The sequence below is a fragment of the Cricetulus griseus genome, chromosome X (assembly GCF_003668045.3).
Source record: "Cricetulus griseus strain 17A/GY chromosome X, alternate assembly CriGri-PICRH-1.0, whole genome shotgun sequence".
In the NCBI taxonomy this organism is placed as follows: domain Eukaryota; kingdom Metazoa; phylum Chordata; class Mammalia; order Rodentia; family Cricetidae; genus Cricetulus; species Cricetulus griseus.
The window spans coordinates 59,828,838-59,892,827 of NC_048604.1; the positions used below are offsets into that span (position 1 = coordinate 59,828,838).

The following is a 63,990-nucleotide window of genomic DNA, read 5'->3' on the forward strand; positions in this document are numbered from 1 at the left end:
CTTCCTGCTATTTACTCCATGGGCTAAGTCAGACATCTAAACAAGTGCTACTATTTTTCAATCAGGTACTTAGTTTTAGCTTATGTTCCTATGGTGAATCTGCCAGAAAATCTTAGCTTGTTTCTTTTATGAAAGGGGGGAAGAATCTGAAATAACCTCTCTCCCAGCCTTTTAAAAAGAGGTTGCTGTAGATCTTTGTTACTCTAATTTTGTTCTTAACTTCCTGGATAACCAAAAATTGTGTTTTAAGATTCCATAAATCAGTTTATGTAAAATTACTTTAAATTGACTTACTAACAGTTCTTCATGATTAATGATGATTTATAGAACATATTTTTACAAGTTCTTAGTTTCCCAAGTCAAGGCAGAGGGAAGGTGGTTAATCATCTCCAGAAAGAACACTTTGAATAATATGACAAAGAATGCATCTGTCAGACTGCTGGTGTTAATATGCACCAGTCATCCAGCTAGTCTCTTTCTAATACCTTTGAAGAATAGTACTTCTGTGGACTAATTCCAAAAAGGATAAAAAATACAGGATTTATATAAAGAGATAAACAATATCATTATAATACTTCTGTAGTTGGTATTTGTATGTGTAAATTCACAAACATCATTCTCAAGAATCAGCTCTTCACATGAACAAATGCTGATGATATCAGGCATGTTTAGGGCAGGATGGCTTTAGACAATATGATCATAGTCTGCCATAATTTACTTAGTTCTAGAAATCTTAATGAATACAATAAAGTGCTTTGCTGCATCAAGAACAGATGACCTTTATTACAGAAAAGCAATTTTTCCTTGTGTATCTTGTGCAATTATGTCAAACATTTGATACAAAATTTTCTATAGACTTGGTATAAATCTGTTCAAATTTGCTGCTATAAAACATCTAGTGACTCACATAAGTAAATACCCTTTTTGGTGTTCAATCTTGTTTTTCTGAAAAAAAATCAAATTTAGTGAATGTTTTTTGCATATCAATGTTAGAAGATTTATGTGTCAGTGTTCTTTGCTCCAAATTTTAAGTGTTTAATGCACTATATTTTTGTCTCTGTTTTTCATAAGTATAAATATGTTGTAGCTGACAAAAAATGTATGAAACTACTGAAAGACTCTTCAAGTTGAAAAACTTCAACAATTAAGTCCACCAACAAACATTTAACATTTATTCTTCTCCAATTCTCTTTTTTAGATAAGCCATACTCTCAACATAAAGTATGATAAAATATATAAATTTTACTATCACAATTTGCTTTGATTTTCAGTAATGTCTTGAGTGCCTTATAATAAATGTTAAATAACAATCATAGCCTATAGGAGTCTGCATATATGTTATGGCTGAGTAGCTTGGTGTTCTTGTGGGATTCCTAAAAGCAGAGGTGGTCACTGAGGTTTTTTGCCAACTTATGGACCCTTTTCCTCCTGCTGGGTTGTCTCATAGAGCCTTGATGTGATGACATGTGCATATGCAATGCTTGTTAATGTCCCTGGGAGGCCTGCTCTTTTCTGATTGGAGACAGAGGGGGCATAGATCTGGGGGAGAAGGAAGGTGGGGAGCCTGGAGGGAAGGGAAGGAGGGGAAACTGCAGTCAGGATATGATATATGAGATAATAATAAAAAATCACAGTGAAAAATAGGATATCCCTTACTGTTTACATAAGTCATAAATTTAAAGTATGACAGTCTTCCCACAATAAATAGATTTTCAAAAGTTGGGTGCTATTCCTCTTCATTTCTAAGTCATATATTGTCACTGAAAAACATACTATTTCACAAATTTTCCATCTACAAATAAGCTTACTAATTTTTAAAAAGCTCAGGCATTTTCCTGAAGTAAAGATCATTTCATAATGTGAATTGTATATTCATAATTAATCTGTTTTAAAATAGAATTTATTTAATTAAGTATCATACATATACAACATTAAAACCCAGATAAAATGTTCTTTCTCTAGAGTTGCATAATATTGATAGCATAGAATTAGTATTGGCATCTTTCTACTAGCAGAAGAGTTTACTTTAAGGGAACTGAGTTAATAATTATTTTATATGTTTCAGATTAAAGAAAAACTTAGATCACATAACTAGACTTAGCAGTAGAGAAAACTCATTGGAAAATGTTAGAGTTCACTGATTGTATGTAATGTTATAGGTTTAGAATTTTTATTTAGGTAAATATATATGACTAAATTTATAGTAGTATATGGCCCCCCATTCCATAGACCATAGTGCCTTTGGGATTCCCTCAATTTCCCCAACCCATCAGGTTGGTCAACTTTTTCATAAAACCACCCAAGAGGTCACAGGAAATAGTCATGTCAGAAGAATTAATAAAATTAAAGTCTAAGAAAATACCACCAAACAAAATTATGGGAATTAATTCTCATAAATAATATGACTTTTACTTTAGAAGAAAGAACTCATTGTAAGTTCAGCTTATGAATCATCAGTCTATATTTTTACCTTAAGGCTCTCAGTTTGTAAGTTCTTTGATTTGATAGTACCTTAACCTTTAATCAAATGATTTTGAATTTTGAGTTTCTTTAAATAATTACCCAAGGATTCTATAATAAGAATCTGACTTGCATAATAAAAAGTATGCTATCCAGTTATTTCTAGTTATCTGATGAATATTTTCTAATTATATATTGACACCCTTCTATATGTTAATTTAAAATATTTATATAATACCTAGAGTGAACAGCTTTGACTTTTACAATTATAATAATGGAAAATTTAGAAAGACTTGTGAAAAATAAAGTAATATTATGATTATGATTTTAAAATAGTTTATAGTTAAAGGTAAACAATGAATTTGAGTAGTATCATAATTAGAAAACATTTTAATTATTATGTTAATTCAATGGGATCTATTAATTATAAGTTCTAATCACAGTATAGTCCAGGAACACTACTTGTTTGAAAAATCAGGAAATGAACTACAAGAAGAATTTAAAAGTTATAAACTGGTTATAACTTTATAACTCTATTTTATAGAGTTATATATATCTGTTATAGCTTTATTTTAGAGTATTAGTTTGAATTCTAAATTTAAAAGTCTATTATTACTTACTGTTCTCTTCGACAATGTGGAGCTAAGTAAATTCGGAATTCTGGTAGGTATATAAAACCATCAGCCTTGGTGTCCTAGAAAAGAATGAAAAAATATAAGTGGAAGATTTAAAAGAGAGGGAGCTATGACTCGAAACGGAAAATCAAGAGCTAGGTCACCAGTGTTGTAACAGCCAACACTTTTCTAGATTGCTTATTAAAGAATGCAGTTTGCTTAGCATGCACGTGAAATAGCTTTCTGCAAAGCAAATGGACCATGCATTTATTAAACCAGCAGTGGTAGCAACAGATTTCACATTAATGATTATACAGAATTATTTCAAAATATGCAAACAGCTCTCACCATCATTAAGGCATTCAAAGCAGACAAAAATATATCAATGAAGGCCAGCAAAGAGAACAGTTATAGCAGTATTTAGAACGTTACTAAACCTTCAGTTGTCTCACATAGAACGATGATTACATGTAGCAAACATTTTCAACTTCAAAGCTTCTAAAACATCTAATAGTGAAACATCTAAGGATGAAATTGATTAGCATATGAGCTTTACAGAGCTGATTTTGAAATTTAATATTTTATTTCTTGTGTCCTTTATGTAATTTAAGCAGCCCATCAAATTTGTAAGACATTTCATAAATTGACACAAGGCTGAACACCTCCCAACATGTATACAGAACTTATTCAGTTGTAGTCATCATAAATCTGCCCATGTTTACCATGAAACTTTTTTTTCTGGGTCACAATTTCTTCAAGGATAAAAAGGGATCAGATTATTGCTAGACTGTAACATTTGTAACTCACAAGGGAAACGGTACTTCAGAAGTATTAAAATTATGAGAAAATATAAGCCTAGTGATATTGAAATTAAAAACAAATCAAAACCTATTCATTTACTAAAAATCTGATAAAGGGTCACTTAGAAAAATACTCAAAAACTTGCTTCATTGAAAAAGGTGGCAGAACATTGATTCATCTTATAGTAAGTAAATTAACTATAAGAATATTGTTATGTAAAAAAAACACCATGGTGAATAAAACCTATGGTTTTCTGTTTACTTTCAACAGCGGTAACATATATAATATTCATCATGTCTAGTCAGAATATGAAATGATTTGGTATTTCACATTTGCTCTTGAAAACTTTTAAATTTGAAAAAATAAAAGAATTCTACATTGTTTGAGAAAAGGGGAATAGGAGAATATAAAGGGAAATAATATTCATTAAAGACTTAGGTGACTTATTTTGCAATGGTTCTTTATATATGTTAATTCCATTATCACAAATACTCATTGATTCTACTACTATAGTTGAATACATAAATTGTGCCAAATATGGGAGATAAATTGCTGAAGTCATTAAGTGACATCGGGAGAGACAAACAGTACTTTTAGAAACTGATGATGTAGGAAGAAACAGTTTTGATATAAGAATAAAGTAGAATTACAAAGGGTCAAATGCTGTGATCAAAGTTATATGATGCTGAGAGCTAATGAGCGTTTAATTGGTGGAGTATGATCAAGAAAGGCTTTCCTAAAAGGTGTTGTATTCATGTTCAGGGGGTCTAGTTTGGTCTTATGCAGCTTCCCCAGCTGTGAGTTTGGGTGTCAGTTGGGGGACCTAGGAAGTCTATGGGGCCTCTGGCAGTGGAACCAGTATTTATCCCTAGTGCATGAACTGGTTTTTTGGAGCCCATTCCCTGTGGAGTGCTACTCTCTCAGTCTAAATACTGGGGGGAGGGCCTTGGTCCTGTCCCAAATGATGTGACAGACTTTGTTAATCCCTAATGGGAGGCCTCATCCTCTCTGAGGAGTGGATGAGGGGTGGGATGGGGAGATGGTAGGGGGAGTGGAAGAATGGGAGGGAGAGGGAACTGGGAGTGGAATGTAAAATAAGATTATTTTTAATTTAAATAAAAATGAAAACAGAGTTGATGCACTGAAGTAGGAGCTAAAGGAAGATTGAAGTGCTAAAGAAATTAACAATCAGGGATCATGGACGAAGAAGGAAGAGACGTGTAAAAAGTCCATAAATGGATGGAGCACAGCACATTAGGAAAAATAGAAGTGGTCAGTGTAGCTGGAATATAAAAATCGCAGAGCGGATAGTACAAGATATAACAGAAGAGGTACAGGATTCATATAAGGCCTGATAATCCATGTTAAGGACATTTTTTATAACAGTAATGGAAAGTTTTAGTAATGGCTTTCAATAGGGAGACAAATAAGAAAATAGGGTGAAATGAGGTAGTAGGGATATGGCAAATTTGATATTAAAAAGATCCCCTAATTACAGTGGCAAATTAGAGAGAGGCCAAAGTGAATATAACAAGACAGAGTGGAGGCTATTGAAATTGTTTGAAAGCTAACAATGGCTTGGACTAGACAGTGGAAATGGAGGGAAAATGATGAATTTGACAGATACTTAGGGGATAATTTTGCTGAGACTAGGTATGGATATGCTGTATGAAGAAAAAGAGTACGATATGAGGATAACTCCTTAGCAGAAAACCACAGGGAAAGGATGATTTTAATGAGGGCGGTATAATGAATTTTTCTTTGTACATGTTGAATAGGGGAAATTTCGAGATAGACTAATGGAGAGATCATTGAACTTATGAGTATCAAATATAAGAAGAAAGATTTAGGTTATAGAAATAATTATATGTCACTTCTGTATACATATAGTTATTGAGGCTGTAGCCATTGGAAAACAATTGTTGAAAGATGTGTATAACAATCAGGAAAGCTACAGCTGATTCCTGAAAACCAAAAGGTAAGTGTCTTAGAAAATACGACAATTTTGAAATAAAATATGTTGAGGAGTGACATAAGGAAAATGAGGAAAGGTCAAGTAAAATGAAGTCTGAAAGTCTTTTGGAATTAGCAACATAAAAGTTTCATGGTTATCTCCTGACTTGTTCTAACAGAGTAGGGGGGCATAAAGACTAGAAAACACTTGATGTCAGTTAATGAAAACAGAAAGCATAGAGAATAGTACCAAGAAGCTTGGTTGTACACGGCAGGGTTTTAATGCAAATACTGAAGCTTTAATCAAAGCTCTAGCCTCCTCTTCCCAATGGGATAACTTTCAGAGCATCTTTACTCAGTATGTCCGAAACAAAACTTATGACCTTGCCAATTCCATCCTCTAAAATGGTATTTGTTTGGCTTCATAACCAGTAAAAGGCACCTCATTCATTTCACTTTTATGTAAATGAAAGGGTCTAGTGCTTTTAAAAATGTTTGTGAGATGGATCTATTTGAGAGAGAGATCAATACAAAAGAGAAAGAGATGAAACTTTTGGCAAGTATTACGACTCATTTAGAGGAAAGCAGGCTTTTTTTTTCCTTTTCTTTTCTTAGAGACAGGGTTTCTTTGTGGCTTTGCAGGCTGTCCTTGAACTAGCTCTTGTAGACCAGGGTGGTCTCAAACTCACAGAGATCCACCTGTCCCTGCCTCCCAAGTGCTGGGACTAAAGGCATGCAACACCACCGCCTGACTTGAAAGTGGGTTTTAAAGAAGATAAATAACATGCTTGGATTCTTGAAGTTAGTAAGTGAAAGGACTTGGAGCAAAACCAGGTATTTTTGGTTTCAAAACCATTAAACCATTAATTAAAATACAAATACCTTTACTAGACACACTGGACAACTTACACAGATTAGACAGATTTTTTTTTAAAAAAAAAAGCAGTAGCTAACATAAATAGCTTATTGCTGACATTTGGTATTTTGAGAATCTTTTCATTTGCCAGAAGTGTATACCCTTACTACTAACAAAAAGGGCTATTTTCAGCAATGGACTTCCCTTGCTTCCTGGTGCACTTACATTCAGATGTGAGAACCAGTAGAGAGTTGAGTGTTTCAAAATAAACCAGTATTTTTTCCAACTGAAAAAGGAGATTCCTCTAGACTCTCTTTTATGCCAAAGCCATCCCTCGATATCACCGTGGCCCAGGTCAGTACAGGCTATTGCACAAAATCGAGTTTTAGACCCAGAACGACGGTTTTCCTCAGAGAAAAATGTGGTCAAGTTCCTTCTAAACCAAGACACTGCAAAAACAAACAGAAATAAAATGTTAGTTTGGATATCATTAGAATTTATATTATCATATTTTCACAAGTTTACAATAATCCAACAACTCATCAATATTAGACAGTTGTTCTTCTCACTACAAATGGCAATGTTTTTCTTTTACTTTACTTATAGTCACTGTATTTAATATTTTGTCAATAGTCATTTAAGCATTTCTTTTGCTTTTCAACCCATTGTTTCACTAAATTTTAAGTCCGTTGGTACATTAATGATATTAACCTTCTGTCATATATATTCAAAATCTTTCCCCCAGTTTATCTGCCTTTCACTTTTGATTATGGCACTGTGTATGTATACACTTTCCATTATTTAGCCATAGATATGAAAAGTATGTGTTTCCTCCTTTTATTGTTAGTTTTACTCATTTTTACATTCAAATCACTAAGACATCTTGCTTTCTGTGTATCATATAGAATAGGGACCTTGGGATATTTCTATTTCCAAATGTTCTGACAGCTGCTCCAAACCATTTGTTGAGTACTATTTTCTCTACTAATTTCAAGTGTTATTACTATATTCTGAATTATTTTCTTTATTTAGTCTACTTCTGTATTTCTAATTTCTTTCAGTAAAATATGAAAATATTTTATCTTTTCTGGATAATATCATATACTCAAAATATTCTTTTTTGGTTTTTCAAGACAGGGTTTCTCTGTAGGTTTTGGAGACTTTCCTGGAACTCTCTTTGAAGACCATGCTGGCCTCGAACTTACAGAGATCCACCTGCCTCTGCCTCCCAAGTGCTGGGACTAAAGGCATGCGTCACCACTGCCCGGCAACACAAAATATTTTTATGATTCATTAAGGTACAATTTTTCTGATTTTTCTCAATTACTTTCCCCTAAATGAATTTTCAGAACAAGGGTTAGCTTACAAACACATCCTGTTAAAATTCTGGTTGAAAAATTTAAGTTGAATTTAAAACATACAATATTTACTACAGCCTTAAACTTAGCCTTGTAACTCATAATTTATCAAGACTTCTCTGAAAATTTTGTATTTTTCTCATATATGTTTATGCATTTCCATTTCTTTGGTCTTTTTTATTTTATTGTTTTGTTACTATGTTAGATCAAAATTCCATCTACTTGTTAATATTTTATTGTTATTATTTAATGGATGATATAAAAGGTTTTAACTTCAGACGCTCAATGTCTCTTATTCTACTTGTTAGTAAACAGCCTAAGTCTGCAAGGGCAGATCTAAAATGTAAATCAACAAGTTTTAATTAAAGTAAGTTAATGGATATAAACCAAGTATTTATATCAATGTAAATGAAATTATGAATGCTACCTAGACGAATTTAGCTCTTTTTAAAAATATTTTAAAGTATGTAAGTATAATGAACATGGAAGTTTGGCCTTGGAATACTTAGATGCAGTGAGCTTTTCAAGCCTTGCTTTGTAAAAGATCAAGACAAACCCACTGCTACTATTAGACTTTAAAAATGCTTATATTATATTAATTATAACTGTCGTATATGTCACTGTAAGTTTAGAGCTGCATCTCTAAAAATTTATCACTCTGGAGTCCAGCATGTAACAATTACTCTAACTGTTCCCTCAGGGTCCTACTAATATAAGCAAATTTTCCAGCAGGTTTATGTTGAATAGCTGTTTATATTAGGTTACTTGAAGAGTTTATGTAGAAAAACTATATATCTCTTCACAAAGCTATACAAAATTGCACATTTTTTTCTTATGGTTAGCTATTTCTTAGGAGCATATTACTGAAGAGAACAGTTTAACAGAATTATAAAGCCATGGTATTGCTTGCACAGTAGTTCACTTTTTTTGTGTTAGTTCATATAGGTATAAATATGTGGGGGAAAGATAAAGATTAAGATTTTTCAATATTGTTACTTCAAATTTTGGCCTCTACTTTCCACTTCTACTGTGGAAGGGAGGGTGTTGAAGATAAATTCTTCTTCAATACCCCAGAGCCAAGTATTTTCAAAGCTACAAATGAATTAGAGATGATATAAATGAATTAGAGATAATATATTTTAATCTTCTGATTCACTGAGAGAGAATTAAGAGCAACAGAATTCAAGTGCTATTTGTGATATTATTGCTAGTTGGTGACAGATCTTGATCCAGAATCTCAGTCTTCAATTATACCTGTTTCCTATATTTGCTCATAATTCTTGTTTTGATTTTTTGGATACATTTACTTTAATGTCTTTTACTGGAACCATATTAAGAGTGAATATTTCATAGTTTGCTAAAATATTGTTAAACTATTTAGTGTGTACTGAGGCTAGGTTAGTAAAATTATATCAGCAATATTTTGTCTAAAAATTTGGACTAATCATAAGGCAGGCTTCTTCTAACAAGGAACTGCATCAGGTTTCTTCTAACAAGGAACTGACAACAAAATTCAATAAACCTATCTGTCTGAAAAAGACATCCCTTTTTAACAAAGAGAAAACAAAATAGTTCTTTTATTTAATGAATTTTCTGTAAGAGAAAATGTAAAAGTTCATGAAAAGAAATCCTCCAGTGTATAACACACAAGTTTGATGCATTTTATATACACATACTATATATATCTGTCTGTCTGTCTATCTATCTATCTATCTATCTATCTATCTATCTAATCATCATTTTGGAATGTTTAACTTTAATTATTGTCTGGAAAATTACCCATTATGAAACTGGGTTAGTTTGAAGAATGATTGACAAAAGGAAAATATATAGAGGCAATGAAAGTTTGAGTCAGATATAATCCTTAGAATTCATATGTTTCTATTTCTTTGGATTAATCACTGTTACTAGGATATTTTCATATGGCATGCATATATTAATAAAACTATATGCTCATGCTATTACTCATTAAAAAGAACTATACCAAAAATGTTCTAGAACACCTCTAGATTTTACGGCTGACTTTATGCTTCAGATCCTTAATATAAGCAGTAGTTGAGAGAAATGCATTTACAGGAACAGAAGGGAACAAAGCCAACAAATAGAAACTTACAATCCACCCAGTTTTGGGCCTTTGCCTTCATGAAGCAATTTAGAATATCCTATAAAAAAGATATGAAAATTAACTAATCCATCAAGTTAAATGCTTATAATAATTTTCTATATTCATTTGCTCAGACAATGGTAACACTCCAATGTCATTTAAACATATAGACATAATATATAAATACTTTGAAAACTTTAAAAGTACAAAATATTTTACTCTAATCAGGAATTGCTGGTCATTTTGTTACAGAAGAGAGATAAATTAGAATCTAATAAGAATGTAAGAAGGTATAAAATTATTTTACTATAATTAGGAGTTGCTGGTCATTTTGTTACAGAAGAGAGATAAATTAGAATCTAAGAGTCACAGAATGAGCAGGACTGCTGTGAAAGGCTGACCTCTAGACACGATATGGCCAGTGTACATGTGAACTCACAGCAGCTGTTGTTATTATATAAGACCTACAGAAGATCAAGTGAATTTAATATTCCGGCATGGAGAAAGGAGGGGCTCTTGATGCCCTACCCCAAGCTAAGGAGCTAATGGCAGTTAATGGCTGCTAAAGAAGTGTGTGGCATTCATTTTACATGGTGTGTGAGGGCAGCCATTGGTAGATAGCACAAGAACCAGTGGATGACCCTACACATGTGAACATGTGGGAATCACTAAATTGATTTAGTGGGTTACAAAGCAACAACATTAATAAATAAACAAATGGATAGCACCATTAATTTGGGAGGGAGGTGGGAATACATTGGGGAGTTTGGGAAGGCGGTGGTAACTAGAAAATAGGGAGACATGTTGGAGAGGAACAGGGAGAGCTGGAGAAGGTATTAGGGAATGGATATGATCAAGAAACATTGCATACATGCATATGAATTTTAAAAACAATTTTAAATGATTAGATTATTATCATTCATTCAATTAAATCCTCGCATTTCTAGAATGAACCTTAGTTTCATCAGGTATGTGTTGTCTTAATGCATGTTTGGGTAAAAATATTAGGTATTTCACAATTTTACATTTATATTCTGATAGTCTATTATTTTGTTTTGGCAATAAGGTATGTTAGTTCAAAAGCACTTACATGGAAATAAAGTGATCAACTAAAGTACGAGAAAATAAGTTTCCTAACACTTTTTGTCCCAGCGCCCTTTGTAGTAGGCAATTTTGTAATTTTCCATTTTTTCCTATTCTCCCAGCCCTCCCTCGTCTCCTCCCTCCATCCCCTTGTATGTCTCCTGAGGACCCCTTCTCCAATTCTCCAATTGATGGCCTCTTTTTGATTATTATAGTTTTACACACACACACACACACACACACACACACAACCACACACACACACACACACACACACACACACACACACACACTCACTCACTCACACACTCACACACACTACACCATTCTGTACAGTTTTTCTTTTGACTTTTAAAGATAATATCTCACTCTGAAGCCCAGGCTGGTCTTAAATTCAAGATCATATGTCTTCACCTCCTGATTGCTGGGATCACTCACACGTGTCATCATGCCTGACATAATTTTTAATGATAGTAAGAATAATAAAAATACCAATTGGTAAAACCTAAAGTCATGACACATACCTGTGGCCAGTTACCTCACTATAAATCAGTAAACACTAGCAGTTTCTATTACAGTTGTTGCAGTTATTTTCAAAGACTAATGCTTTGATCCTTCTTAATATTTTGCTCTGCTTGAGATTTGATGATTTTTTAATCTTAAGGGAGAAAGTAAATAACCAACTTATATTAACACATCTCCCTTGATTTCTCCTCTCACTTTTTGTTACCTACATTAGTACTTCTAGCTCCTCAACAGGTAACTTTTCCTCACAAATACATTGATTTTTAGATAATCACTATTACTTCCTACTATCTTGAACCAAGAAATTTAAAGTAAATAAGAGATTCATTACTATTATAATAAAATAAAGCTATAGCTTAAAATAACTGTACTGCTAATTTTGCTAATATGTTAAGATTATTAATAAAGTAGATATAATTTTTGATATTTTAAACAAATTATATATGCTTTAGTAATTCAAAAGCTAAATTGAGTCACATTTCAGGCTATGCTTTGGGTTTACTGAATTAAGCTTAAATGTTTGTGTATATGAAATTATATTGGCCTGTATTAAAAAATAAGATACGTATCTGTTTCTGCCTTTAATATTACATGAATATTTTCAATGAAATGTAAGAAAGTATAATTTTCTTAACTAAATGAAACAGCTTCCAAACTTTTCTGGATAATTCTGCATGTCTATGCTTACACTATAAATTCCCTTTTACTTTTGAAAGAAGAAAGAAGATTGAATTATATATAATTCTGAATTGTATAATTGTAAAGTGTGTTGAAATAGTTTATGCCATCTGGTCTAATCACCTAAAGTCCTATAAAGTAGACTTAACATACGTAATTTTTCCTGTGATAAACAATGAAAACTAATTTCAAAATGAAATAGAGTAAGAGCACAGTTAGTGGCCTAAGAGGAATAATCATGTCCATGTGAATCAACATTTCTTGATAAATAGACTAATAATCTTTCTGAATTAACATATAATGGAAGCCAACATTCAAACACATATAATTATATGGCTAGCATAGAACAGTTACATAATACATGATAAAAACTGTAATTATTTGAAATAATAGCTATCAAAAAGATAATAATCAGAAGCTAAAACAGATATATTCCAAGATAGAAAGCCTAATCATATAATCCATATTTCAAATTATCAATTTAAAAATTCTTTTGAGACTGTAATATAATTACATAATTCATTCCTTCCCTTTTCTCCCTCAAAACCTTCCCATATAGCTCTTCTCTCTCTCTGTCTCTTCCACTATCATTGCCTCCTTTTTCATGAACTGTTATAAACACATTATACATATTATATATAATATATACTATAATTATATACATTAATATATTTGGTTACTTTTATTTATGCTTTCATGTCTCACCATTTGGTGGTAAATAACCATTTGGTGTGCTCTTCTCTTGGGAAGACTTTTCTCTTGCCGGCAGTATAAATACCAAAATTTTAAACAAACCGGAATGTATTCAATGGCATATTTTTAAATTATTTTGACAGTCCGAAGAATATGTTTAAGCTCCTTTAAGGCCCCACGAATGCCTCAAATCACAAATTTTAGGTTATAAAAATGTAATATTTAGAGTAGATGTCCCTCAACTGAAGAATGGATAAGGGAAATGTGGTACAAGTACACAACAGAGTACTACTCTGCTTTAAAAAATGAAGACCACCTGACCTGGGGTCCGCAGGCAGATTGAATCGGCTCCTGAGGACCAAACAATCCTGACTCTGCTGAGATTGCTGGGCTACTCCTGCCTCCATGCAGGGCAGAGGTAAGGCAGAGGTAGGCTGCTTTGGCCCCTGCCTTGGGCCCAACTTCCGCCTGCCCACTCTGGGAACTCCCGACCTGGGGTCTGTAGGCAGATTGACTCAGCCCCCGAGGACCAAGCAACCCAGAGTCTGCTGACATCTCTGCACCAGTCCTGCTCTCACCCACCTGGAAAGCAAGTGCCTCAGACCTGCCTGCACCCACCTTGAGACCCATCAGAGTATTGGAGCCAATTGCATTCACCAGAAGAGAACCTTGGACCCATACACACCAGAAAAGGAAGACAAAAAACCTGCATCCACTGGAAGAAGAGATGGGAAGACGACAATATAAGAACACATCCAATAACAGGAAAACCAATATGACACCACCAGAGTCTAGGGACTGTACACCAGCAAGACATGAACATCCCAACACAGATGAAACAGAAGAGAGCAACCTTAAAAACAACTTCATACAGATGATAGATACCCTAAGAGAGGAAATCAGAAAATCCTTCAGAGAAATGGAAGAAAAGACAAACCAAAAGATGCAAGAAATCAAGGAAAGCCAATAAAATACAATTAAACAGCTGAAGGAAACAGTGCAGGACCCGAAAACTAAAATAGAGACAATAAAGAAAACACAAACCGAGAGAATGCTGGAAGTGGAAAAGTTGAGTAAACAATCAGGAACCACAGATGCAAGCATAACCAACAGAATACAAGGGATAGAAGACAGAATCTCAGACACTGAATATAAACTAGAGGAAATAAATTCATTAAGCAAAGTAAATCTTAAGTCCAACAAATCCTTAACACAAAATATCCAGGAAATATGGGACACCGTGAAAAGACCAAACCTAAGGATAATAGGTATAGAAGAAGGTGAAGAAACCCAACTCAAAGGTGCAGGAAACATATTCAACAAAATCATAGAAGAAATCTTTCCCAACCTAAAGAAAGAAATGCCAATGAATGTACAAGAAACCTACAGAGTGACAAATAGAGTGGACCACAAAAGAAAGTCCCTTCATCACATAATAATTAAAACACCAAACATACAGAATAAAGAAACAATATTAAGAGCAGCAAAGGAAAAAGGCCAACTAACATATAAAGGCAAACCTATCAGAATTATACCTGACTTCTCCATGGAAACTCTGAAAGCCAGAATAACCTGGATAGATATTCTACCAACTCTGAGAGAACATAGATGCCAGCCCAGACTATTATACTCAGCAAAGCTTTCAATCACCATGAATGGAGAAAAAAAGATATTCCACAACAAAACCAGATTTAAACAATATGTAACCACTAATCCAGCCCTACAGAAAGTACTGGAAGGAAAACTCCAACCTAAGGAAATTGACTACACTCACAAAAACATAGGCAATAGATAATCCCACGTTACGAAAACCCAAAAGAAAAAGCAATGTAAATCCACATACAATACCACTACCAACAACAAATCAAAAACAAACAAGAATAAACACTCAATGGCCTTAATTTCACTCAATATTAATGGTCTTAACTCGCCTATAAAATGACACAGGCTAACAGACGGATAGGAAGACAGAATCCATTCTTCTGGCAAACTAGAAACATACCTCATCTTCAAAGACAGACATTACCTCAGAGTAAAGGGTTGGGATAAGATATACCAAACAAATGGACCCAAGAAAGGAGCTGGGTAGCTATCCTAGTATCAAACAAGTTAGACTTCAAACTAAAATTAATCAAAAGAGATGAAGAAGGTCATTTCATATTCATCACAGGAAAATCCATCAGGAGGAAGTCTCAATTCTAAACATCTATACCTCAAATACAAAGGCACCAACATTCGTAAAAGAAACATTATTAAAACTCAAATCACAAAGAAGACCTCACACAGTTATAATGGGAGACTTCAACTCCCCACTCTTACCACTGGACAGGACTACCAGACAGAAACTTAACAATGTGCCAAACTCTTATTACGAGGCTACAATTAGCTTGGTGCCCAATCCACACAAAGATACAACTAAGAAAGAGAACTACAGACCAGTATCCCTCATGAACATAGATGCGAAAATACTCATTAAAATACTGGAAAACAGAATCCAAGAACACATCAGAGAAATCATCCACCATGATCAAGTAGGCTTCAGCCCCGGGATACAGGGTTGGTTCAACTTTTGGAAATCTATCAATGTAATACATCATATAAACCAACTGAAGAAGAAAAGCTACATGAGCATCTCACTAGACTCTGAAAAAGCCTTTGACAAAAGTCAACACCACTTCATGATAAAGGGCTTGGAAGATCAGGAATAACAGGAACATACCTGAACATAATAAAAACAATATACAGTAAGCCAACAGCCAACATCAAACTAAATGGAGAGAAACTCAAAGCTATTCCTCTAAAATCATGAACAAGGCTAGCCACTCTCTCCATATATCTTCAATATTGTCCTTGAAGTTCTAGCTAGAGAAATAAGACAACAAAAGGAGATCAAGGGGATACAAATTGGAAAGGAAGAAGTTAAGCTTTCACTGTTTGCAGATGGTATGATAGTCTACATAAGTGAACCAAAGCAAAGTGGCAGGATACAATATTAACTCAAAAAATCAGTTGCCCTAGTATATATGGATGATAAATGTGCTGAAAAAGAAATCAGAGAAACATCATCCTTTACAATTGCCACAAACAACATAAAATACCTTGGGGTAACGCAAACCAAAAAAGTGAAAGATCTGTATCATAAGAATTTTGAGTCTTTAAAGAAAGAAATTAAAGAAGATACCAGAAAATGGAAGGATCTCCCATGTTCTTGGATAGATAGGGTCAACATAGTAAAAATGGCAATCTTGCTAAAAGCAATCTACAGATTCAGTGCAATCCCCATTAGAATCCTAGCACAATTCTTCACAGAACTTGAAAAAACAATTCTCAAATTTATATGGAAAAACAAAAGAACCAGGATAGCCAAAACAACCCTGTACAACAAAAGAACTTCTGGAGGCATCACCATCCCTGATTTCAAGCTCTATTATAGAGCTACTGTCTTGAAAACAGCTTGGTATTGGCACAAAAGTAGACAGGTAGACCAATGGAATAGAGTTGAAAACCCTGATATCAACTCTCACATCTACGAACACCTGATTTTTGACAAAGAAGCTAACGATATACAATGGAATAAAGAAAGCATCTTCAACAAACGGTGGTGCTGGCATAACTAGATGCTGGCATATAGAAGACTGCAGAGAGATCCATGTCTATCGTCATGCACAAAAGTCCAAATGGATCAAATACCTCAACATAAATCCAGCCACACTGAACTTATTAGAAGAGAAAGTAGGAAATACCACTGAATGAATTGGTACAGGAGACCACTTATGAACATAACACCAGTAGCACAGACACTGAGATCAACAATTAATAAATGGGAACTCCTGAAACTGAGAAGCTTCTGTAAGGCAAAGGACACAGTCAACAAAACAAATGACAGCCCATGAATTGGGAAAAGATATTCACCAACCCCACATCCAACAGAGGGCTGATCTCCATTTTACAAAGAACTCAAGAAGCTAGTCTCCAAAGCACCAAATAATCCAACTAAAAAGTGGGGTACACTTTGCAGAATTTGGAAATTTGAAATATGTACATCATACTATAGACACATTCTCAGGGTTCAAATTGGTACTGCTCTTAACTCTGAAAAAGCTGATTCTGTTATTACATACCTGCTAGAGGTGATGGCAGTTATGGGTATACCTGCACAAATAAAAACTGACAATGCTCCAGCATATGTCTCCACAAAATTGGAACAATTTTTCAAATATTATAACATAAAGTATGTCACCAGTATACCACACAATCCTACAGGACAAGCAGTCTGAGAGATCTAATAGAACACTAAAGGAGATGCTTGGAAGACTAATAAACCAGCTTGGAAGACTAAACCCCCCAAACATAGATTGCATAATGCTTTATTAACACTAAACTTTCTTAATGCCAATGAAAAAGGACAAACAGCTGCAGAAAGACACTGGACTACAGAGAAAACTGCTGAACTGAATCAGCCAGTATATTTCAAAGATGTACTAACCTCTGTATGGAAACCAGGACATGTGTTACGTTGTGGTAGGGGTTTTGCATTGGTTTCCACAGGAGAACAACAACTTTGGATACCATCAAAGTAGATCAAGATTCGAGTTGAAAAGGAAAAACCTCTCAACGAGGAGAAATGACAGGTATTCTACTAAGGTATATTTTATAAACTAAATAGAAACCTCTCAAAGGAAAGGGAATTGTTTTGCTTTTATCTTCACAGGAAAATTCATCTCCAGAAGGCAAAGGACACTCCATGGGTAGATACTTAAGAAGAGAATGTAGCTATAACCATCAAACAAAACAACTTGTCATATGGTAAACTTTACAGCTGTCTCACAGAGAACTCTATTTCTCTTTTCTAGTCCCTATTCAATTAAAACAATGCTGGATTTAGAGGTGGAATTGGCTTTCCTCCTCTAAAATCCAAGCATGTTGTTTAACTAAACTTTAGAGTTTCTGTGCTGTATCAAGAAGCCAATTGATGTAATACAGAATAAGTGAAGAATTTGGACACTGTCTTTGTATTTTCTTGGCTCTTTCTTTCAAAGTGTATACCCTCTCATAATCGTTATTCTCCCATGGTTGCCTTTCCCAGTATGTGTACATATACAAGCAAACATTTCTCTGCTAACTGTTTATATTTGAGTCCCACACAGCCAATGAAGACCTGCCTGACAGCAATCCCTGGACACCCAGCTAAGAAAATGGGCCACACCTCCTCGACTGCACTGGATCCAACCTGCTCCATTTTAAATGACACTCTGGCCAGAGGTTTGGGTACTGACTTCAATCAAGTTGAGGATTTCAAGCAAGATCTTCAATCAAGTGATTCCCATCTAACATGGACTGGATACAATCCATTCAAGACTTTCACTATACTAACATTTTCTTCCTACAGGACCCCACAAGGATAATGTTGTCCCATTTCAATAGGAAGTAACTTGGAGGATGCTACATCCCCTTTCCCCATTGTTGTCACTTAGGATAGTGTATATACCTAGTTAGGGATAGCTTCCTATTGTTTATGGTTGGGATTGGAAGGAGGTGTTCAGGCTTGGACACCTCTTTCAGATGTTTTAATGGTTTAGTTAAAATAGATATTTAGGATGTGACATAAGCAGATTGTTCTGTCTTCTTATATTTCACCTTTATGATTGTTAATTTTGGATACTTTACACTGTTAAGTTTTAATCTTCTTTTAGACTAAAAAGGGAATTGTAGGGGAAGCTGTCCACTTAGGGGTGTACCTGACCACACCTGTGAGGGCATGGTCAGGGTGATGTAGAATGAGAGTTTCAGGTGGCTGGGTTTTGCTTTCAGTTTCTTCCCCCAACTCAAACTTCATGCCCCATCATGTCTTCCTCACCCCTCCTCTAAAGTGGAGAATTACCAATACGGAGACAAGTAGAAATATAAGGGTATTTAATAGGGAAAAGTCTTACTTAAAGAGCAACCTAGCCAGCCTGCATGGCAGCAGGCTGTACAGCAAGCTGAAAAGTGAAACTGGGGATGGTGAGTGACAAGGGAGAGAGGAAGAGGATGAGAACATGAGGTAATGGGATGGTCAGGGGGTTGTTGATGTAGTAGAAGTGCAATGAAAGAGATACCTTGATATAGAGATCCAGTATGGTTTAGGGAGAAATCTAGAGCTAGAGTAATTCCCAAGAACCCATAAGGATGAACCCAGCTAAGACTCCCAGCAATAGTAGAAAGGGTGCCTGAACTGGCCTACCCCTGTAATCAGATTGGTGAATATCCCAACTATCATCATAGAGTCCTCATCCAGTAACTGATGGAACTAGATATAGAGATCCACATCAAGCACCAGGCTGAGCTCTGGGAATCCAGTCGAAAAGAGAGAGATGGGAATATATGAGCAAGTGAGGTCAAGATCATGATCATGATAAGAGAAATCTACAGAGACAGATGAACCAAACTTGTGGAAACACATGAACTCTAGTCTGAGAGTGGCAGAGACTCCAGGGGACCAATCTAGGCCCTTCACATGTGGAAGACAGTTGTGAAGTTTAGACTATCAGAGGGGCCCTTGGTAGTAGGACCAAGATACAAACCTGGTACATGAGCTAGCTTGTTGGAACCTATTCCCTATAGTGGGAAGTCATGCTCATCCTAATCCTTGGAAGGGGGGGCTTACCCTTGCCCCAACCTATTGTACCAGACTTTGTTAACTCTTCATGGGAGCCCTTACCTGTGAGGAGGAGTGGACTCGGGGTGTGCTTGGGGGAGGTTAGGGGAGTGAGAGAAGGGGTAGGAGGAAGAACTGTGGTTGGGATGGAAAAAGAAATTTAAAGTGTAAATAAATTATAAAACATGGAGCAATACTTTAAATGAATAATATAAAGAATTTAGGATTATTTTGAAAATCAGTTTCCTTTAAATGAAATTCTAAAAATAAAGAAACATATTTTGTAGTTAAATAACAAAATATAGTAGCATATATAATAATTAGCATTATTTTTTATGAGTTATAAGTCCAAATTATATTTTTAAATATTTGGCCTTGCTAGAATGTGGTTTAAAGATATCAGTAATTTTAACTGGTGAAAAAGTCCCAAGTACTGTTAATTCTATTATGGTTTTATTTCATTAATTTTCAGTCAAATGAATTGCTATATTACAGGTAGTCATTAATGAACATGATGTATTTTTAACTGGCCAACTTCATATAATATTTTATAGAATGTTTGAGGGTCTGTGTACCCTATGAGAAGAAGGCAAATGCGAAAAAAATTAGAAATGTAGTTGCAGAAAAAGACAAAGGTGAATAAGAAAATTGTCTCTAGAGAAGAGAGATAATTTGGAAGAAGAGGCAAAGATTAAAAGTAAATCTTTACATAATCATTTAAGAAACTACATTTGCAACATAAATCTATTAAGAACAAACAAGTACCAACAGGCAACAAGAAAATAATATTGAGGAATATAAATTGTTAGCTAAGCTACTGGAGGAACTTTCTGAGTTGAAGACAGCCATGGGATTACATACTACTTACTGTGCAGATTTAAAGTGAAGGTAATGCTTGCTCATTACTAAGATAGCAGTGATTTTTCCATCTTGAGTTTTAATTTTCTATTCATATATTCATTTAGCTCAGTGATTCTCAGTATGTTGGAGTATTGTTCCCCCATGGGAATAAATATCTGGCAACATCTTGAGACATGACTGGGGTCAAGGCTTTCATCTATTGTCATCTACAAAGAGTCCAGGATGCTTCTAACATAACATTCTATATGCAGAACATATCCTATGACAAGTAATACTTTGGACTGAGAAAGTGCTCAGGTTGAGATGTTCTGCTTTAGTAAAGGATTATTGTTGAAAGCATCAGAGATGGAATTGCCAAGCTATGCTGAAACAGACAATAACAGAATTTTCTATTTTATAATTATGTTAGAATACAGACCTCTAATTCTTCCTTCTATCTTCTAAAGTGTCATCTATTTATTAACTTATTAAATTATATTTTAGTGTTGTAGATTGTATGTGAAAAAGTAAACTAGAATCTTCTCTTACAATAATTCAGATTCTGTGTTATAAATGCCACAGCCACTGATTGTTTTGACTATTGTATGTACTGTCTTGGCAGTTTACTGAGAAAGAGATAGACTGAGACTATTTAAATACTGAAAAGCTTAGTTGCTATTTTTAAGTGCAGGAATTCCTTTCAAACCTATAAAGGAATTAGGAAAAAGTTTCATTTGGAGATTTAAATAGGCTATTTTGGCAAGACATTAATTTAAAAATCATTTCCCCAGAAGGGAGCCAGATACATTTCACTTGCAATTTAATAATTAAAATAGACATTATTGACATTATTTGCCATTCTAAGATAGTTATAATTCTACTCTCATTTGGAGTAGTGTTTGTCTTGTGTCTTAACCTCACCTCTACAGAAAATCTGGTCATTTTCCCTCTCCAGTATCCAATTTCTCACTTTATCTTATTGAAAAGACCAAGAAGCATTGTCCTCTTCCATGGGTTTGTACTTTTAGGCTTAGAACATTTGAAGAAGGTTATTTACATTATGCCAATAAGTGGATGGCTCTGTCCTAAATAAGTAGATGCTAAGTGGTATGCCTCACACACACAGGCTAACATGTTTTGAAAATGCCCCCTTTTTGCTATCTACAATATTTTTGTCTTCCAATAATGGCTGTACCATGGAGAATATCATAACAAATTATTTTCCTCAACCCTTAGCATTTGTTTATTTTATTTTGTTTATCAAGACAGGGTTTCTCTGTCTTGGATATCCTGGAACTCACTCTGTAGACCAAGTTGACCTCAAACTCACGGAGCTAGATCTACCTGTCTCTGCCTCCCATGTGCTGGGATTAAAGACATGTATCAACATGACCTGGCTAAACCTAGCATTTAATAAGTACCCACAGTTTTTTTTTAATTTTTCCTTATGTTTATTTTATTTTATGTGTATGAGTATTTTGCCTGTATGTATGAATGTGCACCGTAAGCTTGTCTGGTGCCCATGGAGGTCAGAAAAAAGGCATCAGAGTCCCTGGAACAGGAGTTATGGATGGTTTTGTGCTACTATGTAGGTGCTATGAACTGAACCCAGTCTTCTACAAGAATAGCAAGTGCTCTTAACTGCTAAGCCATCTCTGTAGACTAGGTGCCCAAATTTCTTGCATTCAGTTTACTTCTTCAGAGATTCATAGAGTCACAAAACAAACAATTCTATCCTTTTGATTTTTAGAAGCTTGACTACAGCCAGTTTGTCAGACTGGGGAAGGGCTCACTTCAGCTGATGGCAACCAATGTTTGTTCAATTTCTGTAGCCTGGTTATAAAGGCCAAATAAGTTACAGTCCCTATAAAGACCCCATCAATACTAATAGTCACTGATTTGAGATGTGAAGAAATTGAGAAAATTAAATTATATCTATCTCCCATTTTTTTTGTATGTGGAAACTAAAGTTCAAATATGTTGAATTCTTTCACCAAAGTAATATACCCTTTTAGGGAAAAACTGTTCTAGAATATGGGCTGGGGAGATGGTTCAACAGTTTATACATTACAATGCACCTTCTGATGAGTGAGTTTTACTAAACAGAATAAGATTTTTTTAGATAATTTAAATGTCATTTGGGCTCAAAATGTTCATTTTAGTACTTTACAATGATATACTTATAGGTTTTAGTACATGTAAATAAATTTATCTTTATTAAACACCAGTTTGTATTTTGTGCTCAGGAAAATCATTTGTTTGATTTTGTTTCATAAACACAGTATCTTATTATTTCATACAGTTAGACTTACAACTAATTTCTAGTAGTTGAATTATTATGAAGATCTAATAATTACTTCTACCCAAGTAATCTACAATGAAAACTGTACCTGCAGGTGAAGATAATAAAAAAAGACCATCATATTACCAAAGTGAAGATCAAGACATGGAAATTTAGGTAGATAGAATATCCAAAAATTAAAGACACAATAAAAGTATTACCAATTATATACATAAGTCACATTGGATGCAAATAATACTTAGCTTCATAATTGAACTCATGTGGGACAGTTTTACGTCAACTTGACACAAGCTAGAGTTATCTGAAAGAAGGAAACATCTTTTGAGAAAATGCCTACATAGCATCAGGCTATGTGCTGGGAGTCCTTGTTGGTCAGAGATTGCAGTATACCATGGTCTGGAAATCCTCTCCAAACTCAATTACATGGAGTACCCTTGCCATCCCTCAAGTGATGCCAAGGGCTTATTAAAAACATCTTTCAAGACCAGAACTCAGTCAATGATTAACCAGACCATACCCAAACTAGGACTGATTAATTATGTATAACTCTGATCCTCTGACCCAATTATTTCTTTTAACTTAAACCCAAAGTTAATGTCAACAAACCAAAACTAGGTTAAGGATTATGAGTCCATACTTTCTCTATTTTCGCCATTACTTTAAATTTTTATACTTAATCAATTAATTCCTGAGTTCATTCTTTTCTAGATCTTTGGACCTAAAATTCTGGGCCTTTTCACTGTTGAGATGCAAAAGTTAATAAATTAATATGGGCAGCTAAATATACAGCATAATTTACCTTAAAGGTACTATATTTGTTTTTAACTAATTTAATAAGTATATTTGTTACAAGGAACTTAGATCCACAAATCTTCTGCCCATTTCCCCTGTATTTTAAAAGAAAATAGGAAAATAAAGTTGGTAAGGAAACATTCACTTCTTTCTAATTTGGCCAAACTACATAGTAGGAAGAAACTTAGTTTCTCCATGTTTTTTCTGCAATAGTCTTCTAGTTTAAAGGAAAAAAAATGAAGTAAATGCTAGGAAATAAGCACAGGTTAATTTCCCTGAGATAGCTTGTTTGAACTCTGAAATTTCTTCCTATGAGGCAATCACTTCCTATTGCTGGTATGGAGCCTTTCTCTTTTGAACTTTGATTCTTTGTTTTTGTTGTTGTTTTCTTTCAAGACAGGGTTTCTCTGTGAAATAGTCCTGACTGTGCTGAACTCACTCTGTAGACTATTCTGGCCATGATCTCACAGAGATTCACCTGCCTCTGCCTCTTTAATCCCAATAGCTGGGATTAAAGGCATGTACCATCACTGCCCCGTAAACTTTAATTATTTTATTTTTTATCTTTCTAAATTTTAAAACAATCTTTTCTCATTTTACATACCAATCTCAGTTCCCACTCCCTCCCCTCCTCCTACTCTCTCCACCTTATCCCAACACCACCCCCATCCATTCCTCAGAAAGGGTAAGGCTTCCCATGGGGAATCAATGGAGTCTGGCACATCACTTTGCGGCAGGACCCCCCCCCCATCAAGGCTGAGCAAGGTATCCCTCCAAAGAGAAAGCATTCTTTATGTTCATTTTTTTCAATAATTTATTATCCAAAGAAATCTGCTCAGTATTCTTCCTTCTTCCTTTATGACACTACCTCAGTACTGACCTGGCTAGTTTTATATCAACTTGACACAAGCTACAGTCTTCAGAGGGGAAGGACCCTCAATTGAGAAAATGCTGTCATAAGATCCAGCTGCAAACCTTTTCTGAATGAGTGATTGATGTAGAGGGCCCAGTCTATGGTGGGTGGTGCTACCCCTGAGCTGGTGGTTCTGGGTTCGATAAGAATGCAGGCTGAACAATCCTTGAGGTGAGAACCAGTAAACAGCACCCCTACATGGCCTCTGCATCAGCTCCTGCCTCAAGGTTCCTGCACTGTTTGAGTTCCTGTCCTGACATCCTTCAGTGATGTGGAAGTGTAAGCTTTTCCTCACCAACTTGATTTTTGGTCATAATGTTTCATCACAGCAATAGAAACCCTAAGACTAGTTGCAATCAGGAGTAGTGAAATATTGCTGTGACAGGTCTGACCATTCTGCTTGTTGGTGGAATGTGGACTTTGGGGCCTTATATTTGGAAAGCAGTTGAATGATTTAAGTGAGTTTTAATGGACTATTTTAATTAGCATGGAATACAGTGGTGCTGAGAGCCATGCAGATTATGACAGCCTGGTTCAATATGTTTTGGAAAAGAAGAATATTAGTAAGTGCCTTAGAGATCATTCTTATGACATTTTGCCAAAGAATGTGGCTACTTTTTTTTTTACCTTGTCCAAAATATCTGCCTGATGCTAAATTGAAGAGTTTTGGATCAATGGCATTGGTGGAGATTTCAAAACAGACTAGTATTGAGTCTGTCATGTGGTATTAGAGTCACTCTTATTCAAATCTATAATGAAAAGGAGCAAGCTGAGAAAAACAAAATTAAAAATGGACTTGAGGAGGGTGCACCAGGGAGTGTAATACAGCTAAGTCTATTGCTCAGGGCGATAGAAGGTTAAAGAAAATCCTGATGCTAAATGGAATAAAGGGAGTGGTGACCTGTGTGCAAGATCCCATCCTGCTAAGCTTACAGCTTGTGAAAAGGAAGTAAAGAATAGCTCAAGTACTTTTTTGTGATTTCAATTATTCCCAGCTATGTTGATAACTGAGTATTCCCAATATCTGAACTCAAAACCCCTCTGAAAACAGTTATACTAACTCTGATTATCTATAACAATTTAAAAATCCATGTATATGTAGATATTAATAAAAATCTGATATAAATTAGACTTCTCCTTGTTATATTTTCCTAAATGAGAAAAATAATATTAAGCTTCATTTTAGTAAACATACAAATGAGGAAGATTATACTATGTCTTTGTAGTAACCATTTTTTTGTTAATGACTATTTTCTTGCCCTGACCTACTTTCTTTGCACCATCTATGTGTTTAAACAGATTTAAAAATTTCACTGCCTTCATAAAATAACTTTCTTCTTATTCAGTACAATTTGAATATCCAATTTTTAAATGAAGAAAGACTTATTTTAAATATTCCAAAAGGAATTTTATTTTCAGTATACTTCTCCTGAAGGGAAAAAACAATAAAATTTTAGACTGAAAAAAGTAAAAAATACTCACTGGGTCTAACTAGTTGTATTACTACTATGTAGGTAAAGATATTTAAGATTTTAAGATACAACAAACTAAAGGTTTTGAGAAACCCTGTGATGTATTGAGATTTGTCCCCACCTTACATAATATTGACTTTCTCAACCCTTGTTACATATACACATAGATTTTGAGTTGACTCATTTGATATCTAGATTATACACACACAAAAATAATCAGTCTCTAAGGCCAAATGTGTTCACGGTGTTTTGAAAAAAACAACTTTCTGAGGGTATAGTTACTTGGTTATAAATTTCATGACAGACTTAAAAATACCTTAAGCTTTTGTGTGCTAAAGTGGTACATACAAATATTATTTCAAAAAGAGAGAAAACTTGTAAGCTACATATAGTTGTTTGAAAGAGAAATGTTCCACATAGGGTCTCGTATTTGAGTACTTGGTCCCTATCTCACCTGTTTGTACTGCGTTAGGAGGTTCTGGACTCAAGAGGTTGGCATCTTGATAAAGGAAGTACATCACTTGAGACAGGATTTGAGGTTTCATAGACTGGTCCCACTTTTTGTTTTCTCTCTCTGTTTCTATTACATAAAATGTGATGAGTTGACTTTAAACTCTCGCTGTCATGTCTTCCTTGTCATAATGTATTATATTCCTTATGGGAGTGTGAACCAAACAAACCCTTTCTTCACTAAATTGTCTTTTGTCAGGGTATTATATCACATATACAGAAATTATAGCTAATACAGAATTGGCATAAATAAGTGGGCCCATTGCTGTGATAAAAATGACCATGTAGCCTTTATGCCTTTAGAATACTTTGTGAAGAATTTGAAACTTTGACCTTGAAAAACAGTTTAGTGCTGTGGGACCTGTTTAATGGGCCATTGTTTTGAGAGCTTGAAAGTCAGTAAAGCTGTGAGAAATGTAGATGGTGAAGGACCACCAATCTTATATGGTTTCATGGGGAAACAAGGATTCTATTCAAATCTGGGCTAGAGGCAATTTATATGATATTTTATTAAATAATCTGGCTGCATTCTTCCAGTATCCTGAAAATTTATTTGAGGTTTAATTAAAATGTAATGGACTGACATAATTGGTGGAAGAATTTTCAATTCAGCATAAAATTGACTCTCTGGCATAGTTATTGAGAATAACTATTATGTGGGTCCATAATGAAAAAAAGAGCAACAAGTAGGGCAGACAGAAATAAAGATGTGCACTATAAACAGGAAAAGTGCACCAGGAAGTTTCAGACTGCAGCCAAGTCCTATGCTGAAAAAGAAACTGTAACTGCCTTGGGCAATACTTCAGTCATCTAAGGCTCCAAAAATGTGAAAGAAGAGGGCCAAAGGGTTTCCTGTTCATGGAAACAACTGCATCAGGAAATGTTTTCACCACCTCCTGTGTGTAGTGACTGTGGTCCAAGTGAGACAAGCTTTATCCAGAGCTAGTAACAGAACTTTGCAGCATCATAGCACTATTTTTAGAGGAATAACAGATAATATATGAAGGGCATCATGGGTTATACCTTCTCAGTTTCAGAGAGCTGTTAAGGTCCAACAAATGTGTGGCAGGGATACTGCCCCTGCAAGGAGGCCTTGAAAGTTGATCCTGTGAAGCTGTGAAATGTGAGGGCTGTGTTGTGGTAGAGAACCCAAGATATTTGCCAAGGAAGGTTGAATATAGGGATTTGAAGCAGCCCCAGAAAGAGATGTAAATTGTGGGCAGCAAAGCAGGAAGGCAGAGCCATCCAAGCTCTTTGAAACTAAGGTCCTAGTTACCTGGCTGTTATCTGCAGGATTTGATCTTTCTACTACTGGGTTTTTGTTCATGTTTGGTCCAGTCTTCCTCACTGTGCCCCTACTACTCTGTTTTTAAATGGGAATATATACTCTGTGCAACTGTATATTGGAAATTTGTAACTTTTGAAAATCGTGGTCAGTTAAGAAATTTCCTTGATTCTTAGAAAACTCTTTAGTCTTTGGAATTTTAAAAAGTATTTTTATTTAAATTAGAAATAATCTTATTTTACATATCAATCCCAGTTCCCTCTCCCAGCTCCCAACTGACCCCCTCCCACCCCCATCCACTCCCCAGGGAGAGTGATGTCTTCCATGGGGATCATCAAAGTCTGTCACATCATTTGGGGCAGGGCCTAGGCCCTCTCCCATGTATCTAGCATGAGAGAGTATCCTTCCATGAGTGAATGAACTCCCAAAGTCCATTTGTGCACTAGGGATAAATACCGGTTCTACTGCCAGAGGCCCCATAGACTGCCCAGGCCTTATAACTGACACCTATGTTCAGGGGGCCTGGTTAGGTCCTATTCTGGTTCCCCAGCTGTCTGGCTGGGGTCCATGAGCTCCTACTTGCTCAGGTCAGCTGTTTCTGTCAGTTTCCCCAGCATGGTCTCAACCCCTTTGCTCATCACTCCTCCCTTTCTAAAACTGGATTCTAGGAGTTCGGCTCAGTGCTTAGCTGTGGATCTCTGCTTCTGTTTCCATCAGCTACTGGATGAGGGCTCTAGGATGGCATTTAAGGTAGTCATCAATCTCATTATAGGGGAAGGTCATTTAAGGTAGCCTCTCCACTATTCCTTAGATTCTTAGTTGGGGTCATCCTTGTGGATCTCTGAACATTTCCCTAGTGTCAGATATCTCTTGAAACCTACAATGGCTCCCTCTATTGCAGTATCTCTTTTCTTGCTCTCCTCTATTCTTCCCCCAACTCAATCTTCCTGCTCCCTGATGTTCTTCGATACATGAAATTTGACAAAATATTTTTTACATTATGAGATGGCCATGGATCTAAAAGAGCCAGGTAAAATGTGGTGATTTGAATGAGAAATGCCCTCCATATGCCCATGTATTTGAGCACTTGGTCTCCAGTTGGGAAACTTTAAGAAGTAGACATTTATAGGAGGTGTGAGATAGACATTATGGGGTGGACTCTGTGCTTTTATAATTTGGCTGCAATTCTTCTTCTCCCCCACCCCCTGTCTCTCCACTTTCCACCTGTCCCTCGGTCTATCTGCTTTCTATGTGTGGATAAAATACAATCCTAGCCTCAAGTTTCTGCTATTATGCCTCCCCTACCATAATATCCCCCCCCCGAAAATGTAGCCAAAAACAAACCCTTTCTTATCCAACTTGCTTTTTTCAGGGTAATTTATCACAGCAAAAGAAAATTAAATAATATACTACGAGACAATACTATAATACACTATGTCTCCTAATTAAATAAGTCTTTAAGGTATCCCATTCTTAGCCAGGCTTGGAAAATTATTTAACAAATTCATATTTGTTATGAAAAGTAGATGGGTAATATTATAAAATAACTTGCATTTGACTCCCAGTTCCCTTTCTGATTATAAAATTAGAAATGAGATTTCATAATTCTTATAAAAATGTAAAAATTTCCCTTGTTTTCTCACAAGTCTGGCCTATTGTTTCTATCCTGGTAATTAATCATATTGATAAATGGCAAAAGAGGTTAAGGATGTTTTGTATATCATCTCAAATATATAGTAGGATTTTCTAAACTTACTATAAAATATATACTTTATTTTCCCAAGTATATTTGGAAAGTTTCTTGATTTATGACTGTCTTATTTTCTGTAACCACAAAACAAATATTTTTTGGTTTTTCAAGACAGAGTTTCTCTGTATTGCTTTGGAGCCTGTCCTAGAACTTGCTCTGTAGGTCAGCCTGTCCTTGAACTCATAGAGATTTGCCTGCCTCTGCCTCCCGAGTGCTGGGATTAAAGGTGTGAGCCACCAGCGCCCAGCCAATATTCATAATTTGATTTATATCTCGAAACATATTATTTGGGATTCAGATTTGCCAAATGACATATTGAATATGAGCAAATTCTATAACATTTTACAGCAAAGTAGGGGAATAAGGGCTACAAGTCTCAGATACGACCTTTTTGAGAGCAAAAGATTTTTCTATATTATTAATTATAGCCTAAAAATTTAACCTAAAGCCAATGAAATACATGATAAAATTTGGAATGCTTCTGTTGAAACTAATCCCAATTAAAATATATAATTTAAAAGAAGTACAGTTTTTTAAAAAATATTTTGAGTATAGTACTTCCTATTTAAGACTTCATTTAACTTGATTTCTTTTATTTTCAGAATCTATAAATGACTTACTATACACATGAAATTTAAGTATAGGAAACAGGAAGTGCACTGATCTTTAAATTTCATCAGGATGGAACAAACTGCCTGAATAGTCTGTTAGTCTAAACATTGGAAATTGTGTTAGACATAAAATAGTGACATACCTTGAGCTAAGTTACCAGTATACTAATTATAAGAACTGAGAAATGGAGAATGCAAAACCACCAAATATTCAAGAAAAACAAACACCAAAAATCAGAGTTGACACCCTAAATACACAGAATTCATCTGGGTAAAGAAAGAATTCAAAACACATTCAATGAATGTTCTCTGTAAATTTTGAGATAGCATTACATCCATTAAATTCAAACTTACTCTGATCCCCAAATTGCATGCTGCTGTGAAACGCTACTTGAAAATAAAAAAATTCCCATCACTAAAATACAAAAAATAATAGTATGCAAACCAATCAAGTTGGTAAGATAGAAATTGGATCATTACACCTTCATTAAACATTTTCTTAGAGAACAAAACTTACAAGGATCAACTATAATATGGAATTCTGAAAAATATTTCAGAAAATTGGAATGGAAATAATAAGGTTCTTCTAGAAGAATAAGATTCTCATTAGATATGTTTCCTTTGATACTGGAGGAGACAAATGATCAGTATCTTTATAGATTTTCAGAAAATAACTTTATACCTAAAATTTTATACCCAGCTAATTTGCCATCATGTGCTAGTAAGATAAACTATTTACATGTATACAACTTTGAATGTTCATTATCCACAACTATTCTTTGAATAAATCACTTTTGCGTAGTCCACTGAAAAGAAAAACGAAAAATGAAGGAAAATAAGAGACATGAGATGTTATGCTGAGTAATCAAAGAATAACAATCAATAAAGCATAAATGATAATATGGTCTTAAAACTTAAGATTATTGATAACTAATATTTTCAAGCAGTGGACAAGCATAAATGTTATAGGTATAATTTAGAAATTTAATTCCATTGGTTCTTCTAATGAGATATTAAAAATTGAAGAGGAAGATAAAATCATGTTTAATGGTAAAGAATACTGACATAAATAATGATACAAATTAAACCGTTTAAAACATCAAATAATTACTAGAAATACAAATTGTGAGCTTACATCTGTGTAATGAAATAGAGAAAACAAATAAAACCTAGTCAGTTCAAGGAAATGATAGAAATAAAAATGATGAAATTATTGTGATCATGTCATAAAACAAACACAAAATCAAAGAGTATGAATGAGCAAATATGTTTAGTCCTCTGTTAATAGAATAACAATTCAGTGCAGTGTTTTCATACTTTTTAGTACAAAAGAATTATCTCTAGGATGGCATATAAAGTAGTCATCAGTCTCATTATAGGGAAAGGACATTTAGTGTAGCCGCTCCACCATTGCCTAGATTGTCAGTTGGTGTCATCCTTGTAGCTCTCTGGAAATCTCCCTAGTGCCAAATCTCTCCTCAGACCTATAATGGCTCCCTCTGTTATGGTAGCTCTCATCCTGCTCTCCTCTATTCTCCCCCCAACTCAACATTTCTGCTTCTCCATTTCCTCCTCTCCCTTCCTCTTCTCCTCCTCTCATTCTGCCAGCTCCTTCTCCCCTACCCTCATGCTCCCAATTAGCTCAGGAGATCCTGGTCCTTCCCATTCTCCAAGGACCATGCATTTTTTTCTTAGAGTCCTTCTTGTTTCCTACTTTATATGCCATCCTACAGCTCTCATCCAGTGGCTGATGGAAGCAGAGGCAGACACCCACAGCTATACACTGAACTGAACTCTGGAACCCAGTTGCACAGAGGGAGGAATGAAGATCAAAGGGGTCAGGACCAGGCTGGTGAATCTCACAGAAACAGTTGGCCTGAACAAGGGGGAGCACATGGACCCCAGACTGCTGTCTGGGAGGCCATCATGGGACTGATCTAAACCCCTGAAAGTGGATGTCAATGAGGAGGTCTCAGCACTCTATGGGGCCTCTGGTAGTGGATCAGTATTTTTCCCTGGTGTAAAAAGGAACTTTGAGAGCCCATCCCACGTGAAGGGATGCTCTCTTGGCCTGAACACATGGGGGAGGGCCTAGGCCTGGCCCAGGATGATGTTGTGGAATTTGGGGAGCCCCCATGGAGGGCCCTACCCTCCATGGTGAGTAGAGGGGGAAGAGGCTGGTGGGGGACTGGGGAGGAGGGGAGGGAGAGAGAGAAGGGATTGACATGAGAAGCAAGCTTTTTCCTAATTTGAACTAATAAAAATAAAATAAAATAAATAAAAAATGACAAAACAAAAACAAACAAAAAAGAATTATCTCTCAACTCGTATACACATGAATATAAAATTTCCCCAAACTTATCAATTGCTCTTATTAGTTATTTCATTTCATATTATTAATGATGGAGATTCTCCTAAAATTCAATAATTGAAGCTAGATTATAGATCTTAGCTTTCCTTAAAGAAGAATTTATAGGATACTGATGTAATTAATAGTTCCAAAGCAAAAAAAAATATTGAAATTTCAACTATTCATTCACTTGCTATATGTTGACTTGCCATTTATCTGAGTGTAGATTACTTATTTAAATAAACAAGGAATCCATCTTTTTTTTTTTGGTTTTTGAGACAGGGTTTCTCTGTGTAGCTTTGGAGCCTATACTGGCACTCGTTCTGGAGACCAGGCTGGCCTCGAATTCACAGAGATCCTCCTGTCTCTGCCTCCGCAGTGCTGGGATTAAAGGCGTGTGCCACCAACGCTGGGCAGAATCTATCTTTTAAGTTTTAGGGAATTTTATCACTCATTTACTTTCTCTTGCTTTCTTCTCCTTTTCCCCTCCTCCTGTACTCTCTCCCTCATCTTCATCTTCTTCCTCTTCCTGCTCTTCCTTTTCATCATTCTTCCTTGTCACATCTAGTTTTTGGATATATCTTCCTAGACAATTTAAAAAAAAACTCTAGGATATTTCTGGTTCCTTCCTTAATTCTAGTAACTATATTATTCTCTTCTTGCATTTTCTTTACAAATGAGAAACCTCAATTAACTCATTCTTTACATCCTTTCATTTCAAATCATCAATCTTGGTATTTTTTTCACTTTAAAATTTGGAGAGTCTATCAATTTCTCTCCATCTTGTGCAACTGTAGTATCATATCAAAATCAGTGTGGCTGTATCATCAGTTCTCAACCTGTGGGTCACAAACCCTATAGGGGTCACATATCAGTTATCTTGAATATCATTATTTACTTCATGATTCAAAACTATAGCAAAATTACAGTTGTAAAGTAGCAATGAAAGAACTTTATGGTTGGGGATCACCATAACACAAGGACCTGCATTAAAGGGTCACTTTCTGGGCCCATTGAAGTGGATCCACTCATATTGACTTAAGGTCAGAGTTCAAACCTACCCTTGCTCTTTTAAGTTTAAAGGTCTAAGACCTAAAGGTCTAAGGTGTGGCTCCTGAAGGATATTTGGCCTAAGGTATGGTCACTGGATGTCTTGCCTAGATAACAGAATGCTTGATATAAGATATGGTTACCAGATGCCTTAATTCTCAAGGTCAAATAACAGGAGCTTTGATTTAAGTTGTGGTTTGTTCCTTGCATCATTGGGAAGAAAGTTCTTTTGTTTTCCCCCCTTTTGGTTGGGGTATATAAGAACTTTGAGGAATAAACTTAGGACAGATCCCAATATTCACTGGATGCCCTCCTGACTCTATCTTCTGTCTTTTGTCTATTTCTTTCCACAACACACACACACCCTTCTCAGGTACAAACAGGACAGGTCAGAAGGTTTTGAGAGGTCACATCATTAGGAAGGCTGAGGACCACTGGCCTAACACAATCAAGATACAGAAGAGAGGGGTCAATACAAGGCTCTCTTCTAATTGCTCTTCTGTAGTCAAATCTAGTCAATCTTATTTCTGTCCTGTTCTTCTCTTCCTACTCGAGACTAATGTATTTTCCATTTCTGTAATTTTTATCTGCTTGAGAATACTACATAAATACATTATTAGTTATTTAAACTTTGGACATTTAGTACAATTTTCTTAATATTTATCTGAAATGTTATGAGCACCAAAAGATCTCGATTACTTCAGGCTTTGTTCGTCATGACTAAAGCATCTGTTAATATTAGTAGCACAAGTTTTAGTGTACATATATATTTTCATTTCTTTTGAAAAAAAGGCCCAAAGTTATAAATGCTGGGTCTTATGGTGATTGGATATGTAGTTTGTAAGATTATGGAAGTCTTTCTACAGTACTAATTTTCTCATTGTATAGATTGAGTTTACTTGTCTAACTTTAATGATGTGTTGTATATTTTATATCCTTGCCCTATGCCTCATCTGTAGATTGTGATTATTTTTTCCAGATATGCCTTAATCTATCTTCCTCATCAAATAGTCTATAATATCAACAAATCCAGTTCATGAAACATGCGGATTGCCCTTTACAAATTTTTCCTAGTTCTACAAACCAATTATTTTCTCTTAAGAATCATTTCCTAAAAGTTTTATGTTTTACATTGAGAACTTCAGTACATTTTGAGTTATTTGTATATAAGGGGTGAGGTTTATGTTAAGGTCTGCATTTTGGGCCTATAATTTTACTAAATATTTTCAATTACTCCAGCATCATTATTTGAAAGGCTGCATTTTTCATTGAATTCATTTGGATGTATTTATATGGATCAATTTCTGTATTTCTTTTTTCTGTATTTCATTTTTTAACTTATTACATTTATTGTATATTTATGTATGTGTGTATGTGTGCAGGCATATGCATGCTACTACACATTGAGAAGAAGTTGAGGGAGTTGACTATCTTCTACCACATAGGTCCCAGGATTGAACTCATGTTATAAGGGGTGGCAATAGGTACCTTTACCCGATGAGCCACCTCACTGGCCCTGAATTTTCTTTTGTTATTATTTATATGTACATCCCTACATTGATGCCATGAAATCTTGCGTTGTATAGCTCTGTAATTTCTCTTGAGGAAAGGAAGGCTGATTTCGCCTAATTTCTTCTTTTAAATTGATGATAGCACTTACAAGACCTGTACAAGCTCAAGCCAGAAAAATCCTAGAATAGAGAAGGACATTAAGCACAAGTCTTACTCCTATCTAAGGAGCTATTGGAAATTGGTAGCTACTTAGAGGAGAGGGAAAGTCAGTTTTCGGTAAGGGTGTGGCCTCTGGTAGATTGACCAAGCTCTATTGGAAAGCCACATACCAAAGATGGGCATTACCAAATATAATTGATGGATTTTTTTTTTGTAAAAAAGGACAAAGTTGGGTGTATAGGGAAACAGTGGAGTATGGATTGAGAGGTGGGATGATATTGGATGGGAAAGGATCAAAACATATTCTATGAAATTCTCAAAAATGAATAAAAATTGATATAAAAATTGATTTGGCTATTGTGATTCCTCTGTTTTTCAATATATTCTAGAACAATATTCTCTATAGATACCAAAATTTATGGATGGATAGGTATTATATGAAATCTTAATATTAATTTTGGAACAATTTATATCATGTGTTATGATGGGAAATGCCCTTCTGTGTATGCTTATCTTATTGGTTAATGAATAAAGCACTGTTTGGCCAATGAGGCAGAAAGATAGGTGGAACTAGGAGTCAAGGAGGATTCTGGGAAATGTAGTAAAAAGAAGTCTTGTGATACAGGCAGGAAGTGACATAGCAAGCAGACTCATATTTAAACAAGGACAAGCAGGAAGTCCCCTTTTTCCTCTTCCTCCTGCTCTCTATTCTGGAGCTGCCATGTGATCCTGGCAAGAGAAGAAGCCTGCAGCTAGCATCAGATAAGATAAGTCTTTATGATTGATACTTAAGACTGAGCTAGCAAGTAGGAAAACCTAGTCAGTTAACCAAGCAGCATTTGTACCCAATATAAGTCTCTGTGTGTTACTTGGGTCCTTAATGTGGCAGTGCGTGGAACTCGGGCAGCCTGGCAGAAAGCACGCACATAGCAGCAGGGTTCAGGTGGCTTGGAGGAAAGATTTATTCTTACAGTGTTAAGCTTTATAATCTGTACAGTATGTCTCTATATTAGTTAGATGTTTTACTTCTTTCACTGTTTTCTTTTACCATTCAAATACTTTATATGCTATGATAGACTGACAAGAAGATACTTCATTTTTTATCTTAATCGGAAAACACTCAGTCCTTCAACATTTAATATAATTTTATTGCCATATTTTTGTATACTTGAATAAATATATGCATGATTTGGGATTATTTGATTAATTTTCACATATCGAGCTAGAATTGCATCCTTACAGTAAATTTCACTAGAAACCATTTGCTAATGTTGTGTCAAATATTTTTGCATTTATGTTCTCCTACATTTGCTAGGAATATCAGTCTGTAGTTTAGTTTTGCTTTTGTACATTCTTTGGCATGATTTAGTATCAAGGTAAGGCTAATTTCAAGGAATAAATGAAAAAGTACTCTTTCCTATTCTATTTTCTGAAAGAGACTGTTCTTAATTGGTGATATTTCTCCTTTAGACATTTACTTTGAACATTAGGGTTAAACAATAGTATAATAAAGATTAATTTTATAAGGTTTTAAATTATAAGTTCAACTTTCTTAATAACTATAAGATTATTAAAATTAGTTCATTGGTATATTTTGAGGTTTTAGCACACTTTGAATTATCAGATTTATGTGTATAAAGTTGTTGGAACTTCCAGCTTTGAGATCAATTCTGAGTTTTCAGATTAGTGTAATAAAATTTTCAAGAACTATATGTCAGTCCTACCTAAATGACTTAAATGACACTAGAACATATCCATTCTTTCAAAAATGACCTGTATTCCAGCTTCATGAGAGAAACTGAGATAACACAGTGCCACAAAGACCTATAATTTTATGTTTTCTGATCATGTTTTAATACATATAAATATTTAATTTTGTAAGGTCTAGGTTAATGTTTCTTACTTTAAAACATTTTTCAGACCCATAGATTTTAAAAATGTTTCATAAAATATACAAATAATGAGGTGCAAATTTATATGCACTACACATTGAAAAAAACTGCAACCCTACTTGAACTCAACAACTTAGTTCCCTCAACAGCTTGAGCACACACTGATGCTCAAGTGGCCAGTTACTTAAAGTGTAGGACAGATGCCCTGTCACCTTTATTTCTTTGAAGAATTTGGCAAGTGAATTCAACTTTGCTAGTAGAGGAACCAGAGGCTTTTGTTGGCACAACTCAACAAAATGTCTCTCAGAGTGACTACTTTGTAGACAGAGTAGCTACTTCAGTGCTACCCAACAGCTATGTGACACTGTGTCATGTCAATTTCTCTCATGCAGCTGTATTCATAAATGGCATGTGTTGCTTTGAATTCTAATTTAAGAGTTTCTCCTTGTTAACTCTTTCCCTTCACAAACCTGTCACCTTTTTATTTCTCTATCCACAAAATAGATACTCTGATATGCCAGTACGAAACTGTCTTGGTGAATGTAGAGGGGAGGAAAGAGCAGAAATCCTGGCTAGGCTTATTGTGGTATTAGAAATGTTTAAAAATTACTTGGGCTTCCTCCTTAGAAGATTACAGGTCAAGTATTACTACATTTCTGTTTCTTCATGCAATTACAACTCAATTTGATTCTTGCAAAACAGTTCTATTTTTGTTTTGTCACTGGTCGTTTTTCACAAGGTACACCAAATCCCCCTCCCCCAAATCAAAACGGAACAAAACTAAATTATGTATTTTAAAGCCAGTATGACAATTATGCTAATATAGCTAGGATTCATGAATAGAGTTTGCAAATCCAAGTTTCAACAACTATACCAAATAACTATTATTAAGACCGTGCTTTGGTTCTGACTTTTTTAGGAGGCCTACTGAGACATTAAATCTTAGGCAGAATGTCATTTTTCAGTGATAAAGCTGTTTTAAGTACTGAATTGCCTATACTCCAATAATTTGTACATTTTTTTCTTGTTAGTGACATATTTCATGTAAAGAACAGAAAAAAGTATATCGGTCTGCAATGGGAGTCAACCATCTGTATGTGGAAAAAGGTTTTGATGATATATCTGTCTTCAACTGAAACATTAAATGAAACATTTGAAAGAAGCAACTTAAGCAAGTAAGTATTAATATTTGCTCCATAGATATAGTAACAGAAAATCTAGCATGAGCCACAAGAGGACTTGAAATACAGAGGTTATGAGGAGTCAATCAAAATACCAATGAAGAGCAAGGTGACAATGGTTAGGTCCTGTTCTTGCAGCTTTCCCCTTATGCCCTCCTTTACTCAGCCATGAGTCTCCTCTACTGATGGTCACCTACTACTTGACCCTACAGAGTCTAAATCTTCAGATACTTCCCAAAGAACTGAACCATGAGAGAAATAAAATGCGAACAGAAAAAAATGAACTATATTCTTACCAAAACTTGAGACTCTTATTTAAAGTATTCTTGGAAGGAAGAATTTTTTCAATGAAATTGTGCTCTGTACAACTCACCTAATCAAATTAAAATTCCTGCTTTCCTTATCAGAAACATTGTTTTCTCTGAGTGAGAACAAGGAATGAATAAGTAGATCTGTTTAGTTCAAGTGAGGCAAATGAAAATTGCTGTCCTGGCTGAGGGCAATGTTCAGCAGTAGAGGATTTATTAGCATGCACAAGGCACTATATTTAATCTCCAGTACTGAAGAAAAAACCGCCACATCCAAACAAAAACTAAAATAATGAATGAATGAATAAGCAAATGAAATTATATACTGTGACAGGTCTTTGTAAGAGAAAACAGAAATTATCATTAGATGAAATAAGAATAATTGTGGTTAAAATGAAGTGTTTCTGCCAAATGCTGATGAAAAACTAACAATTCTAGATAGTTTTTCTTACATTTAACAAATTAATACCGGTCCATTACATGCAAGGCAATTGTTTCATTTTTTAAATTTGTTTGAAAACATTTCAGTCATTTTTTTATTTCATGAAGGTAATGGGCATTCCATAGTCACCTTTGTGCTAGTAATTACTCCAAGCAATGGCTCAGGTAAAAAAATAAACCCCAGATCTTTGTCTAGCTACATTTTGTGACTCTAAGATTTATTTTTTGCATATATTTCCGCCTTAGGAAAGGAAAAGAAAATATAAATGAGTTATTGTATTTTCAGATACTATGATACACATGTTTCTGAATGTTCAATTTCATAGGAAATGTTTATTTTTAAATTATAAAGATATTAAAAGGACAAAGTTAAAATTTATGCAAAATGGTCAAACAAAATAGAAGCATGAGTTTTAGTGAAACTTTTTCTTTCCTTCTTACCCAATGATGATAATTTTGTTGGCATCCTTCCAAAATTATTCAATCTATGTATGCAATTATATCTTATACATCTATATAAATAGTATCAATCAAACAGACAGAATAAAATGAATTATATGACTTGACATAGAAGGATGATTTCAATGTTAGTAAAAAATGTTACTTCCAAACAGCACAGATATTTGTGTAAATTTTACCATTATGAGTGAGGATCCACTTTCATTTTGATCATCATCAAAAGTGAACCTAAAGGCAAGAAAAAGGCAAGCATAATAAGCAATAAATAAGCAATAAAATATTAAATATAACTTTACAATCAAATATTCTCATGGTTTCAAAGTTGGAAACATCTAATCCTCTGTTTCCTAAAAAAGGTTCAATTGGCAATAGAAAAACGTTATGAAGTATTTACAAGACCAACCCTTGGAAACAATACTCAAAATATATTCATGGTCAATTTCTAATGACAAATTTAGAAAAAAATATAGAAAATCCCAGTGTTTTGTTAAGCTATTACAGATTTATACATGTATTTATATGCATATATACACATATATATTTACACACAGATACAAGAAATAAAACATGTTATTGTTCATATGATATTGGAATATCTTATAGTTCTCCAGTAAAAGTATTTATTAAAATTGATTTTGCATAAATAAAATAAACAATAAAATATATATGGGAATCTATAGTGAAATTAATAGGAACATATGCATTTGAACTTGTCTCTAAGATAACTTACAATGAATCAAAATTTATATATCATATATGAGTAAAATTAAGCAATGGACTTACAAAAATGGAACAATGTCAAAAAATTAGAAATGGCCACTGAACTAACTCCATATTATTGCTGTAGATATTAGATATTATTTCACAAAAATGTTTAATCATCAATCCACAAGTAGACAGTTATATTTAACAAGAATTTCCTGATATTTGAAAAAGTAATAACATTGTTACTTGCATCTAGAAGTATATTATAATGTGCTTCTAAAGATTATTTGTTGCAGTGTTTTCTATATTCAGGCATGACATATGTGGTGGTTTGAAAGAAAATGGCCCCCCAAAAGAGTGGTACTATTAGGAGATGTATCTTTGTTGGAATAGGTATGGTCTTATTGGAGGAAGCATGTTAGCTCACTTCCTGTTGCTTGCTTATCAAAATGTAGGACTCTCAGCTCCAGCACCATATTGGTCTGCATGCCACCATGTCACACCATGATGATAATGGACTAAATCTCAGAAAATGTAAGCCATCCCAATTAAATATTTTTTTCTTTTATTAGAGTTGCCATGGTCATGGTTTCTCTTTACAACAATAGAAACCCTAAGTAAGACAACATAGAAAAACCTCATAAAGAAATGAGAAAATAAGTCATATTTATAGCTAATATGTAGGTATTATTGAAGTAGAGTTGACCAGTGTGGCAGAATTTGTGATTTAGCAAGTATTCCTCTCCTCCTTCCTTGTAAGTCAAGTCTATCCTTTTCTGGTCTGTCAGGTTTGGTTACGTGATTCTCTTCAGTTAGTTAAAAGTGAGTAGAAGTCTGAGCAGAAGCTATAAATGCATAGTGTTGATGGGGAATGTACTTCTGTGCATGTTCATCTTATTGATTGTTGAATAAAGTACTGTTTGGCTAAGGAGGCAGCAAGTTAGGCAGGACTAGGAGTCAAGTAGGATTCTGGGAAATGTAGTAAAGAAGTGATGATCCAGGCAGGAAATGACATAGCAGGGAGACTCATACATAAACAAGGAAAGAAGGAAGTGGGCCCCTTCTCTCTTCCTCCAGAGTCACCATGTGATCCCGGGATGAGGATGCCTTTCAGAGTCACCATGTGATCCCGAGAAGAGGATGCCAATGGAAGGCTTCCAATAAGGTAAGTCTTACAAAATATATAGATTTATAACAATTAAGACTGAGCTAACAGATGAGAAACCTAGTCATTGGCCAAGCAGCATTTGTACCTAATAGAAGTTTCTGTATATTATTTGGGGCCCTAACTCGGCGATCAGAACTCAGGTGGCTGGCAGAAAAGTGCCCATGTGGCGGTAGAGCTCAGATGGCTTTTGGCAGAAAGATTTATCATAACATAGTGTAACTTGGCTTCTTAAGCTGCTAGCATATGCCATTAGAGTGTTATATCCTAAAGAGAGGATAATTTCTTTAGTCAAAGTCCTACAATGTTACTAATAATGTGGGGCAGACCTGAATACATCTCACCTTAGCTGACTAGAGAATAAGAATGGCAGTGCAATGAGATATACCTTTTGCTTTAAGATAGATTTATCTTTTTAAAAATGTTTTGTCACTTTCTGGATCTCTAATATATTGTTCCTTTTCACTTCATACACTATCCTCAAATAAAAGAAAGATGAAAGTAGCCAACACAGTTTGAATTATTTCCTTTTTACTAATTCCTTTAAGTTCTTAAAATAATCCCTATATAATATGTCTTTATATACTCATAGTCATAAATGTATTTATGTGAAAAATCCAACCTTACTTTAGAGATATAATATCTACTGGGCATGTTATTGTAAAACCACATGAAAGAAACTTACTGGCTAGATTGTCTGGTAGGTCTGTAAGTTTCTTCATCATATCCTTCTGCTGATTTCACAGTAAGTCCCACTGCAGCTCCCAGAAGAAATTCTTCTTCATTTCTCATGGGAAGTCTTCGCGCCTGTTGCAGAGCACTTCCCTGTGCAGAACTCACAGGACGCATCCGGAAAGGACTCACGGTTCTTGCCCTTGCTTGTCTCTCATTGTATCCTCTTGCAAGACTCTGAGCGCGTTCTCTCCCACATCTCTCAGTGTATCCTCTTGCAGGGCTCATGGAATAGCCCCTTGCAGGAATCGTTGCTCGTCCTTGAGCAGGTCTCACAGAAAGAACTGTAGCAGGATTTTCAGCATAACCCCTTTCAAGTCTGACAGGTCGTCCTCTTTCAGGTCGCGAAGCAGGTCCCCTTGCGGGTGCCTCAGAATATCTTTTAGCAATTTCTCTCATAGATGCTGCCAAAGATCTCCCTTCACCTCCTGAAGCACTATTGTCAAGGAACTGAAGAAAGAAAGAGAAAAAAGAATGAACTGTTCAGATATTCAAATTCAGAAAGTTAGTAGACACATCAAGATTCCTAAGGGTGTCTGAGTGAAAATAAAGGTTGGATTTCAAAATGCTTAGATTCTTTGAGTTTATGTATACAACTTGTTTCAATTTCAACCAAGTTTGAAAAAAAGTAGTAGCCTTGTATATTTTTTCTTCCTGTGAACAAATCATACAAGTTGTTAGACAAAAAACAGCTATTAAGAACTTGGTACAGGTTCTGGAATGAAGTTAAAGTTTTTAAAATAAATAACTTTTAAATAACTTTAGTCAGTTATGTCACAACTTATTTTGCAAGCATTTCAAATAACCATTTTCTTGTATAAAGTTTGTTTTGAAAAAAGAAATGGAGGAAAGAGAAAGTCAGATATAGTCTTAGGATAGACACTTTCAGCAGAAGAGTAATAATGAAGCACAGGTAATTAATCAGGAAATGAAGCTAATTGAGTAAATTTTGATTGCATAGTTTTTTAGATATGTACATAGCTTATACTTTAAAAGTAAAATTAAGTAAATATGTTTTTAAAAGCATAAGCTCTGAAACAGATTTCAAGCAGAAACATGTAAGCTATTAGTTTGTCAAACTTAACAACCATGGCGACATAATACATACTTTGGTGACTATAAGAAGAAAGAGACGAATTATAATATCTATTGAGTTTTCTCATCTGGACTATATTGGTATTAGAATAACAACTCTGAGAGTAATGATTATTGATGGCTACAGGTTTGCATGCATTGTATAAGTAGATATGTTGACTGTTTTGTAAACTATAGTTACCATATGGCAGCTGGATAAAGAGAAACAAGTAAAGAATAGACATCATAAAAAGGCTCTTTTGTGCTTACTAATTTGAGTATTTTTCTGCTCCATTATCATTCTATCTTTCTATTGGAACTCAGGGTGGGATGAAGGGAGAAAGGGAAATAATGGAACAGTAAGGGATATGGGGTGGGGGATAGGAAAGCAGGGCAGAGAAGGAGTGTGGGAAAGAATAACCAACACTAAAAGTCCTTTGAAAATGCCATATAGAAACCTACTACTGTGGAAGCTTCCTAAAATATATACACACATAAAAAGACTTTAAATAGTTACCTTACAACAGGGAAGGGCATAGGTTATCAAAAATAAAGTCTAGTGCCTGGTATGGATTACCTCTTTTCAAATTGTTTGTCAGTATGGTCCATGAATAAATGACATACTATTGCATTGTTCTTGTTTACCCTCCAGAACTTGTCAATAAGACCTTGTTGCTGAAGACACCACACACCTGAGTCATGGGACTTGGAGAAATATAGTTCAGACTATCCCAGAAGTTGTATACCTAGTAGCTGTCTTTTATAGTTCTTGAAGGTTCTCTGCATGCTATTGTGTGAGAGAAGTTACCAATGGTTTTATCAGGCTATGATCCATATGAACATATCCCTGGTGCAATAGCAGGACAAATGTAATGGGAGTAACAGCCACTTTCTGATTGTATTTTAAAACCACTCTACATGATAGAGTCCATGCTTGATACCATTAACTGGGTCAAAAATCCATGGTTAGGTCATAGTCCCTAGGAAAGAACCTTGTCCTATTATTCTGATAAATCAACATAATAATAAACTCTCTTCTAAGCTCTTATTTCTATACCCATATATTAGTGTATCTCTCACCTTTCTGGAGGGAAGCTTATTTAGCAGTAGATGATAATTAGCAGAGATCCACAAGCAGGCAACATACAGAGGATGAGAGATTGTGAACTGCTCTTCCCTATTTGGGATATTTATATCACACCCTCTCTCCCAAATGCTCATGAATCATCATAGAAGATGGAATAAAATGATTGTAATAGTCAAAGGGAGTTAATGTCTGTTATCAAAACTGTACTTTTAGGACATGAGAGCACAACTGCACATACAAATTCGAGTAATTGGGACTGTAGTCACATGACTTGTACTAGATTAAGCCAGCCAATATCCCAACATGGAGAAAGATGTAGAATAGAGACCAGATGATATACAACCAGAATTGAGTGGCTGCTATTCAAGTGCTTTGTACATGGTGACTCATTTAATCCTCATAGAGCTTCTATGAAGTAGACACTATTATTATCCTTGGGCTATAGGCAATAAATAAAGCAATGAACTAACTTTTTCATGGTAGCAAGTTGTTAAGTGATCAATTTGGAAACCCTACCATTCTGATTCTGAAAGTTGGCATTATCAGTACTATAAAGTACCTTTTAAAAATTAAGTGAAAATTAATTATTCCAGGTTGTGGTGCATATCCCTTCAGAGATGAATTATAAATGAATAGGTTATGTACAAGATTATTTTGGCACTAATTTATTTAGAAGTCAGTTTACATACATCTCTGTATTAAACATTGTTGTAAATTCCAATGAACTCAATTCCTAGAAGCCACTGTAAAATAAGTATTAGATATGTATTTCTCTAGCTCTATGAATATTTTTAATTGTCTTATCTATTGTTGTCAGATGTAATTAAATATTTAAGATCCTTCTCAACAGTCACCAGACAGGAACACTTAAAATGCTCCTGCATGACAATCATTCAGCTGAGATATCAAAGTTGTAGTCAGAACATTCAGTGTTAGAAATATATACTATTTTAAAGATGATTTGTCAAGAAGCAATCATAAATCAATATCAATTAATACTATCATTCTTGTAATACATTACTAGATTTTAAATCACAAAATAACAACATATCATTTTTTAATGGAGTAAATAAAATATTTTCAGAATATAAAGTAAAAACACAGAAAATGTAATCAATGATTGATTAAAGAATGAATAATAAGGATTATTAAGGAAGTCTGTACAAACCCTCCTAATGGCCAAATACCTGTTTAAATGGAAATTCTTAGACATATAGACACATTTCATAATATAGCCTATTAATCCTTGTTGGGCTATGATTATAGTATTGAAACTGGAAAATACAAAATATTAAAATAAAAACAAACAAGAGATGTCAATGTTATTATAATGCTTAAACAAATTTTCTGTCATCTCACTGTTTCCTATTATCTATTACACCATAGGATACAAAGTGATTATGACCCTTATCTCTACCATTATTCATTTACTGTCATTCATAGTATTTTTTATTTTGATGTCTTCTATTTCTTTGTTTCAGTAATAAAAGAAGTTTTCTTAAAGACCAACAAGAAGAGTCACATAAAACTAGGGTAGTTGCATATGAACTTATGGGATGTTCACACAGAATTATGTTGAAAAGTCATATTTAAATGGTATGAATTAAGGTTGTCTAGAAAATGTGTAATTTTAGATACCTGGGTGAAGCCCCAAACCATTCAGCACCACATCTACAGCCATTGGAGCCTTAGCCCTGCACCACCAAGAAAGAAGAGGCCCTACCTGCACCCACTGGAAGAAGAGATGGGTTGATAGCAGTATCACATTCAACAACACAGATATATGACGCCACCAGAGACTAGAGGTTCTACGCAGGCAAGAACTGAACATCCCAACACAGATGAAGCAGAAGAAAATGACCTTAGAAATAACTTTATGAAGATGATAGAGGCCCTTATAGAGGAAATGAGAAAATTCCTTAAAGAAATGGAGGGAAAGACAAAAAATGGAAACATGGAGGAAAAGACAAACCAAAAAATGCAAGAAATCAACAAATGTCTTAAAGAAAGCAATAAAAGCCAAGAAAAAATCAAACAGGTGAAGGAAACAATTCAAACAGTTCAAAATTTGAAAACTGAAATAGAGGCAATAAAGAAAACACAAACTGAGGGAATGCTGGAAATGGAAAATCTGGGCAGACAATCAGGAACTACAGATGCAAGCATAACCAACAGAATACAAGAGATGGAAGAGAATCTCAGGTGTTGAAGATACACTAGAGGAAATAGATTCATCAACCAAAGAGAATGTTAAATCTAACAAATCCTTAATAAAAAATATTCAAGAAACTTAGGACAGCATGAAAAGACCAAACCTAAGAATAATAGGTATAGAAGAAGGTGAAGAAATCCAGCTCAAGGTGCAGAAATCACAGAAGGAAATCACAAAATCACAGAAGAAAACTTTCCCAGCCTAAAGGACATAACTATCAAAGTATAAGAAGCTTACAGAATACCAAACAGACTGACCAAAAAAGCCCCCTTGCCACATAATAATCAAAACACTAAACATACAGAATAAAGAAAGAATATTAAGAGCTATAAAGCAAAAAGGACAAGTAACATATAAAGGCAGACCAATCAGAATTACAACTGACTTCTCAATGGAAACTCTGAAAGCTAGAGGTCCTGGATAGATGTTCTACAAACACTAAGAGACCATGGATGCCAGCCCAGACTACTATACCCAGTAAAATTCTCAATCACTATAGATGGAGAAAACAAGATATTCGATAACAAAACTAGATTTACTCAATACATATCCACAAATCCAGCACTACAGAAAGTTCTGGAAGAAAAGCTCCAACCAAAGGAAGTTAACTATACTCACAAGAACATAGGTAATAGATAATCACACTTTACCAAAAGCTAGAAATAGGGGAAAAATTCCAAAACAAGGAAGTTAGAAAATGTGGAATGGAAGGGAAGCATTCCTGATGTATGATAGAAGTAGGGCCAAGGGCAACATTTGTACTGAATAATTAAATGCTAGTATTGATATTGTTGTATTTTGATTACTTTAGAATAACTACAGGAAATAATTTAAATTAATAGTATAAACTGTTTATTTTGGTTAACCAATTTTCCCATTAGGTGTTTTAGGCCATAGCAAGTGCTAAAAAGGGGTCCTGAAATTATACAAATGCTTCATTTTACAGGTGGAGAAAATAAGAAACTTCATAGTAAATAACATGTTCAAGACATAAAGCTACTTTTGGACAATGCCAAAACAAAAATACTAAAATCAACTAGCTTCTCAGACCAGTACTTCAAATATACCTCTCTGCATCTAGATTTCACATATCTAAACCAATGTCACATAGAAGACATTTATGTATTACTTTACTGACAGTATAAGACAGAATTTAATTTTGAGTTTTTGAGAAATGGCCTCATATAACACAGGCTGACTCTGGAGTCGATATGTAGTTATGCATGATCTTAATTTTTTCTGATCTTCCTGTTTCTGCCTCCTAAAAGCCAGGGTTATCTGTATTGCAACTACATCAAGTTTTATAGTGCTGAGGATTGAACATAACACATGCATTAGTAGGCAAATATTCTACCAACTGAACAAGATTTCTAAAAGATTTTTTTATCTCATATATATATATATAAATATATATATATATATGTATATGTATATGTATATGTATATGTTAGTGTTTTGCCTTCCTTCTTATATGTATAAAAACCAATGCATTTCTTGTTCCCATGGTGGTCACCAGAAGGTGTCTTGTTTCTTTGAAACTGGAGTTACTGATGGTTGTGAGCCACGATGTGAGTCCTAGGGAATGAATCTGGTTCTTTTGCAAAACAGTAAGTATTCTTAACCACTAAGCCATCTTTCTAGCCTTCTTAAATTAGATTTTCAAAATAATTTTTAATTTTTTGTGGGGTTTGTAGTTGACAGTTTCAAACTTGGAGAGTTACTTTGAAATATGTTTCTTACTATGAATTTACCTATAAGAACTAACCTCTTTTACATAATGTCAAGATTAGATTTAGGTCATGCCATTCGGAATTATCATAAATTGATAATTTGAAATAATGAAGACTAATCATACTGAGGTTTACTTAAATATTCACTGACAAAATAAATTGGTATCTATTATATTTTGCATATTTTGATGATTAAGAATTGCTCATTATAATTGAGCTTGCGGCAAAGTAATTAAATTATATTTGTTTTTAAAAATTCTAGTATGATCTTTATTATTGAAAACAATATTATTATAAATTGTGATAAATATGTGGCATTTCAAATCAAGTGATAAAATATTTTCAGTGTTTCCATATTTCATCTGTTTTAAATGACAAACCATGTAATGTTTAGAGATGCATGTATCTATCATGAACCATTATGAAAATAGAAATACAACATGTATGTAAAATACAGTTCCTAGTTAAAATAGCCCACTTTTTGACTGGGAAACACACACACACACACACACACACACACACACACACACACACACACAGACACACAGACACACACACACACACACACACACACACACTAAACATCTTAAAATCTGTCACCAATTTAATCTCTTTCCTGTCAGTCTATCTGGGTGTCATATGCGCATTTGTCACTTAAAAAAGTGGTTTTTACAAGATGAAAAAAGAATTCTTAATTATTTCTGCTGTTGTGGCAGCAACAGTTTTTAACAGAGAAATAACCACTTTTCTAGCTTCTCAAAAGAAAATGTGAGCATAATGCTGTGATAATTATTTTCAGCAATGATAACCATAATATCAACACTCAAAAAGCCCACAATGGCAATTTAAATATGATCATGCTGACCTTTTCCTGCTTGCCATTCCTGTTTTAAAGGACACTCTCAGAAGTATTTAGTTGGTAGATGATAATCTCTAAAACTAATAAAATTGTTGTATTAAAAATGGATTTATTCACAGATTTTAATATAATTTAGTGTAGATACTGGTTCTCTATTATGTGTTAATTTACTTTTGTTTCAACACTTTTGGTAACTTTTAACAAAGGTGTATTCACAGAACGAGTTTTTCAGGAATTTCAAACAGAATTCCCATGTAAACAAAAATAGATTCATAGTGCTGAATTTCTTATTCTTTTTGTTTACTATACATATAAAAGTAGGCAACAATAAAAATGGAAAATTGGGAAATATTAATTTGATGAATATGAGATTACTGTATGCACAGCATTCATTGACAGGTAATAATAACACTTGCTTTTCTCTTTCATCTTTTGGTTTAGGCTATTGATTAAATAATATTTGTAATATGGTTAATATATCTTTCATTTTTGAATTATTCATTTGAGATATCAACCTGATTCTTGTGATTACCTATTTCCATTATAGTCTCCATCTCTTCTTTCAGTCCTCTGCTCAAATGTCACAGTAGCAGAATTTCCCTGACCATCCTATATAATATCAGTTTATCCTACATTATTTTACTTTTGAATGAATATTTGTGGCACCTATAAGGAACTTTAAAATTATCCTACGTTGGAAGAAACTAATGCCCACAGAATTAAAGTGCCTTTTTATTCAAAGTCACTATGATTATTAAAAAGAATAACAATAACAAAACAAAAAATAAACCCCTGATGGTTCTAAAATCTAGACTTCTCATGTCTTTATTTAATAGTTTCTACTGTACAGATGACTAAATTCTGATCTTAGAGATAAAGTTTGTGCTTGTAGATCATCATGAAATCCTTTTTATGAACACTGTAAACCTTTATCAGTGGACATACTCATGCATCTAACTCTAATGAGTGGGGAATTATGTGGTATGAACTGATACATCAATGGAGACATGATAGTTGCTGAAATATTTGTATACCAGAAGTCTAAATAATCACTAAGTTAAAGTGACTTTCTTAACTATATAAAAGTCCTGTTTCTAACATGAAGTGATGTGAAACTAGAGAGAAGCAAAAGCATATCTGGTCTAAAGAGGTTTTTCAAACTTCAATCAGTTGCAAAACCTTGTTGGCATTCACTGGGAAATTTCAAAGCTTACAAAAAGATAAACTACCTTATATGTGAGAATTTTGTATCTGTGAAAATTTTTATGAGGAATTTATTTTCCAGGTATTTTGGAGAACATAACTAGCAGAGAAGTTCTCATTTACTTTGTTAAATTCTCAAAAAAATATTTTTCATTATAAATTTGAAAAACATATGCAGTGTGCCATGATTTTGGTACATTTTGGGGTTTACCAAAAGCAGAATACTACACATGCACACAATGATTTTAGGTAGTAGAACATTCACATATTAAAATTTTTAATGAAAAAATTAAATAATTATTTTGGAAAAAAACACATCAAATCAAAATCTAACATCTGTTTTTTTTCTAGTCTTTCCAAAATTATCATGTGTTTCTCAGTGTAAGAAAGTGTGATGAAACAGAAGAATACTTGAATTATACCAGGGTTCATCAGAAATATTGTCTATATGGAGTTTTTCTACAGTGGGGCACCTGCATGAGAGTCATCTGGTTATTGATAACATGAATATACTTTAGTACATTTGAGAAGTGGAATGGAGCTCAAAAATAGTTTTAAAAAACATCCTTAGGGAATTCTGAATACATTAAGGTTTAGAGAAAACATTAGATATTCTCTGTTGGCTAGTGAGTTTCAGAACATGTAGGTGGCTAGTAAGGGGGACCAACAGTATGCTTTAATGAAAACACCCATTCAGAGTAATGTGACCTTTCTATATAATCAACAGCTCAAAAATTGGGTAAGTAGTATAATTTGTCTGGATCTGAGCTCCCTTAAATATTAATATAAAATATTAGCTAGTTTCCAGAATTGTAGAAATAAAATGATTTTTCAATGAATTATATTATGAATTGTAAATAACTTTTAAAAATAATTACATAGAAAGAGACCCTGTCTTAAACACTAAGGTGGAGAGTGACTGAGGAAGACATCTGATCTCAAGCTCTGGGATCCACACATATTGATGATTACAAAGTGGAGTCAGAGATAGGTTAAAAAACAGGCATGCATACTGATAACCACATCCACAGGTATACATCATTCACAAATGTGTATTATGGTTGTCATACAATTCAGCAGTCCTACTACTGACAGTATGTCTAGATGAAATTTAAATACTACATCAAAGAGATATCTTCACTGCTTTGTTTACTCCAGTACTGTCCAGCACAGCCAATGGACTTGCCCTAGCTCTCCACCAATGCATCAATATATAAAATCAGTAGTGTTGACAGACATGGGTCACATATCTGACTGCACATCTATATATTCTTAGCTCTAACAAAAGAAAAATATCCTATCATTCATGATGTCATGGCCTGCTTGAGGATGGTAGTTGTATACATTATGTTACACAAAGTAAGTTCGACTCAGTAAGTCAAATGCCAATTGAGCTCACTTGCATGTTAGTTCCATAGTACCACAAGGCAAATCAGTAGTTATCAACAGCCTGGATATTCATGCAGGAAAAAGGCAGTACTGATCAATGGATACAATACTTTAATGATGCACTAGGAATATTCTCAAGAAATCTACTAACCAAAATGGTGTATCTAATCACTAGAGTTTATTATTAAAAAATCAAAAAGAAAGCCGGGCATTGGTGGTGCACGCCTTTAATCCCAGCACTCAGGAGGCAGAGGCAGGCAGATCTCTATGAGTTCGAAGCCAGCCTCGAGTTCCAGGACAGGTTTCAAAGCAATACAAAGAAACCCTGTCTCAAAAAACCAAAAAAAAAAATGAAAAAGAAAATAAAGTATTTTTGAAAATTAAAAAATTGCATATATTAGTGATAGTAACAAATTAATAGATACCGACATATAGTATTGGGCACACTGGAATCTTTGTATAATGCCTTTATATTTTTTCTTTGTAGAAAAGAAAAAATCTGATCCATTTCAACATACTAGGAACTGAATTCTTTTGAAGATTTTCAAAATGTTTAATATAGGATCCCAGTAGTCATGAGTGTAAAATATGGAACTGGATTACAATATTGCTCCATTTACTTAGCTTTACATTCTCATATAATACACTCAATACCAAACTGTAGGTGGCATCTATTCTAATCTTTATATTTATCTTGAAGTTATCAAAATCATTCATTAAAAATTGAAGAATATTCATTCACTTGGGTTCACTGTTACTCCATAACTCATGAAGCACTCTGATTTAAAGAACATGTCCTGCCTGTGATAATTATAATTAGCTGAGGTCAATATTCTAAAAGAGTAAAAGTTAGTAGAACACACAGTTCTTAGAGGAAAGAATGAGACAAGATAGACCACTCTTACCTAATTATTTCAGTTACATTTTGTGAAGAAACTTAAGTATTTCATTTGACATGTTAGAAGAGGGGGCATTCACTAAAAAGAAATTAACCTTATTAAAAAAAGCTGATGTAAATGTGCATACAAGAAATTTTTAGTGAGTGATATAGCAGCAAAGTATAAGACAGAGTGATTGACTGACAAAATACTTGTGTACAGAAACTGTTTCCATACCTTACTAACTTGCAAAATGCACTTAACATCTCTTTCCATACCAACAAAAATCCCCCCCAAGTAAGGCAGATGTTCATATTAGTTCATGGAGTTGGTATTAATTTCTATATCTGAGGATAACAACAACACAGAGGTTTGTGAATGATATCACATCTGTACATATATTTTAAGTTTTTTTCAGATTGGATGGCTTTTGTGGAATATTATCTGGGCAAAGGTGGGTTACATTTGTTTATGCTGCAGAATATTACTTTACCTGTATAAAATTGTGTTATATTTGTCATTTTTATGCTGCATTTGTTTAACAATGTAAAGACAGTGTTTAATTTTGTAAAGATGTGTTGCATATGCTGTACCTTGCTTGCCTAAGACACCTGATTGGTCAAATAAAAGCCTGAATGGTCAATAGCTAGGCAGAAGAAGGTTAGTTGAGGCTGGCAGGCAGAGAGAATCAATAGGAGGAGAAATCTATGCTGGAGAGAAGGAAGAATAACAAGAGAAGAGGAGAGAACAAGGGAGACACCTGGGGCCAGCCAGGCAGTTGCCAGCTACCAGACAAGAGAAAGAGTGAAAGTAAGATATACAGAAGAAGGAAAAATAAAAAACTCTGAGACAAAAGGAAGATAAAAAGAAACAGGTTATTTTAAGTTAAAAGAAAGAACCAGAAATGAGCCTAAGCTAGGCTGAGCATTCAAAATGAATAAGAAGTCTTTGTCATGATTTTGGAGTTGTTTGGTGGCCTAAAAGAAAAAAGCCTGGTACAGATGGTAGCTTACAATGATTTTTAAACAGATATTACCTGTATCTGAGATGTCTCTTATTGTATATCCCCCAAATATTGTATATATTAGTATTATTATGCTTAATTAGGAATTGATGCAATACTTTCACTTATTTAATGTTATCTCTAAGGGATAGGAAACATATGGAAGCAAAATTGTTGTTAGGTTTTAAATCTTTCCAGGGAATTTCTGATGATCTCTACACAGAATGTCTCCTTTGGTAATTAATACATATGATTTGAGGGGTTCCTGTGTCCCCAGCTGTCATTTAAAACCACCCATTTGGAAGATTATGGCAACACTGTATCAATAAAGAGTGCAGATGATGATATTTGACAATTAGCTCCAGAATATTATTTCTGTATCTTTTTATTTCCCTAAAAACACTCTTGGTGATAAGCAAAAGAGCACATTGAAAATTTTAATGAAGGGCAACATGAAGTTATTTTGGTGTGCATTTACCCTTGAATTAATAAATTAAAATTGGCCACACAAAGAACTAATTTTCTCAGTAACTGCTAGAAACTGTATGTGTATGTGTCACAGTTCATCCTGAACTAAATCTAAATGAAAAGGTAACGTAACATTGGTTTGAGGAAGTTCATAGGTAAACAAAAGATTTTCTAGAAGTCTAACAGAATATAATCTCTGAACATTGAATCAATAAATTCCTTACAAGGGGTTAAAATCTTGCCTATTTGTCTTTTACAGTATGTAGTGTTTGTTTTATGAAATGGTCAGCAATGAATACAAATAAAATATTGTGTATCTACAGTAAAATGTATTAGCTCCATGGAACCCCCAGCTACCAGGCAGCAGTACTCTCTCCCACCAAGCATGCCCTGCCATTTTACCAGCGACCACCCCACCCATTGGCTCTACTTGCACCTGGAGGGACAGCAACCACCCAACCCACAAGCTCCAGCTGCACCTGGAGGGGCAGTGACCACCTCACCTACTGGCTTTGCCTGTACTTGGAGAAAAAGTGACCACCCAACCCACTGGCTGTGCCTGCATCTGTAGGGAAAGTGACCACAAGAGCCACAGGTGACAACTGCAGCCAGAGGAAGAGACTTCAACTGTACCTGGAGGAAAAGTGACCAACAGAGCAACTGTACCAGATGGAGAAAGAGATGGGCAGACAGCAGTGTAAAAATACATTCAACAACACAAAGAGCAATATGGCACCACCAGAAACTACTGGTCCTACATCAGCAAGACCTGAACAACCCAACACAGATGAAGTAGAAGGGAACAACTTTAAAAGTAACTTTATGAAGATGACAGAGGCCCTTAAAGAGGAAATGAAAAATTCCCTTAAAGAAATGGAAGAAAAGACAAAAAATGGAAGAAATGAATAAATATCTTAAAGAAATAAATAAAACAATAAAACAAAAGAAAGAAACAGTCTGACACTTGAAAATTGAAATAGAGACAATAAAGAAAACACATACTGAGGGAATTTTGGAAATGGAAAATCTGGGTAAACAAACAGAAACTACAGATACAAGCATAACCAGAAGAATGAAAGAGATAGAAGAGGGAATCTCAGGCATTGAAGGTACAATAGAGGAAACAGATACACTGGTCAAAGAAAATGTTAAATCCAATAAATTCTTAACACAAAACACCCAGGAAATCTGGGACACCAAAACAACAACAACAACAAAAAAAACGACCAAACCTAAGAATAATAGGGATAAAAGGATAAGAATTCCAGCTCAAAGGCACAGAAAATGTATTCAGCAAAATCATAGAAGAAATTTTTCCCAACCGAAAGAAGAATATACCTATGTAGGTACAACAAACTTACAGAACACCAAAGAGACTGAACCAAAAAAAGTTCCCTCACCATATAATAATCAAAACACTAAACATACATTATAAAGAAAGAAGAGTTGCAAAGGAAAAAGGCCAAGTAACATTTATATGCAAAGCTATCAGAATTACACCAGACTTCTAAGTGCAGAAGGTCCTAGACAGATGTCCTGTAGACACTAAGAAACTACAGATGCCAGCCAAGACTACTATACCTGCAAAGCTTTCAATCACTATAGATGGAGAAAACAAGATATTCCATGACAAATCAGATTTAAACAACACCCATCCACAAATCCAGCCCTACAGAAAGTACTAGAAGGAAAACTCCAACCCAAGGAAGTTAGCTACATCCATGAAAACACAGTCAATAGATAATCTCAAACCAGAAAACCCCAAAGAAGGGAAACACACAAACACTACCACCACAACCAACAACAAAACAAATATAAGAGGAATCAACAATCACTGGTCATTAATATCTCTTAATATCAATGAACTCAATTCACCTGTAAAAAGACACAGGCTAAGAGAATGGATACAAAAGCAGGACCCATCCTTCTGCTACATACAAGACACACACCTCAATCTCAAAGACAGACATTACCTCAGAATAAAGGGTTGGGAAAAGATTTTCCAATCAAATATACCTAAGAAAAAAGTGGGTGTAGTTATCCTAATATATAACAAAATATACTTCAACCTAAAATCAAACAAAAGGGACAGAGAAGGACATTTCATATTCATCACAGGGAAAATCCTTCAAGATGAAGTCTCAATTCTAATCATCTATGACCCAACACATCAAACCCCACACACCAATAGTGGGAGACTTTAACACCCCACTGTCACCACTGAACAGGTCTGCCAGATAGAAACTTAACAGAGAAATAAGGAAACTAACAGATGTTGTGTCTCAAATGAACATAACAGATATGCATAAATACTCCACCCAAACACAAAAGAATATACCTTCTTCTCAGCACCTCATGGACCCTTCTCTAAAATTGACCATATACTTAATAACAAAACAACCTCAACAGATAAAAATATTGGAATAGCCACTCTGTATCTTATCAGATCATCATGGCTTAAAGTTGGATTTCAACAACACTAATTGCAGAAACCCTACAAACTCATGGAAGTGAACAGCACTCAACTGAATCATCACTGGGTCAAGAAAAGAAAATAAAAAAAATTTAAGGACTTCCTAGAATTCAATGAAAAATAAAAGCACAACATGCCCAAACTTACAGAACTCTATGAAAGCAGTGCTAAGAGGAAAGACCATAGTACTAAGAGCCTACGAAAAATATGTGATGAAATCTCATACTACTAACTTACAGCACACCTGAAAGCTGTATCGCGAAAAGAAGGAAACTCACCCAAGAGGAGTAGATGACAGGAAACAATCAAACTGATGGATAAAATTAATAAAATAGAAAAAAAGAGAAAAATACAAAGAATCAATGAAACTGAGTTGGGTCTTCGAGAAATTCAACAGACAGACAAATGCTTATCTAAACTAACCAAAAGGCAGAGACAGTATATCCAAATTAACACAATCAGAATTGAAAAGGGGACATCAACAGATATTAAGGAAATCCAGAGAATCATTAGGTCAAACTTTGAAAACTGTACTCCACAAAATTGGAAAAATTTAAAGAGATGGACAATTTCCTATACAGGTACCACATAAATGAAGACCAGATAAACAACTTAAATAGACCTATTACTTCCAAGGAAATAAAAACAGTCATCAAAAGTCTAACAACCAAAAAAAGCCCAGGGCCAGATGACTTCAGTGCAGAATTCTACCAGAATTTCAAATAAGTGATAATACCAATATTCCTCAAGTTGTTCCACACAATAGAAACAGAAGGAACAATGCCAAACTCTTTACCAGGCTACTGTTTCCCTGATACCAAAATCACACAAAGACATAACTAAAAAGGAGAATTACAGATCAATCTCTCTCAGGAACATTGGTGCAAAAATAATAAAATACTGGCAAACCGCATGCATGCAAGAACACATAAAAAAAAAATCGGCCACCATGATCAAGTAGGATTCATCAGAGATACAGGAATGGTTCAACATACAAAAATCTGTCAATGTAATCCACCATATAAATACACTGGAAAAAGAATATACAAGATCATCCCATTAGATACTGAAAAGCCTTTGACAAATTCTACAGCCCTTCATTATCAAGGTCTTGGAGAGATCAGAAATACAAGGAGCATATGTAAACGTAATAAAGGCAATATACAGCAAGCTAACATCAAACTAAATGGAGAGAAACTCCAAGTGATCCCACTAAAATCAGGAACAAGACAGAGCTGTCTACTCTCTCCCTATCTATTCAATATAGTACTCAGTTCTAGCCAGAGCAATGAATTAACAAAGGGAGATCAAAGGTATACATTGGAAAGGGAAAAGTCAAACTTTAACTATTTGCAGATGATATGATAGTGTACATTAGTGACCCCCAAAATTCTACCAGGTAACTCCTACAGCTGATAAACACCTTCAATGATGTGGCTGGATACAAGATTAACTCAAGCTTGGTCCCCCTCCGCCCTCTGCCCTCTGCCCACTGCCTGAGGTGGCTCTGGCACTCCTCTGGCCCCAACTCCCCCATAAACCCCTCCTCCTTCTTCTTGAGCCTGTCCCTCAATAAGAGTGGACCTGCCCAGCCAGGGGGGCCCACCCTGAGTATGGACACACCTCACCCTTGTCCCCCCTCTGCTCTCTGCCCTCTGCCTGCTGCCTGAGGCGAGTCTGGGCTCTGCTCTGGCCCCAACTTCCCCCATTACCCCCTCTTTCTTCCTGAGCCTGCCCCTCGAAAGTAGTGGAAATGCCCAGACCAGAAGGCCCACCCTGAGTCTGGACACACCTCACTCTTGGTCCCCCCTCTGCCCTCCGCCCTTTGCTTGAGGAGACTAAAAGAGAGGGAGAGATGCCACCTGCACCCACTGGAAGTAGGGATGGGAAGATGCCAGAATAAGAACACACTCAACAACAGAAAGACCAATATGACACCACCAGAATCTAGGGACTCCACACCAACAAGAACTGAGAAGATGAACACAGAGGATGAAGAGGAGATGGACCTTAAAAATTATCTTATGAAGATGACAGAGATCATTAAAGAGGAAACAAAAAAATTCCTTAAAGAAATAAAAGAAAAAACAAGCAAAATATACATGAAATGGAGGAAAAGACAAATAAAAAATTGAAGAAGTAAACAAATCTCTTAAAGCATCTAAAGAAAGCCAAGAAAAACAACCAATTCAAACAGTCCACAGTTTGAAAGCAGAATTAGAAACAATAAACAAAACACAGAATGAGGGGATGCTGGAATCAGAAAAGCTGGGTAAACTATCAGAAATCACGGATGTAAGTATAACCGAGACTCACTAGAGGATATACAGTCATTGACCAAAGAAAATCTCAAGTCCAACAACTCCCTAACTCTAAATATCCAGGAAATATGGAACACCACGAAAAGACCAAACCAAAGAATAATAGGTATGGAAGAAGGTGAAGAAATTCAGCTCAAAGGTACAGAAAACATATCCAATAAAATCATAGAAGAAAACTTCATCTCTTTTGTTTGATTTTAGTTTGAATTCTAATTTGTTAGATATTAGGATTGCTACACCAGCTTGATTCTTGGGTCCATTTGATTGGAAAGTCTTTTCCCAACCCTTTACTCTGAGGGAACGTCTGTCTTTGAAGTTGAAATGTATTTCTTGTATGCCAGCAGAAGGATAGATTCTGTCTTCTGTCTTTGTATCCATTATGTTAGCCTGTATTTTTATAGGCAAGTTAAGACCATTGACATATTTCCTATGAGAATGACCTGTATGGTAAGAACTTTGAGTCTTTAAAGTAAGAAATTAAAGAATATACCAGAAAATGGAAAGATCTCCCATGCTCTTGGATAGGTAGGATCAACATAGTAAAAACGGCAATCTTGTCAAAAGCAATTTATACATTCAATGCAATTCCCATAAAAATCCCAACACAATTCTTCACAGACCTTGAAACAAAAGTACTCAACTTCATATGGAAAAACAAAAAAACCCAGGATAGCCAAAACCACCCTGTACAATAAAGGAACTTCCGGAGGCATCCTCATCCCTGACTTCAAGCTCTATTATAGAGCCATAGTCCTGAAAGCAGCTTGGTATTGGCACAAAAATAGACAGGTTGACCAACGGAATTTAAGTAAAAACCCTGATATTAAACCACACACATATGAACATTTGATTTTTGACAAAGAAACTAAAGTTATACAATGGAAAAAAAGAAAGCATCTTCAACAAATGGTGTTGGCATAACTGGATTCAGACAGGTAGAAGATTGCAATTAGATCCATATCTATCACCTTGCACTAAACTTAAAACTCCAAATGGATCAAAGAACTCAACATAAATTCAGCCACACTGAACCTCCTAGAAGAGAAGGTAGGTGGTACCCTCGAACAAATTGGTACAGGAGTCTGCTTCCTGAACATTACACCTGTAGCACAGACACTGAGATCTTCAATTAATAAATGGGACCTCCTGAAACTGAGAAGCTTCTGTAAGGCAAAGGACAGAGCAAGACAAAAAGGCAGCCCACAAAATGGGAAAATATATTCACCAACCTCATATCTGACAGAGGGCTGATTACCAAAATATACAATGAACTTAAGAAGCTAGCCACCAAAACACCAAACAATTCAATTAAAAGTTGGAGTGCAGAACTAAATAGAGAATTCTCAACAGAGGAATACAAAATGGCTGAAAGACACTTGGGAAAGTGTTCAACATCCTTAGCCATCAGGGAAATGCAACTCAAAACATCTCTGAGACACCATCTTCCTCCTGTCAGAATGTCTAAAATCAATAACACAAAGGTGAATCTATGCTGGAGAGGATGTGGAAAAAGAGGAACTCTCCTCCTTTGCTGGTGGGAGGGCAAACTTGTACAACCACTTCGGAAATCAGTATGGCAGTTTCTCAGGAAAATTGGAATCAGCCTACCTCAAGATCCAGCAATTCCTCTCTTGGGCATATACCCAAAGAATGCACACTCATACAATAAGGATATATGTTCAACTATGTTCATAGCAACATTATTTGTAATAGCCAGAACCTGGAAACAACCTAGATGCCCCTCAAATGAAGAATGGATAGAGAAAATGTGGTACATTTACACAATAAAGTACTACTCAGCAGAAAAAAAAATGAATCTTGAAATTTGCAGGCAAATGGATGGAAGTAGAAGAAACCATCCCGAGTGAGGGAACCCGATCATAAAAAGATAAACATGGTATGTACTCACTCATTTTTGATTTTCAGACATAGAACAAAGGATTACCAGTCTACAATCCACACTAACAGAGGAGCTAGGAAACAAGGTGGACCCCAAGAGAAGACTGCATATTTTCTCAAAGAAGGGGATGGGGACAAGAACCCCTAACCAAAGTGGGAGTGGGGGGTGGGAGTGCAGAGGAGATGGGATGAGAAGAAGGGGAGGGGGAGGAGAACAAGAGGACTGAGACTGAGGAGGAATAGAGGAGGGCAAGAAAAGAGATGCCTCGATAGAGGGCAACAGTACAGGTTTGGAGAGAGGTCTGGCAGAGGGTGAATGTTAGGGGATTCACAGGAATGACCCCAATAAGAAGCCAAACAGTGTTGGAGAAAATGCCATTGATGTGCTTCCCCTATAATGAGATTGATACCTACCTTGTTTACCATTCCTAGAGCCTTCATCCAGTAGCTGTTTGAAGCAGAAACAGGCACTCACAGCTAAGCACTTAACCATGCTACTGGAATCCAGTTGTGGAGAGGAGGGGTGAGCAAAGGAGCCAAAACGGGGCTGGAGAAACCCGCAGAAACAGTGGACCTGACCTACTGATAGCAAGGAAACCCTAGTCATAAAACTGGGGAAACAGCATTGGACCAAACCAAGCCCTCTGAATGTGAGTGCCAGCTTGGAGGCCAAGACAGTCTATGGGACCTCTAACAGTGGAGCCAGTCTTTAATCCTAGAGCACAAATGGACTTTGGGAGCCCATTCCCTATGGAGGCATACTATTGCAGCCCAGATACAGCAAGGAGGGCCTAGGCCCTCCCCCAAATGATATGATGGACTTTGAAGGTTCCCCGTGGAGAGCCTCACTAACCCTGGGGAGGAGTTGGGGGTGGGTGGGGGGTCGGTGGAGAACATGGGAGGATGGGTGGGCAAGGGGATATGTAAATATGAGTAGTAATTAAAGAATTCAAAAAACAAAAAAGATTCACTGAAAAATAATCAGTAGCCCTTCTATATAGAAATGATATATTGCCTAAGACAGAAATCAGAGTAACAATACCCTTACGATAGCCACAAATAATATGCAATATCTTGGGGTAACATGTGAAAGATCTGAATGATAAGACGTTTATGTCTTGGAAGAAAAACATTGGAGAAGACATCAGAAAATGGAAAGATCTTCCATACCTATGGATCTATAGGATAAACATAGCAAAAATGGCAATATTACCAAAAGCAATTTACAGAATCAATGTAATTCCCATCAAAATTCCAACACAATTCTTCACAGACCTCCAAAAAATACTCAACTCTATGAAAAAACAAAAAACCCAGGATATCTAAAACAATGTTGTACAATAAAAGAACTTACAGAGGTATCACCATCCTTGACAGCACGCTCTACTACAGAGCTATAGTAATAAAAATCAGCATTTTATTATCATAAAAACAGACAGGTGGATTAATGGAATTGAGCTGAATATACTGGCCGCACACCTAGCAACCCCTGAATTTTGACAAAGAATCCAAAACTATAAAAATGAAAAAAGAAAGCATCTTCCATAAATGGTGCTCACATTACTGATGTTAGCATGTAGAAGAATGCAAATAGATCCATATCTATCACCCTGTACAAAACTCAAGTCCAAGTGGACCAAAGACTTCAACAAAAATCCAGTTACAATGTAACTGATAGAAGACAAAGTGAGAAGTAGCCTTAAAGGCATTGGCACAGGAGGCAACTTCCTGAAGAGAACACCATTAGCATAGGCACTGAGATAGACAACTGATAAATGGTGCCTCCTGAAATGGAAAAGTGTCTGTAACGCAAAGGGCATTCAGTAAGACAAAATGGCAGCTTAAAGAATGGGAAAAGATCTTTGCCAATCCCACATCTGACAGATAATCCAATAAAATAATCCAATCCAATAAAAATGGGGTACAGATTGAAACAGAATTCTCAACAGGAGAAACTCAAATTTCCAAAAGACATTAAGTAATCTCTCAACAACCTTAATCATCAGGGAAATGCAAATAAAATGACTATGAGATCTCATCTTATACCTGTCTGAATGGCTAAAATAAAAAACAATAATGACAGCTTATGTTGGAGAGAAATGTGGATAAGGAAAACACTCCTCCATTGTTGGTGGGACTGAAAATTTGTACAGCCACTTTTGAAATCAATATGGCAGTTTCTTAGAGATTTGGGAATCAATCTATCTCAAGACCCAGTACTACCACTCTTGGGCATACACCCAAAAGATACTCAATCATACCACAAGGACACTTGCTTAACTATGTTCATAGAAGCATTATTCATAATAACCAGGACCTGAAAACAACCTAGATGCTCCTCAACCAAAGAATGTATAAAAAATACAATACATTCTCACAATGGAGTATTACTCAGCTGTAAAAAGCAATGACATCAAGAAATTTTCTGGCAAATGGATGGAACTAGAAAAAATCATCCTGAGTGAGGTACCACAGATCCAAAAGACAAATATGGTATATACTCACTCATAAGTGTGTATTGGGTATAAAATAAAGGATAATCAGGCTATGGTCCACAAAGAGAGGGCAGGCAACAGGGAAGTCCTGGACAAATGCATGGATTACCCTGGGAAGGGGAAATAGAAGACATCTCCTGGATAATTTGGAGGCTGGGCGGGGTTGGGGAGTGGAAGCATCAGTGTTTGGGTTGGGCAAGTTGGAGGCAAGATGGAGGGGGAAAGAGTAATGAAAGAGATGTCACTATGGGGGATTAGGGAGAAACCTGGTTCCAGGGAAACTCCTAGTAATCCACAAGGACAACCCCATCTAAGACTCCTAGAAATAGTGCAGAGGTTGCCTGAACTGTCCATGTCCTGTAATCAGATTGGTGACTACCCTCATTGTCATTAGAGAGACTTCCTGCAGTAACTGATGGAAGCAGATGCAGAGATCCACTGACACGCACTGTGCCAAGCTCTGGGAGTCCTGTTGAAGAGAGGGAGGAAAAGTTTTACTAACCAGGGTGTCAGGGTCATGATGGGAGAATCCAGATACAGCTGACCTGAGCTCCTGGGAGCCTACAGACTCTGGACAGACAGCTATGGAGCCTGCATGAGACTGACCTAGGCTCCCTGCATCTGACAGTTGTGTAGCTTGGTCTTTTGTGGGGCCACCAGCGGTGGGACCAGGACCTGTTCCTGATGCATGAGCTGGCCCTTTGCAAC

At 35.2% G+C, this 63,990-nt stretch overlaps 1 long non-coding RNA gene across 1 annotated transcript; it reads left to right on the forward strand.

Annotated features, from left to right (window-relative positions):
- The first annotated feature begins 41,411 nt into the window (after positions 1 to 41,411).
- Positions 41,412 to 53,161, forward strand: LOC113830932. Its single transcript, XR_004771481.1, has 3 exons — positions 41,412 to 41,459; positions 48,081 to 48,171; positions 53,032 to 53,161. It is a non-coding gene; the product is annotated as an uncharacterized LOC113830932 (long non-coding RNA).
- The last annotated feature ends 10,829 nt before the right edge of the window (positions 53,162 to 63,990 follow it).